Here is a 60948-nt window from a genome sequence, read left to right as displayed (position 1 = left end):
ACCTAAAAGGCAGAGGGGTATATAAATTACTGCACTATGCAGGTTTTGAAGAAATCAACATCTACCACACTGATAACCCCATCTGAAGAATTAAATCTGATTGCAGAGGTACTTACTTTCCCAAATAAATATGTTATGGGTTGCAGCCCTTTATACTCAAATAATATCTGATCATGCTGCTTATACATCAGCCAACATTAGTGGATGATTCATTAGTGACTAGCAGATTGAAAGCACAATGTAGGCAATGTACGGGAAGAGATAATGTTGCAATGGCAGGTTCCTCTGAGAATATATTATGTCATTATCATAACCCTGTCACTATGGGCACCGCAGGAGCTAACAAATAATTGATGAAGGACCTTTCCATGATTGTTCTTTGCAGCACACTATCCATCCCTGGATATAGGAGTGAGGTACTGAAAATATTAGAACAGGAAGGATAGTACATAAAATCAAGTAAGAATACAAATGGTAAGAGAGCAATCTTTGATGCTGTGAAGTTTAAAAATACTAGACCTAAGAGAAAAAGATTACAAACTGTTGCAGGCTTTTGCAGGAAAAAATATTATGGGTATGTAAATATGGTTCATCAGATACACATATTTTTTTCCCTGCAAGAACTTGAGTAGGCTTGTAATCTTCCTTCCTCTTAGTGTGTGTGTATATGTGTGCGCGCACACACACATACAAAGTAAAATGGATCATGCTACTATTGATCATCCCTGACCTTTATGCTGCATTGTGAGTAAATGCATTTTAACAGCTTGGTGCTCTAAGCAGAATGCTAAGCAACTTTCTCAGAAAAATGTCCCTGGCGCTTCAAGTCGGCTCAGTATCATCATGCACCCAAGTTACTACTTTGCGCTTACCATATGTCACAATGAGATATCTATGGCAGGAAAGTGAGGTGGATGTGTTTCCTTCTACATTTCCAAATCTGAATCATTCCATGGTTGTTGCCAGCTCTGCACAAGAACAGAGTATGAAGTTCTTCATGAAACAAAGTCTTGGAAAGAAAACGATCAAAGAGGTATTCTGATACTATGTATTACTCTATACAAAAATGTTTGACAATTTTTCTGTTCCTGGTTTGAAAGTGTTATTTTTGTTTGATTTAACAAATGTCTATTTCTCATCTGTAATTCACTTTCATAACTCACAGATATTTATTTTTCAATGCAACATACTAAACCTTTTGTGTTCTTTTGAATAATAGGGAGGTTTGAATCCCTTCAGGGAGAGAGGGTGAGCTATAAATATATTATTTATGTATATGTTTTTGGGAAATAATTCCAAAGGGAAAGGAGTTAAAAGTCAGAAGACAGCTTTAAAATTATGGTCTTTTTTTCTTTTTTTTCTTTGCTGGCATCAGATATTTATAGCATTGCAGGAATAATAAGAAGTATTTATATCTTAATTCTTCAGTGTTTCGAGTAGACATGCTTTGTAATCATAAAGCACCCTGACATTAACTCATCCTGAACATTTGTGAAATAGTTTCCTGAGTAATTCCCCCCCCCCCCCCCCAAAAAAACTTTAGACATCTTGTTACAGGGGGCATCACTCAGCAGACTCAATGCTGTCAGGTATGTTCAGTTATATCTCTCCTTTTAGTCTCAAAAACTATTATCAGCACGATACATATTGTACTGGTACAAGTAGCATCTCCATTCATGTATTTTCAGATACCTTACAAACACACACACCACCCTACAAAAAAAGACATCGTTACCTAATATTGTCAGGGTATTTTTGTTCCTTTTCACAGGCTTTTAATATTTAAACTTGCTAAAGGTTGAGCATTCCTTATCAGGAATTTCAAAGTCCCCTTATGCACAAGGCTTGGCTGAGATAAGTACACCAGGCCTGGAACAAATTGGGCCCTCCAGGGGTTTTGGACTCCAACTCCCACCATTCCTAACAGCCTGAGGCCCCTTCCTTTTCCCCCTCAGCTGCTTAAGGGGAACAAGAAGGGGCCTGAGGCTGTTAGGAATGGTGGGAGTTGAAGTCCAAAGCACTTGAAGGGCCCAAGTTTGCCCATGCCTGGGTATGATAGCTGGGTCCGGAAGCTCGGAGTATTATGGAGATGCCACAAAGGTGGCTGTGAATAAGGGAAAAGAGGGGGCAGAGCAAGAGCGGGGAGAGCCAAGGAAGGATAGAAAGGAGGGGACACAGGGTAAGGGTTAGGACAAAGTTTAGGGTTTGGGTTAAGGTTAGGGTAAAGGGTTATGGTTAGGGTACAGTTTAGGGTTAGGGTAAGGTTTAGGGGCTGAGTTAGTGTCAGGTTTAGGGTTTGGGTTACGGTTAGGGTAAGATTTAGGGTTAGGGTAAGGTTTAGGGTTTGACTTAGGCTTACAGTATGGTTCAGGATTAGGTTAAGCGTTAGGGTAAGGGTTTCACCATTAAAGAACTCTTACATTACTTCTATATTATCTGTCTCGGGCTGGCTTACATTAGCTAAGTCTCTCTTGCACAAACAGCGCTCCCAACAGAGTGATGCGGCATCTCCGAAACGCTGAGAGCTTCTGGACCCAGCTATCATACTATTACCCATATTTATGCATGGCCATCATGTCTCCTCTCAGCCTTCGCTTCTGAAGGCTAAACATGCCCAGCTCTTTAAACTGCTCCTCATTGGGCTTGTTCCTGAATAACATCTACGAACCCTAATGGGGTAAAAACGAATGAGCACTGGATTAATGCAGTTTGGCATCGCCTCAGCTGCCATGGCCCCATGTTAAGGAATCCTGGGCTTTGCAATTTGGTGAGGCAGTTGGGCACCGTTTCAGCTACCATGGCTCAATGCTAGGGGAGTCCTAGGGAGTTGTAGTTTTACAAAGTATCCAACAGAGAAGGCTGGATACTTTGTAAAACTACAACTCCCTAGGACTCCCCTAGCATTGAGCCATGGTAGCTGAAACGGTGCCAAATTGCATTCATTCTGCAGAGTAGCTGGAGTTTATGAAAGGGCAGGTCAGGGTTTGTTATAGTCTTTGCTCTTCCCTTTCTCCCAATGCAAGAGAGGCTCGTTCTGGAACCGCGAGGAGGGCGGGCCCCATTCCAACGCAGAACCGGTTGCCGGGGCAACGGCCTTTCTCGGCCTCCGCCAATGGAACGCGCGCGCGTGAGGGGGGGGGGTCAGCTGCTCGCGCCTCGGCCATCCCATTCCGGAAGGGACTGCCGAAGCCACGCCCAGCCCTCGCGCCGCTTTGGGAGTTGGCCGCCTGGCGGCTTGGGAGGCGGGACTCCCTCGGGTTCAGCCATGCTGCATTAGGGGCTGTTCTTCCGCCGGAAGTAGCGCCGCTCATTAAGGCGAGGCCCAGGTGAGGGGAGGAGCCGGAAGGCGCGCCTTGCCTTGTAGAATTAGTGCAACGTGACACTGCTTGAACTAGCAGAGGCCCATGCGGTGAAGCGGTGGGAGTTTTACAAGGGCGTTAGCCTCCTCTGTTAAAGAGCTCCCATAATTCCCTAGCATTGAGCTTTACCCGTTCAAGGAATATTGTTTCCAGTTCTGGGCACCACCATTGAAGAGAAATATTGACAAGCTGGAATGTGTCCAGAAGAGGGCGACTAAAATGATCAAGGGTCTGGAGAACAAGCCCTATGAGGAGCGGCTTAAAGTGCTAGGCATGTTTAGCCTGCAGAAAAGAAGGATGAGAGGAGACATGATAGCCATGTAGAAATATATGAGGAAGTCATAGGGAGGAGGGAGCAAGCTTGCTTTCTGCTGCCTTAACTATTAGGAAAAACGTCCAGTCTGAGAGCCGTTCAGCAGTGGAACTCTCTGCCCCAGAGTATATTGGGGGCTCCTTTGGAGGCTTCTAAACAGAGGCTGGATGGCCATCTATCGGGGGTGCTTTGAATGCAATTTTCCTGCTTCTTGGCTTACAACTCTATGATTCTAAGTAGTGTCAGACTGGATGGAGATGCCCCCAGAGATGCGTAGCCATGAAAAAAAGAATTTAATTCTTCATGAAAGCAGATAGATTTTCCAATACCATTCTACCTTTCATCTCCTGCACTCTTTATATCATTAACAATATGAATTGGTTTATATGAATAGGCAGCAGTGATCTTCCAAGTATTTTGCAAGTGCAAAATCACCCCAAGTACCTTTATAGCACTTCCAAGTCACGCATTTTGATTGTAGCACGAACATGTGGAGCAGATCAAAGATGTATCAAATGGGGAGCAATTTTATGTTACAGTAAATCTGTCTTGCAATCAATACACTAGCCCAGGCATGGACAAACTTCAGCCCTCCGGGTGTATTGAACCTCAACTCCCAGAATTCCTAACAGCTGGTAGGCTGTTAGGAATTGCGGGAGTTGAAGTCCTAAACACCTGGAGCGCTGAAGTTTGTCCGTGCCTGCACTAGCCTTTGTTTTGGTTTCTGGCTTGTATGCTATGATGCCATCATATGCAATCCTGTTCTATAGTACTCTTTGGTTCATTTATGGTATGCCTCATTTTTAAACATTTTTTTTACAAATGTTTACATTATAAAATTGGTGGAATTGGAAACATTTGGCTCTTCCCATGTTCACGGACTGCAGCTATCTTCATTGTGTGGTATTCCATTTACCCAAACATTAGGACCACTTTTGTTGTAGTAGGTAGTCTGTGTCTTTACCAGTGGTTCCCAACCTGTGGTCCATGAACCACCAGTGGTCCATAAGAACTAAAATATTGTCCATGGACTCATTGTTTCTGCACTGTTGCAACGAGAATGACTGGTCTTGCAAAACCCTCAAATAGTGCTGAGGCTTATTATGGTTTTCTGTGGGCAAGCAGATGGCGAATACTGGATGGCATATGTTCTGTATCAGAAACTAGAGTTGATGTGGTTTATCCAATGCAGTTTTCTGAATCAGCAACCCAAATAACCAAACCAAGTCTAAAGTTGGCCAAAAATTGATTTGTAACCCTTTTGGTACTAATGTTGAAGAGTGGTCTCTGGTCAAGTAGTCCCTGGTAAAAAAAAAAAAAGGTTGAGAACCACTACTTTAAACTGAGTTAATTATCTTATTATATTCAATATTTGGTTAGAAATGCCCACTGTAATTTTATAATCCCCATCCAGTGTTTTTACAACTATGGTTATTTCCTCCCTTTTTAACTGGACTTGAATTTTTGTCTCCTTTTTAAAATATCTCCTATTGTCTTAAACACACAGCATGAAATAGCAGTTTGAACACTGGAGACTAGAATTTAAATTCATGCTCAGTCATAGATACCCACTGGGTGACATTGGGTAAGTCACATTCTCTCAGCCTCAGAGGAAAGTTAAAGGCAAATCTCCTCTGTACAAAGCTTGCCAGGAAAATCCTTGATTTTGCCTTAGCATCACCATAAGTCAGAAATGACTTGAAAGTACACAACAACAATATTGTCTTCAGAGAGTACTAAGGATTTGAATTAATTTCTGCTCTGTTTTCTCATGGTTATGGAGACTGAAGATAACTCCACAAAATATCAAGTGCCTGTGTTCAGTTTGTTTACATTAATGATGATGATGATTATTATTATTATTTATAAACCACCCTCTCTCCCTGAGAGGTCTGAGTGGTTTACATACAAAAAAGAGCAAACATTCAATGCCATAGTCAACAAAGACAAACAAATCAAAGCAATACAAAACATCAATAGAATTGTGACTACTAAAAAACAAAAATAATATAAAATAGAAATGACACATGCTAATATTTAAATAAACATAGTTACACTAAAAACACAATGTCCTGAAAAATTAAATTGATGAAGAAAATAAATCTTTGACACAGTAATAAGTGCTGTGTTGTTCTTAGCCTGTTGATAAACAAAGTGCCTCCCATCTTGCTTATTGTAGACAAAAAGATCAATAATGTTGCTGTTAAAGAATCCTGTTTGACACAACCATACTATTCGCATTATAGTAAGAATATAAAACTTTGCACGAACGTGTTTTCCCCTTCACCTGTAGCCCATAGGATGAACTTGAAATTTGACCTCATTTGGGAGTGGTTACCACTTTCAATAATTTCTTATAAAGGAAAAGTTAAATGTGGAATCATCACTGATTTGTTTGTGCTAACAGCTGTAATAAAATATAGAACAGGAAATACTTTTGGCTTTTGTGTGTGTGCATGTGGTAATTGCATAAACAACATTGACAGATACATACCAAGAGGAGATTTTCTGAATATGTTTTTGTAGATCTACAGTACATCAGTTCATCATTAGAATGCTTTGCCAGTGAAAGTGTAATCCAGTATGCTTTTACTAGATTATTTACTATTACCAAAGCAGAAGTGGAGTCTTAATCCTCTCCAATGTTGTTTGACTTTAACTCCCATGGGTCCTAGCTATCTTAGCTGATAGCATGGGATGTTAAGGCGACAATCCATGAGAGGGTACTTGGATTGATCTCTGCAGTCTAAATCCACCATCATGCTAGAGACTCACTACTTGGTACGGTAGGACTGCATAACCTCCCCCATGCATTACTTTTCATATGACCCCAAAACCTCTTCTATAGGGCTTTCCCTCATCAAGATAGAAAATAACAGAAATGTATTGCTGAATAAAGTTAAGAGTACACAAAGCTGCTGCGCTGATCCAGTTCTGCTGATGGAAAGAATTCCACCATTGGAACCAATTTTATTGGATTCAAGCTTCTGATTCTAGTTCCATGCCAATAGAGATAGAAGTACATGTTTCTTCACCAGTGTTTATCTGTGTACATGAATTGCCTGATAAAGGTTATGGGTTGCTGTTAATCATGTAAAAGCACAGACAACTCAATTATATTTATTGAAAATGGGAGGAATTGTGCTGAGTCTGCATGCAGTGTTCAAATGTTTCATTTCTATGTGTTTCACAGCCAGGAAAAATAAAGGGCCTGATTTCAGAAGATTATGTCCAAAGATTCAGATAAACAGCACATAGGACAATTGAACAGTGATGATTACAATTCGGTATGTTTCTTCTTCAAGTTGATATTTTTGCTGGACATATGCTAGTTTTGAAAGTTCAGGTTTCCACTCCTGCAGTCCTCATAATTCTCATACATTTAAATTGGATTTGCATCACCACTGTGCACCATAACTGCGTTTTTATTCAACTTCTCTACGGTACTATAATGATCATGTATTCCTGATGTCTCATTCTGTTCCCTTACCCCAACAATTTTAAAATAACAAGTAAAGATCTCTTGTTCATTATTTGGAAATTAAACCAAAATAAACAACCTTTGTGCTTCCAGTTATTGCCGTCATTTACAGAAGGGAGATATGAATGAATTTTGCCACTGATTGTTAGTGATAGTAATTTTGACCCCAAATAACTCTTAACCAACCAGATTTAGAAGACATTATGGTATGTGCAGTTATCAATTTTTTTCTATTTTTTTAATTCAGTGGAAATTGGGACAATGTGCTGAATTCACGTGCACATAGCAGTTAGTTGTGTCCTTAGGGGTGAGAAGGGCGGCATATAAATGTTGTAAATAAATAAATAAATAAATACCAGGTTATGTGTAATTTTCTACTGTCATCACAATTTAACAATTTCTCCTATACAGTATTTATCCTGTGTTTACATTATATTAGGTCTTATTAACACAGTGCCATTTAGTTTTCTTGTAAGATCTCTAATGGCTTGCTTTTCATATTCTGAATTTCAAATATCTTTTCCTAACATGATACACCTGCTTTAAGTTACAGTCATACTCTAATTACAGGGTTATTGAAAAAAATTAAAATTAAGTTGTCTTTTTAAAATAGATGTATGGAAGACATGCAAATGTCTTTATTATGTATAAAAATAACTCTGTTAAGATGCATACCAAGGATCCACTTTTCACAATGTTGAAACTATAGACAGACAGACACACATATTATTTCTCTAGAATAAGTCACAGTGGTTACTGTTTCAAAATGGATATTACTACATGTTGGATGTTATTATTTATTTTTCTTTTGCAAGGAATAGGAATGATGCTATTTTCTGATATTTTTCCTCATTTTAGGATGAGGATCCCTTTAATCCATTTTTAACAGAAGATCTTGAGCAGTGTGGATTTTTTTCAGGTTTGATTTTTTTTCTTTGTCATAATAGTGAAACAATATGACTGTGGATAGGAGTAAAAATAAATTTGCAGCTCTCTGGGGCGTATTAGCATTCTGGCATGTGTTTTACACACATGGGCATACATTTGAGGAAATTATGTCCATATCATACAGAACACTATGTTGTTGCAGCCCAGCCGCCTACTTGATCGCTTTTTCACCCAAAGATCACACAGAAAAATAAGAATAATAAGTTTATCAATAAAAGGCTATTTAATATAAAACAGTTTCAAAATACATCTATGAGCCAGATTTCCAAAAGTTTAACAAAAAGCAAGGACCGACTCTGAATAGGAATACCAAAAATCACTTAAGGCAAAAGCAAGAAACTGTAATCCCACAGAGTTGTGGCACTTAAACTAGAACTATATCCTAAAGCTTGAAAGCATGAACATGACCACAATCCAAATGCTTGATGATTGAAACAAGATTTATCATCCAAGCAGGGGACCTGGAACTTAAACAGGAAAACAAGACACAGATCCAGTAATAGAACTCCTAACTCGGAGCTTCCAAGACAGGCAACTTGACCCCTGAAAATCCAAGGTTGATCTCCCACACTCACCTCCTGAACATTGACTCCCGGTCCTTAAGAATACCCCACCCCCTTGCCCATTACATCACTCTTTCTCATACCTGTGTTCCCTTTGTTTACCTTTCAGTCTCTGGGAACACTGGATTTGTCTCTGTTTTGCACTATCCCATCAGATGCTGGATTATCTGTACCCCTCCTGTCCCCTCCACATTCCTTTCAGAGAGTCAATCCCTGGCTGATTCTCATGAGAATCATTGCCTGTTTACCGAAGGCAGATCTACCCAAAACATTCCCACCCTCTCGAAAAACACTCTTGTTTTCCCCCACAGGCTCAACCAGAAAATCCTCGTCCTCATCCTCTGAGGCTTCACAGGCCTCAACGTATGTCATCAAAAACCAGCAATGAGACTTTATCGTTTGTGTGATGCCAGTATGCTTATTAATAGAAGTCTGTTTATACTTTTGTACAGTGATAATGGTGACAAGATAATTACTTGAAGTGAAAAATCTGTAGCTGGGTGCATAATGACTAGGATTCATAAAATGATAAGAGTTGGAAGGGACTAGAAAGATCATATTGTTCCATCTTCTACCATGTAGGAACATACAAATAAAGCGCTCCTGAAAAGTGGCTATTAAACCTCTGTTTAAAGACCTCCAAATAAAGAGAACCAACCTTTTCAAAGCCATCTGTTCCATTATGGAATTGATCTTACAGTAAAGAATTTCTTCCTAAAGTTTATGTGAAATTATTCTACCCTTCTCCATGCTCCATTCTGGACAACATGCCCCTATTGATGTGGCCAATATTTCATTGTGTTTTTTTTAGCCATTGCATTGCACTATTGACACATGTTTAGCTCATAGTCTCCTAAGCCCCTTTTTAATTGTGCTGTTTCTAAGCAAGGTTTTTTCTTGCCTAAATATAGTACTTCATATTTATTATTGTTGAAATTCATTTATGAAGCAGGACACACAATTTTCTATACAGCACAGCCCAACCAACTCATCTTCTGTCTTTTAAAAGCTTGTGCTCCAGAGACTGAAGCAGCAGCTATACAGATCTGCAGATTGGGCATCCCTTATCTAGAATTCTGAAATTTGAAATATTTCAGAATCCAAAACTGCCCAGATATATGACTGAGATAGAAGCACCCTTGCTTTCTGATGGTTCAATATATACAAACTTTGTTTCATGCAGAAAATTATTTTTAAAATGTGTGTAAATTCACCTTATTGTTTTATGTATAAGTTGTATGTGAAACATAAAAATTTTTCGTGTTTAGCCTTGGGTACCATCTCCAAGACATCACATTATGCATGTATACGTGAATACAGGTATTCCAAAATCCAAAACGACTTTTCCCCCAAGCATTTTGTAAATAAATAAATACTCAACCTATCATTTCTGTTAGCTCTCGTCAATCAAATGACTGACACAACTGAAGCCCTGTCTCTTTCAGCATATACTCAGGGAGAGCACATAATTCCAAACAAAAAATAATATGCATACAAATCTCCAAACAGCATAGCCAAACAATCTTTGTTGACTCCCAAAACACAAACCCACTTTCTTTTGTCACCTCAAATACTTATTTACAGCTACCCTAGATGGACCAAGAGATTTTACAGAAATAGAAAAGCAGTAGCTTGAACCAAAAAAAAGTTTGTAGAGCAAATTCAGGTATTGCTTCATGCATGATATTCTACTGCTTTTCTAAGTTTTAACTGTTTGTCATGTTGCTAAAATCTTTAGAAGTCATGCCAAGTAGACAGATGGCATGGAGCTTCTCAACTGTATCAAACCGATGTGTAGTCTAATTTGAGTTATGTAACGCAAGGACAATAGAGATCATTGTCTTTTCCCCTCCTTATGTCATAGATGCTTTTTGTGACCAATTTTTGCCACGGACGACTCAGCTTTTGTTGGAATACAACTCAGGGAAATGGGTGCCACGGCTTCGTGAACCACGTGATTTATATGGACTGTCTCCTGCTGGACACCTGAACATAATACGCTGGCCTCATCAATATGAAGTTATCAGAGAAAAAATTGAGCATATTGGTAAATAACTTGAGAAGTTTGTTCTGATTTAGAACATTTGTCGGTCTGAAAGTATTTTTAGTAATACCAATTTAATTGGCTTCAAAAACCAAGTAACTAGGAGAGCGCACATTGCCTCAGGCAATAAAATGGCTTGGGACAGTTGTGAATGACTGCTGTGGATTGAAAAGATACGAGGAAAAACTTTTTTTACAGCTTTACAATCTGTGAAAAGATCTTTATACAACATTGTATTACATCATATATTATGCATCAGATTCTGCCAACCGTGATGAAGTTCCTTCCTTTCATTTCACTAGTGAATTTCACAATGACTACTATAATTGAGCAAAATACCTGTATGTATAATTCTCTTTGCGGTGGTCCTGTGCTGACACCTTCTGGCAAAGCATTCTTATGTCATTTAAAAATATAGGAAAAGTACAGGCAGTCCTTAAGTTACAAACATCCGACTTACAAACAACTCATAGTTATGAACAGGGGTGAGACAACAGGAAGTGTGAGAAATGGAAGGGATATTCACTCCTGAAAGTGTTATCATAGGGGAAAATATGGCTCCACTGAAGCTTTAGCACCAAACCTTGTTTCCACAACAAGCCATTTTTTTTTTCAAAATTCAGCTATCACATGGATAGAAAGTGAGGTAAAAATCTTCAGAATATGGGCACAGACAGCAAAACAACCATTACAGGGGTGTTAACCCTTCTCTATGCTATCCAAAGCATGTATGTGTGTATGTCTCTCTGTGTGTGTGGTTACACTTAAAAATGTATCTGTAACTTACATGCAAATTCAACTTAGGAACAAACCTACAGAACCTATTTTGTTCATAATTAAAGGCAGTTGCAAGAGTTATACTATACAGTTTTTGTCTCAAAGTAATATCTTCTATGATGTGAAGACACCCATTTTTAATTCAGTGTCCCATACAGCTGTCTTAGTGATGTATTCTTCTATAGCAGGGAGAACAAAAAACATATGTAAAGGTGTATTTTAAAGCATTACATGTTTATAAACATTTCAACATTGGCTCCGTATATCAGTCACTCTTTTTTGCAATACGTTATATTCAGTGCGTGTTAGGCTCGAGTAAATACGGGTAGTATGATCAGAAGATCAGGATCAGTTCCTGCACCAAGAACTGTTCTTGGACACTTTTACTGCATTGGTTATTGCCAAAGTGACAGACTGATGTTTGGTTTATAAAGTGTGTACAATAGTTGTCAGTGAAACATTTTTGTGTAGATTATCTGTTCCAGTCATTTCTCTACATTGTTAACATTATGCCTGCTACAGATTGTAATATAATGGAGTACAAATTGCTCAGCTTATTTTGCTTATAGATAATATTTTAGGTCCTTTTTATATTGCATTTTGTTCTTTGGGGGGGGGGGAGTTATTATCCCTTGCTTTATCAGAATTCACAGAAGAAGGAAATAGTAAAGTTTTTAATTAACTCCTGATTATGAAAGATAAAATAAAACATTCAATTTTAGGCAAACTAGAAGAATAAAGTTTTAGCTCTTTGAAATACTCTGTACCTAGCTATCAGAGAATAAGCCCTATAGCACTGCCAATTAGCTTCCGAGCACAATTCAAAGTGCTGGTTTTAACCTACAAAACCCTTTACTGTTCCGGCTAGTTTACCTGTCTGAACGTATTCTCCCCTACGAACCATCAAGGGCGGTCCCGCCACTTTCGCAGTCGCGTTTGGTGGGGACAAGAGGCAGGGCCTTTTCTGTGGTGGCCCCCCAGCTATGGAACTCTCTTCCAGTTGAAGTTAGATCTGCCCCATCCCTCCTGAACTTTAGGAAGCAAGTGAAATCTTGGCTATGGAATGAGGCATTTGCAGAGTGATTGCTGAGACTCGTAATTGGCTAAAGTTATTGACCACAATGTGCAGACTGAGTTGGACATTCTTTTTATCTTGGCGAATGGTTTATATGTATTTTATTTTATATGTATTTTTAACATATTGTCTATGTATGATGTTTTAAAAGGTTATTATTGTTAGCAATGAATTCTTGCTGTTAGCCGGTCCGAGTCCCTCTATGGAGATAGAGAAGATCAGGATACAAAAGTTTTAAATAAATAAATAGCACTCACTGAAATTTAGAAGCAGATGTTCATAGGACTGTGTTATAGCTAGATTTTGAAGCCAACATTTAATTATTGTTTTCCAGTGCATTATGTTCAATGTTATTTCATTTTTCTCAGTGCCCTAACTTCTATGAACATTTAATGTTAGCCATAATTCTTAAGGATTACTTTATTTTCTCTTATTCCCCAGAGTGGGTTCCACCTCATCCAGAGCCACTATACTACCCAACCGGTTTGGAAACAGAGCCACCTTGCCCAGAACCTGGAGAGGGTGCTGTGGTGTATTTATCAGACCAAGGTTTGAGAACATTGTGTCCCAAAGTGCCTTCAACTTGAACACATTTATTTTTATTTTATTTGCAATTTTTAAAAGCTCAGACCTATGCAAAATATTATCTGAAAAACTTCATGAAACTGGAAAAAATAGTGCACATTATTTTAATGGCCAAAGACTACAGTTTTAACAACATTGTATTACATCATATAATATTATGCATAGCAAAATCTATTATACATAAAAGTGCACTATCACTACCAAATATTTCCTAGATTTTAACCTTGTGCATGAAGATTAGATATTGAGAAGATCAAGTTTAATAAGATTACTTTCAAAATGTGTTTTATTCATAGAGGATATGACTAACAACTGTGCATATAATTATTTCTAGAAGGCCTCTTTCCTAATAAATAACAACACACATTTTGATGCCTCAAAAGTTAGCCCTGTTTCAGGGTGTATTTGACCTGCTCATTCTAAAAATGACATGAGTTGTTCCCTGTCAACTCTAGTTTTTGAGATACAGAACATATGCCCATAGCAAATCATAACAACCATATCTAAGAAACTTGAGTTGCTATGGTCTATCCAATACAATTTTCTGAATCGACATCCCAAATAATCCCAGAAACAGGCCTAAAAATCAAGACACCCAAGAAAAAATATTTTATTGGGCTGTATAATTACAGTAACAACTGAATAATTATTTTATTCTTCTCACCAGCTGATAAAGATTCCAGCTTTATGTATTCTCGAATAGGAGGGAGCTTCCCTTCCAAACAGGTGCTTCCTCAATCCTGGAATGACTGGGACAATACTTTGATTTTTGAAGCACGCTTTGAAAGTGGCAATCTGCAGAAGGTGGTTAAAATGTAGGTTGCTCATCAGTTTCTTTTTATTGGTTGCTATTGTTTGTCCAGGTCCTTTTAAAGAAATAAGTCTTAATGGTTATGAAAACTAAATGTGATTCAAATGCCTCTTGTATTATTTGAGGAAACTGTGTATTGTGGGGCTACACTGACAAGTAGGCTATCAGACGAGCACGGGAAGCCGGGGGAGGGCAAGAGATTGAAGTTACATGTCACATACTCATGCCATCCAGCATCATTCAGTTTCATTCATTCTTTTGTCTTGCTCGGCTGTGTCAGTGATTCTGTTTTGCTGTTTAGTGATTTGACAGCTCCAGTTGTTTTATTGACCACGAGTCCTCAATATTCATAATAATTTTGACTTATTTAATGATGATTGAAATTGGAAGGGTCGCAGAAGAAATCCAGGAAAAGCTCATTGAATTTCAAAGCGATAGAAACTACAAGAATGCATTTGAATTGATTATCTTGAAGAGTTTTGGTATAAAAAAGCAATTTTTATACTAAAATTTGAGGAATCGCCTTGTGAAATCTAATAATAATAATAATAATAATAATAATAATAATAATCTTTATTTGTACTCCTCTCCATCTCCCCAATGGGGACTCGGTGCGGCTTACATGAGGCGAAGCCCAAAACAACAATTACATGAAATAAAAACAAAACCCAAAATGCAAATAATAAACAATAATAACGCCATTACATAAAACAAAAAACAACATAGCAATATAAAATTACAATAAACACAATAAACACAATCACGATAACATGTGGGAGCTACATGTAATGGATAAAAGAAAATTTGGTAGAAACAGATTAAAAACTCAGGTGAGATAAACACGAGATAAACAAGGACAGATTATTTGCGGAGGAGAGCTCGTTTTAGTGGAGGTCGTGGAGCAAAACTTTCCTATGGGGGGAATGCACTCCAATAACAAAAACGGTTAAGCTAAACACTAGTATGAGGATGTAGATCTACTCATCAAATGTGCAGCAGAAGAGCCAGGTTTTGAGGTTCTTTTTAAAGGTTTCTAAGGTAGGGGCTTTCCTAATCTCTCCAGGGAGTGAGTTCCAGAGTCGGGAAGCCACAGAGGAAAAGGCTCTCTCCCTTGTACTCACCAAGCGAGTCTGGGAGACTGGCAGGGGCGAAAGAAGGGCTTCCCCATAGGAACGGAGGGCCCAAGATGGTTCATGGAGAGAGATTCGGTCACGAAGGTAGGCAGGTCCCAAACCGTTTAGGACTTTATGGGTGATAACCTGTACCTTGAATTTGGACCGGAAAATAAATGGCAGCCAGTGGAGCTCCTTAAACAGGGGGGTTGACCACTCCCTGTAAGTTGCCCAGTTATTAGTCTTATGCTCTTCTCCACAACTTATTTATGCGAACTAGTTTTTCTGCTTTGATGGTAATTAAAAACAATTCCAGCAATCGATTGAAAGTAAGTGATGATATACGTGTAGCTTTGAACAATAATATTAGCCCCAGGATTGCCCACCTTGTAAAGAAGATGCAAGCTCAAAAATCACATTGATGCAAACTTAATTTAATTTTCTATTTAAAATGTTCATTTTATGTTATAATAGTACTCTTAATTTATGTTACTATTAAGTTTAATGAATATGTTAAAAGTTTTGATTAAAGTTTATTTTTAGATTAACACAGTTTATTATTCTTGAACCTTGTGGTCCCTACTAACAACAACCAAAAAAAGTTGTCCCTGGCCAAAAAAAAAAAAGGTTGGGAACCACTGACTTAGCACCTTTAAATTACTCATTTAAATTGAGCTGAAAGATTGAACATATTTAAATTTCATAAACAATTTTCTCCTTTTAGACAAGGCAAACTTTCAAGATAAAAGAATGATACACTGCTTTTATAACATTGCAAACCCAACAAAGATGAAAAATATAGAGACAGATAGTGGCTTCTGACACCATTTTACAACCTGTATTAGAAGTTATTTTATACAGTAAACTTGCAACTGAGCAAAGGATTGATTTCTTTGGATGTAATTAATGCCTGTGTTGTTACATGATTTGTAGACCAAGCAGAAACAAATAGCACAGCTAGTTTAACTGTTAACACAGGTACAAATACTTCACTGAATATATTCTACACAAGTTGGGATAGATGAGTAATTGGCAGAGTCTACAGACAAAATATTCATGAAAGTCATATTATAGAATCATAAAATTAGAATGGGACTGCAAGGTCCATGTAGTTCAAAAAAGCCTAACAGTAAAACATATTGTTGTATTAGATGTTTGATAGTATGATTTACACAGTTGAGTCTTGCTTATCCAACATAAACAGGTTGGAAGAACGCTGGATAAGCAAAAATGTTAAATACTAAGGAAGGATTAAGGAAAAGCCTATTAAACTTCAAATTATGTTATTATTTTACAAATTAAGCACCAAAACTTCATGTTTTACAACAAATTGACAAAAAAAAACCCAACTTATTTATTTATCTGTTTGTTTATTTATTTATTTGTAGTAAATAGATTTACAGTGTCGCAGATGGACAGTGAAGCGACAGCTCCTCTGTTGGCCAAAAAATTGGAATGTTAAATAGCCTCTAATTGTCTGTCTATATGTGTTGTGTGTCTATGGCATTGAATGTTTGCCATGTATGTGTACATTGTAATCCGCCCTGAGTCCCCTGCGGGGTGTGAAGGGCGGAATATAAATACTGTAAGTAAATAAATAATTTAGTACATGGTAACGTTATGTAGTAGTTACTGTATGAATGAATTTAGCACCAAAACATTGGAATGTATTGAAACAGCAATGGATGTGGGAGGCAGACTGGGTTGGATAATACAGAACGCTGGATGAGCAATGGTTGGATAAGCAAGACTCTACTGTACTAACAGATATTTTTCTTCTTTTCCCTGCCAGTAGTGATTTTGAGTATCAGCTGACACTTCGCACTGATCTCTACACAAAAAGGCATACTCAGTGGTATTATTTCCAAGTCACTAACACCCAAGCAGGAATGCCTTACCGTTTCACCATCGTCAACTTCACCAAGCCAACAAGTTTGTACAATCGCGGGATGCGTCCATTGCTGTATTCAGAAACAGATGCAAAGATCCGCAATGTGGGCTGGCAGAGGACAGGAGACGAAATAAAATATTACAAAAACAATCTCAGTCATGATGGACGTCAGTATTTTTCCCTGACATGGACATTCCAATTCCCACATAACAGGGACACCTGCTATTTTGCCCACTGCTATCCTTACACATATAGCAACCTGCAAGACTACCTGTCAGACATCGCAACAGACCCAGGGAGGTCCAAGTTCTGCAAGGTCCGGATTTTGTGCCATTCTTTGGCAAGAAATATAGTCTATGTCTTAACCATCACAAACCCCTTGCAGGATTTTAGGGAGGAAAAACGCAAGGCAGCCATTATTTTGACTGCTAGGGTGCACCCGGGTGAAACCAACAGTTCCTGGATGATGAAGGGCTTTCTGGATTACATTCTAGGAGATTCAAGTAATGCCCAGTTGCTCCGAGACACATTTGTTTTTAAAGTGGTTCCAATGTTGAATCCAGATGGCGTGATTGTGGGCAATTATCGCTGCTCTTTAGCCGGCAGGGATTTGAATCGGAATTACAAATCGGAGCTCAAGGAATCCTACCCTCCTATATGGTACACTCGCACTATGATCAAAAGGTAAAAAGGTAACACCACCACTCCTCTCTGTTTGTATAGCAACTCTTTGTTCATTATTTGTTGTTGTTAGTTCCATTCAAGTTGATTTCATCCTATGAATGAGGGATCCCAAGAGCCTTGGTCAATGTTATTAACTGTTATTAATTAGTGCATGATCCATTCTGTTGAATTTAATCTTAGTTCAGAGATTAATTAAATTTGGCAAGTTTTGATTGCTAGCAGGACTAGCAAACTTGGGCAGGAGACTGGAAACATAGCAAGCATCTTAGGAATGTAGTTTGGGAAAGGGAAGCACCCTGTGGCAGATAATGCCAAAGGCCCTGCCCTAAATTACATTTACCAGAATGCAGTTCTCAGCATCAGAAATCACCCCAATGAGCTGCACCAGCTGTTTAGAGTTATTATTATTATAAATAAAATTATTGAATCTGCAAAGAGGATTAAAGTTAGTAAGTAATTGTATAACTGTGCTAAATTGAAGTTATCTGGTTGTGTGTCATAAAGAGATATTCAAGGGAATTGCTGTTGTCACTTTTTGGGGGATAAACTGTTTTCGTCTAAACTTTTTAAAATCCCCCAAAATGTGTAGATGTGTGAATCTTTCTGAACCTTCTGGGGATTGATGCCCTGGTTATCTTGTGCATTGTATATAAAATTCAAGTAGTTTTTCTAATGTTGTTTATAAAAACTTTGGAAAATTCCCCAAAAATCCACAAATAAGTGAAATGTTCTGAAATTTGGTGGGTTAACAGTGGTAAATGTACTCTACCATTGTCGCAAGTTTCACCCCAACAGCTTTAAAAATGAGAGAGATAGGAGACCTTGAAGTTTCCCCAATTATAGTAATTATGTGCAGTTACTATAACAAAATAGTAATGACATTTCATTACTCTCGTTATAGTGATGAATTTTTCATTACCTATAATTTAGAAACAAAATACCACTGCCCCCCAGTTTTGCAATGACTTCTGAACCATTTTTATGGATTGCACATCCCTAATGACATATATGCAAAAGCTCATCCACCAGCATAACTGTACAAAATTTTCTCTCTTGTTAAAGAATGATGGAAGAGCGCAATGTTCTCCTATATTGTGACCTTCATGGTCATAGCAGGAAGGAGAATGTCTTCATGTATGGCTGTGAAAGAAAGGACCAGCAAGAAGAAGGCTCATACTTACACCAGCGCATTTTTCCTTTCATTATGAGCAAAAACTGTCCAGATAAAGTAAGCCAAATCTTACATTTTAGTTGTTAGAAGTCCCTTCAGTATATAAATGAATTGCCAGGGCTCTGTATGGTTGAAGTAATATAAAAATTGTAACAAGTTAGTTCCTTGGCTTGTATTCAGGTCAGCTTATACTCAACTATATATGGTATATTAGTTTTTAATGCAGGAGAGAGAGAGAACATAAACAGCCATGATTTTTACTGCTAATGGTTACACAATTTGCATCTTATTTTGTGGGTTTATAATAGGCACGCAACTAAGTTGTTTATACCAGAGCATATGAAGGTGACTTCACCTTTCATCATCATCATCACTTTATTTCTTAATTAATCACTCTCCACCAAGGTGCTCTGAGCGACTTACAATTTAAAACAGTTTATACACAATATAAAACATTCAATATAAAAACATTCAATATAAAAACATTCAACATAAAAACATTCAACATAAAACATTCAACATAAAAACATTCAGCAGTGACTATGGCTTGCTTTTAAAACTTGGGGCTGTCACACAAAGACTGCATATGTAGGTAATGCCTCTTTGCTGTTCACCTTCTTTCAGATTGAGGTGTCCTGGAATAGTGTTTTTCTGTGTGCCACAAATGGGAGCAACATCCCATGGGAAAATAGGAGAGAAGGCCTTGTTGACTGTGGCTCATAGATTGTCAAATGCCAGTTGGCACCAACGTGATCCTGGTACCAAGTTAAGCATTGCTTTCTATTAAGCTTTTGGAGCCTAAGTGTTTTATTCCAAAAGCAAATGATTTTTAACTGCTCTGGCTTTTAAAGATCTTTTTTCATCTGTGAAATCATTTAATGTGCTGTTAAGTCTATTTATTTATTTATTTATTTATTTACAGTATTTATATTCCATCCTTCTCACCCCGTAGGCGACTCGGGGATTACAGTGTACATACACATGGCAAACATTCAATGCCATAGACATACAACATATATAGACAGACACAGAGAGGCTATTTAACATTCCAGCTTTTTCATGAGGGTATTTTGGCCACCAGGGGAGCTGTCACTTCACCATCCATTTGTGACACTGATGAAGTTCTTCCTCATTCTTTGCATGCTTGCTGGAGATTTTTATGGTGTCGTAAATTAGCCTCCCCGCGTAAGCGGTACCTAAATTTCCTACTTGACAGATACAATTGCCTTTGGGCTGCAAAGGTCAACAGCAAGCTACACAAATTGGTCAGAAGCTCACTCCAACCCAGGCTGGCTTCGAACTCATGACCTTTTGGTCAGTAGTGATCTTAATGCAGCTGACAATCTTTTACTGATTTACATTTTAAATTGTTTTAAATAATTAACATTGATTTAGTTTGCGTGACATCCTAAAATCCTGGGAATGAAGTAGGATATAAATGCTTTAAGGATTATGGTGCTTGGGTAGTAAAATAGTGTGTCCTGCATTTGCCTCATCTACTATAATGTAATGTTTGTATTGAGGACTATTCATTAACACTAATTCTGCTTCTTTTTTCTCTAAGTTCTCATTTTCAGACTGCAGTTTCAAAATACAGAAAAGCAAAGAAGGAACTGGACGAGTAGTTATGTGGAAGATGGGAATCAGCAACAGCTATACCTTGGAAGTTACTTTCTGTGGCTCTAAACTGGGTAACGCAAATAATAGCTTTATTCCAGAATTGGTATTGAGACATGTAACAGAGGGCAGATCCACACAGCCCTTTAACTGGCGAACAATTGCGTTGTAAAATTGCAATTTTTCACAGTTCTAGTCCATCCCCCACCCCGAAAGTGTGTGCTTTTCAGAGGGTGTCCAGATGCCCTCTCAGAACCTTCCGAGAAGTCAGGGAGACAGCCCCACCCTCCTCCCAAAACCTCTTTAAAAAGTGTTTAAAAATAAAATAGCTTACCCAGTTGCCATTAAAGTCCTGCCGGAGCTCTCCTGGTACGTAGAAATGACATGCCAAGAGAAGAGGGGGAGGAGGAAAATCACTCCTGCCCCCCATCTCCTGGCATTTCTTTCCTATGCACCAGGAGAGCTCCAGCAGCCAGGAAAGTTATTTTATTTTTTTAAAACGCTTTTCAGGAGGTGGGGTTGGGTAGGGCATTAGAGCCCTCTCAGATATTCTGGCCTCATGGGGGCCGGAAAACATGAGAGGGCTATGTGGACGGCTCCCTCAGGACTTCTTAGGGGGCAGTCCAGACTCCACCCACAGCAGGAAAGATGCGGGTCTTTCAAGAAGACCCGCGTCTTTCTCAATGATTTCCTCAGCACAAAGAAAGGTTTTACTGCTTTGTGCTGAATGCAGTCTCATTTACATGGGGTGTCATTTAGATGCCCTAGGGGAAAACATGGGAGGGCGGGAATTTCAGGTACTGTCTAGATGCATCCAAAGTCTCCAGTTTTGCAGTTAAGACAGCCAGATATGTAACTGCGTTTACTCAGGCCGTATCTACACAGCAGCATGGTTTAACTTAAACTCCGTCTTCTTTGGGAACTGTAGTTTTATAAGAATAGGACAAAGAGTAGCAATCCATAATGGAAAGTTCCAAGCAGTATTTCACATGTCTCAGGATCTTTTAGGAGAAGCCATCATAAGTAAACTGATATAATAAACATTGTTTGTATTTTGTATAAGAACCCCTTTTTGATAGTTCGAGAGAAGGAACAATCCTCAACGATCATATAGAAAATGTGTAGAATACACATATTATATATTTTTGAAAGAGCAGTCAGACATCAGTTTCCCCAGTCATTACATTAGATGAAATTATCGCTGAAGTATTTTTTGATCACTGAGTGTTCCCGCTTGATTTTCCAGGTAACACACTTGGTACACACTTCACTACTAAGGATCTAGAATCCGTAGGTTACCATTTCTGTGATTCATTGCTGAACTTCTGCACTGAAAACAAAAACAAGGTAACATTAAAAAACCAGTTTCTTTCATTTCTTTGAACATTTTTTAGTAATAAAGCCAAAGGATTTGTTTTCACATGGAAATAGTGATGTACTAAAATCTATTTTTTACCTGTGTACTCTTCCCAGTATAATGAATACATCAAGGAACTGGAAGAAATGGTGAAACAGGATGACCACATTACTTCTGTCAATGACACAGTGGATAAAGATTCCAGGTACATTTTTCTCTTCTTGTATGCTTACATTTCTAGGCCATCGTTGAACAGGGGAATCAGTAGCGTTGACGTGTTTTTCAGAAATGTTATCTGAGCAGATAATTCATTTTGTTTGCAGATGAACCTTCATTAACATTGTATACTCCACAACCTAGTATATTAAAAAAATCCCATAATTATTTTCTTTTGCAGCTCTGATAGCTCAGATTCCAATGAACCTGTTGTTAAAGTAGTCTCCCAGGTATGTTCACATTTTTCCTTTGTGGATTCAACTTACTAGTTTTCTTTTGTTTTAGAAAAACAGAAGCCGTTAGACTTTCAGTGTTTATAATTCCATAGAGAAGTTTGCAGTCAGACTCCAGTAGGAACATATTTATTTTTTATTTATTTACCTTATTTATATCCCGCCTTTCTCTACCCCAAAAGGGACTCAAGATGGCTTACATATGGCACCTACACAGTGCCTAAAACAGTGGTTCTCAACCTGTGGGTCCCCAGATGTTTTGGCCTTCAACTCCCAGAAATCCTAACAGCTGGTAAACTGGCTGGGATTTCTGGGAGTTGTAGGCCAAAACACTTGGGGACCCACAGGATGAGAACCATTGGCCTAAAACATACAATGTTGACTTAAAAATAAATTGGATTAAAATTAATACATATAAAACATAATTAAAATACATTCCAGTGTTAAAATGCGCCATCCAAGGATCACAGTCTAAGGCCATTCCGTAATCAATTGCACATATTTCACATTAGAATTACTTCACCACACTATTTTTCAAAAGCCTGCTCCCAGAGCTAGGTTTTTACTCTCCTTCTGAAGGCTAAGAAGGAGGGGCAGATATAATATTACTAGGGAGGGAGTTCCACCGAGGGGCCACCACTGAGAAGGCCCTGTCTCTCATCCCCACCAGCTATGCTTACAAAGAAGGTGGGACCAAGAACAGGGCCTCCCCAGATGATCTTAGTCTCCAAGATGGTTCATAGGGGAAGATGAGCTTTAGAGCTTTATAGGCTAAAGCCAGCACTTTGAATTGTGCTCGGTAGCAGACTGGCAGCCAGTGGAGCTGACATAACAGGGGGGTTGTATGCTCCCTGTACGCTTCTCTGGGGAACAACCTGGATGCCGCCTGTTGGACCAATTGAAGCTTCCAGACAGTCTTCAAAGGCAGCCCCATGTAGAGCACGTTGTTGCAGGATGTAACCAGAGTGTGGCCCACCATGTCCAAGTCTGACTTCCCAAGGTACGGATGCAGCTGGCGCAGAAGTTTCAATTGTGCAAAAACTCCCCTGGCCACCACTGAAACCTGGGGTTCCGGGCTCAACTATGAATCCAGAATCACTCCCAAGCTGTGAACCTGCATCTTCACGGGGAGTGTAACCCTGTCCAGCACAGACTGCAACCCTATACCCTGTTCACCCTTATGACTGACCAGAAGTAGCTCTGTCTTGTCTGGATTCCATTTCAATTTGTTTGCCCTCATCCAGAACTGTATGCTTAGAGACTAAACAGATATTCTATTAGACTCTCAGACAGAGAGATGCTTTGGACTATTGATTATGAGAAACATGCACTGTGTTACCTACACAGAGAAACTATTTAAAATCCTATTGTAACTGGATTCATATGCAAAGTGCCTGTATGCTGAATACACTAAGTTTGTGAGTTACTTTTAAAGAAGACTGTTTATTTTGTCTTTTGAGAGCATGATTAAAGGCAAATATATTTTAAGGGAGAGTAGATGTTTTTGGGAAACTAAAATGAACTTTGCTACATATATCTATATCTATATCTTCTTGGTGGTATGGACATACCAGATCACCTTATCTCTCTCCTGAGAAATCTGTATAAGGACTAAGTAGCAATAGTAAGAACCGACCACAGAACACATCACGCGATGTGCGGGGATTGAGGAATCCAAGGATGAGGTGAAAATTGCTGGAAGAAACATTAACAACCTTAGATATGCAGATGACACCACTTTGATGGCCAAAAGCGAGGAGGAGCTGAGGAGCCTTCTAATCAAGGTGAAAGCAGAAAGCACAAAAGCTGGTTTGCAGTTAAACATCAAAAAACCAAGATTATGGCAACAAGAATTGTTGACAACTGGGAAATAGAGGGCGAAAACGTGGAGGCAGTGACAGACTTTGTATTTCTAGGTGCAAAGATTACTGCAGATGAAGACTGCTGCCAGGAAGTCAGGAGATGCTTACTTCTTGGGAGGAGAGCAATGGCCAATCTTGATAAAATAGTGAAGAGTAGAGACATCACACTGGCAACAAAGATCCGCATAGTTAAAGCAATGGTATTCCCCATAGTCACCTACGGACGTGAGAGCTGGACCTTAGGGAAGGCTGAGCAAAGGAAGATAAATGCTTTTGAACTGTGGTGTTGGAGGAAAGTGCTGAGAGTGCCTTGGACAGCGAGAAGATCCAACCAGTTCATACTTCAAGAAATAAAGCCTGACTGCTCATTGGAGGCAAGAATAGTAGAGGCCAAGATGAAGTACTTTGGCCACACCATGAGAAGAAAGCTTAGAGAAGACAATGATGCTGGGGAAAATGGAAGGAAAAAGGATGAGGGGCCGACCAAGGGCAAGATGGATAGTATCCTTGAAATGACTGGATTGACCTTGAAGGAGCTGGAGGTGGCCACGGTAGGGAGCTCTAGCGTGGGCTGACAGGGAGCTCTAGCGTGGGCTGTTCCATGAAGTCACGAAGAGTTGGAAACGACTGAACGAATGAACAACAACAAAATATCTATATGCACATTGGCATATCTTTGTCCTTAACAGTTCAAAGGCATACCTAGGTACATCGGTTTAACAGCTGAGAAACCTAGTTCCTTGCATGAATGCTGGTTAATGCTATTTTCCTAAAAGGATTATGACTCAGACAAGTCATGCTTTTTGCCAAGAGGTTATGGCATCATTTTTCAAAGTGCTATGTGACCTGTGATTTTCCAAAAGGTTATGACTTCTAACAAGGTCATACTTTTCCAAAGATTATAAAATCTCCAAAAAGGTTCTGGAGATTTCCATTTTCCAAAACAAAAATGAGGTATGTCTTAGAATCGCAGGTGTATCTAATGTATTTTTTGTTGGCTGTAGTACTGAAATTAGGGTGCACCTTACAATCGATGCATGCTATGGACTATGGACTCTTCCCAGCATGTATAAACCTATCAACCAGTCACCTTTATTGTTCACCTGTCAGTCTTACCATCTACCTTTCACTTCCCCATCCAACACCCTTTCCCCCTTTGCACCCCAGTGAGTGATAATGAGTAAAAGATGAAATTTTAAATGTTTCCGGAGACATATTTCTTGGATGGCGAAAGATAGGTAATTTTTTTTCTTTTTCCTTCTCCCCATCCAAGCCCAGCCATGAGATCAAAAATTACAACATGGATATATTTGAGTCTATTAAATCTAGCTGTGAGTTCCTAGTAGTTCTGTTTTCTGCTTACTAGGGAAAGTCAAGAAAGAAGTGCCTGAAAACCAAGAAGGAAAGGAGTTTAATTTTCGAATCACCTGCCAGAAGAATTCCTAAGCAGCCACGTGAACCAATGGTAAATTATAATTTGCCTGTATTAGATATTCATTAAGCTAGTTGGAGTCCCCAGTGGCGCAGTGGGTTAAACCCCTGTGCTAGCAGGACTGAAGACCGACAGGTCGCAGGTTCGAATCCGGGGAAAGGCGGATGAGCTCCCTCTGTCAGCTCCAGCTCTCATGCGGGGACATGAGAGAAGCCTCCCACAAGGATGATAAAAACATCAAATTATCTGGGCATCCCCTGGGCAACGTCCTTGCAGACAGCCAATTCTCTCACACCAGAAGCGACTTGCAGTTTCTCAAGCCGCTCCTGACACACACAAAAAAATAAGCTGGTTAATATTTCAGTACTACATATAACATTGGGACAATTGGCGGTATATTGTGTACTATAAGAAAGCTTTGAACATTATTTTAGGATACATTGGGAAATCTATAATTGCCAAGAAAATGTAGCAAGATTTGGTCATTTTAGGGTGTCTTTCTACCATTCCTTGGCCACCAAAATTCTGTTATAAAGCCAGCTATGGACCTCAAACTTGGACACCCGTATTTTTGCTTACATTTTACTAACTGTAAGTTATGTAACGGTTTAATAACCCAGAATCTGTGTTTATTTGGACATGTTTGCAATGTTAATGGGTTCTTCAGAATTTTCTGATGATATCCCCTTTGTAGAACAAACCTCTAAAAAGATTATAACATGTAATAATGTCAAAGAAGGCAGTAGAACTTGAGTATCCCACAGCAGTCCTAATTTCACATTGAGCTCATTTTGAAACCTTTGTTAACTCAATAGTTTCTCTTTGTGATTTTAACGTTTATATTAATGTGTTTTTAACTCCACATTTTAATTGTCTAAATGTTGTTATGTTTTTCTGACCTAATTGATAGTTATATGTTATGGTTGCTCTATGTTAAGTTTTATATGCATGTGGGGCATTACATTTTGCCATAAATATGTTGGAAACCGCTTTGAGTCCATCCCCTTGCCCCCCCCCCCCCCCCGGGGTGAGAAAAACGGCATACAAGTGAAGTAAATAAATAAATAATTTTCCCCCCAAGCAGAGTGAAGTGAAAAAATCAGAAGAGCCTTCTCACCGAATTTCCAAGAGTCAAGAACATATACTAAAAAACGTAAGGTTTTCTTTTTTGGAGAGATCTATTATCACTGCCATAATCAGAATTGAATTGGGCAGCAAACACTGCATTCTGAAATCTCTTGTTCGTGTAAATCAATTGTGTCACTTCCAGGTTATCCATGAAATTGTGCTTCAAATATCTGCTTTTGAATTTAAAATATTTATTTTAAGTATTTTAAATTGCCCTTTCCTCCAATACTCAGATCTATGAGTTTAATGGCATCTTTCCATCCTTCCAGCTATTTATCTATGTATGATTTCAAATGCTGTACTAAACTTCCCTAAACATGAATCACACCACAGGTTGCATCATAATTTGGAAGCCACTAAAATGGCTTGATGTACGTTTGAATTTACAGTCAGCTCTCCGCATTCGCTGAGGTTAAGGGCACAGGACCATTGCAAAAGAGGGGGAAATGTGCACAAAATAATGCTATTTTTCAGCTGAGAGAACGTATCTCTAGAATTCTCTAGGTCCTCCAATGAGACTCTGTGGGAAAGTTGACCATAGAATCACACTGGATGACCCACAACTGCTTATAGAAGTGTTATATCTTGAAATCTCTTTAAGTTCTCCAGTACAACTCTTTGGCCAGCATCCAGTGGAAGTTGACCATAGAAGAGCTATAGAGAACATACCGATATTCATCAAATGTACAAATAAACCTACAGAAGTAAAACAACGAAATGCAGAAGGTTAACTATAGCAGAGATGCACATTTAGGATTTCAAATTATTCACAATTACATTTGTCTGCATTTAGAGATATTTTTATGTCACAAACAATCTGCTCCATCCCTGTCTCATCCTGATTTTATTATCTTTAGTATTTTAGTTTTTTATCTTGAACATTGTTATTTTATTGTGTATGATTTTTCTTTTTTTCTTTTTGCTTTTTTGTACTCATATGTTGTATGTAGTTTATTGTGTTGCTACTGTGTTTTGTTTTATTTTATTGTAATATGCTGTTGGGCTTGGCGTCCCATTGGGGGAGATGGTGACGGGGTATTAAATAAAGATGATGATGATGATGATGATGATGATTATTATTATTATATACCCATTAATTCTTACCGTAGCCATTACAGCAGTGGTTCCCAACCTTTGGGCCTCCAGGTGTTTTGGACTTCAACTCCCAGACATCCCAGACAGCTTGCCTTGCTGTTAAGAACTGTGGGAACTGAAGTCCAAAACACCTGGAGGCTCAAAAGTTGGAAACCACTGCATTATAGCATTGGGTGCCATTTTCATTGTGAACATGTAAGCAGTGTTATACATTTTCCTTTCCCCACAGACCCAGATTTTTCAGAGATTGAAACTACTAGAGTTACAAAACATGCCAAGAGAAAAATGTTCGATTTCCAAACAGAACCTGGAGCTTTTCTGCAGACCCTCTAATGCTAAAAAGGTTTGGATTTCTAATTTTTTTAAAAATAGAACATAATCAAAGAATGCTCTCAATGTCCAGACAAAAAAGTCTCTGCTTTTCTAGGGATGCCCAGAACACTTATGGGAATGTGTTAAAGCGGAGCACCAAGACTTTGGGAATGGGAAATTGCCCGGCAAAGGCTATGTCTGTACCAACTCCTTCTTTCCTTCTGGTATAAAAGGAAAGAGGTGCTATGAGGTAAGCATAAATGTTCTTATGCAGGATGACCTCATATCAATGCTATTCCTGCTATTGCAAACCAGAGCCAGCAAATTTTCATGCAGTACTGCTTTTTTGGACAAAATGTTGACTTAAGGATTCCTTAAGCTGTAGTTTTCCATCTTCAGTCTCATCTCTGAATTTGTACAATATCCAGTATGTTATGTTCAAGGAGTATTCTTGTATGTCTGTGGTGCTACCCTTGATTGTTGTAAGGACACAAAAGAACTACTTATATCTGTTGTACAGCCATGACTGGTAGAAAAAGGAAGCACTAAAACTAGTTTGTTAATAAGAATAAAGCAATAATTTCACTGTGTAGAAACTTGGCTCTCAATCTATAGCCAATAGCAAGATTTTATTTTATAATGAAAACGTATATAATTATAATCTTAAATAAACAAATGCCCCAAAATTATCACCGCTGTAGCGGATACCTTTTGCATTGTATTGCTTTAAAATATTGAATAGGAAGAGTGTTTTATTGGTAAGTTTCAGCCATACCAGAAATCACAGCTGATCCTGTCTCTGCCAGCTTCACAGTGTATACAATAGAGTCTCACTTATCTAACCCTCACTCATCCAACATTCTGTAATATCCAATGCAGTCTTCCTCCCGCCTGGATCCAAAGCTGTTTCAATACATTGCAGTGTTTTGGTGCTAAAGTCGTAAATACATTAATTAATTACTACTTAACGTTACCATGTATTAAACTGCTTCTTCTGTTGATTTGTTGTAAAGCATGATGTTTTGGTGCTTAATTTGTAAAATCACAACATAATTTGACATTTAATAGGCCTTTCCTTAATCCCTCCTTATTATCCAACATTTTTGCTTATCCAACGTTCTGCTGGCCTGTTTATGTTGGATAAGCGAGATAAGCAAGAGCCCCCAGTGACGCAATGGGTTAAATCCTTGTACTGGCAGGACTGAAAACCGACAAGTCAAAGGTTCAAATCCGGGGAGAGTGCAGATGAGCTCCCTCTGTCAGCTCCAGCTCCCCATGTGGGGACATGAGAGAAGCTTCCCAAAAGGATGGTAAAATATCAAAATATCCGGGCATCCTTGGGCAACATCCTTGCAGCTGGCCAATTCTCTCACACCAGAGGCAACTTGCAGTTTCTCAAGTCGTTCCTCATACACACACACACACACACACACACAAAAGCAAGACTCTACTGTATTTCTAAAAGTGTATTTCTTAAAGGAGGTACAAAAGTGTCACTTTTCACCCTCCTTATTACTCTTCCATTTCTTGAAGAGTTAGTACCATCTTTTTGGCATCAGAATGACATTACTATATATAGAAAATGATTGTTTCCACACACAGGATGGCTAGCATAGCTTGACAGGAAGCTGCACAGTCAAATTAGGCCATAGACTGGCCAGCTCACATCAGATGTCTTGAGCAGAGGTGTATCAGAATAGCACTATCCAAATCCAATTCAATAACCCACCCACCCAACCCCCGGGGCCAAAATTTATGGTAAATACATGAAATGGTTTGAAGTGATCTTTTGCCACTACAACATTCCAGGTTTGTATTTTATATAACGAATATATTCTGAATACAGTGGGCCTGTCAAATTTATGGGCTTATTACCCATTGATTCAACCAACTAGACATTCAAATGTACACAGTGCTGTCAATTTGAATCCACAATGGAGAGCACACCAACCACCCGCTTCTGCTTTTAATTTATTTATTTTATTTATTTCAAAGTTTTATATACCGAGCTTCTCACCTCATAAGAGGGACTCAGCCCGGTTTCCAACCATAAAAACACATACAATCGGTAAAATATCAAAATACACATTACAATAAAACATTAAAAAAGCACATATATTTAAAACTACGGTGGTCAGTGTCCTTATATTTAAAACTAAAGTGGAAGGTGTCCTTCACAGAAGTGAGAAATGGATGTTCATTCATTCGTTCAGTCGTTTCCGACTCTTCATGACTTCATGAACTTCAGCCCACACCAGAGCTCCCTGTCGGTCGTCACCACCCCCAGCTCCTTCAAGGTCAATCCTGTCACTTCAAGAATACCAAGGATACCATCCATCCATCTTGCCCTTGGTCGGCCCTTTTTCTTTCCATTTCCCCCAGCATCATACTCTTCTCTAAGCTTTCCTTTCTTCTCATGATGTGGCCAAAGTACTTCATCTTGGCCTCTACTATTCTTCCCTCCAATGAACAATCAGACTTTATTTCTTGAAGTATGGACTGGTTGGATCTTCTTGCTGTCCAAGAAATGGATAGAGCTTGCCAATGCCTTGTGCCATTTTTAATAGGCAATTATAAGCCTCATCTTGCATTCACAGTCTCTGCAAGCCTTGCAAGGTTTGGCAGGGTAAAGGTTAATAATAACAATGTGTTTGCTTCTGTTTTCTTTTACAGTCAAAAACCTTAGCAGGTTTTCATGAACTCTGGAAAGAAGCTAGCTACATTGTAAAAGATCAACCACCCCAAATGACTTTCACCCCACAAACAGGTAAGAACTTGAACAAAATATTTTTGTCAGCATGTGAATACTACTTCTTAAAGTATTCACATTTTTATTGTACTTGGTTAGGTACCTGGCAATCAACATCATAGGCAATCACTGAGTGTGATTGTCTTTCATGATTAGAGTCTTGACAGTGGGTCCGTAAGTGATTGTAGAAACCTATTCTACCCAGCAATTAATGGATTATGTCTTTTGTGACACTATTTATCCGAAATAGTCATTGTTTGTTTTTGGATTTTATGAATGGTCCCATTAGAAAGTGCATAAGGATGTGGATGAACTACAAATCTCATCATCTTGAGTCAACCCCCCTCTCCCCCAACAAAATTCCACCACCTTTAAATACTTATGGGGTTTGGGGAAATTACTCAGGATGATGGGAATTATCTACCAAGTGTGGTCCAGATCCACTGTCAGTGGGGTTCTCAGTGCTCTCTGAATACAGGTGAACTACAACTCCCATTATCCTGGGTCAGTTCGCCCAAAATCTCATAAGTATTTAAAGTTGATCATGGTGGGCATGTGTGTGTACCACATTTGCTCCAGATCCACCGTTTAGGAGGGAGGGGGTCACAGCCACTTTGAGTCCCTTTCTGGGGAGATAAAACGGGGTATAAATAATAATATTTATTTATTTATTTGCAATATTTCTATCACACCTTTCTCAGCCCGGAGGCGATTAAAGGCAGCTTACAAGTTGGCAGCAATTCGATGCCATAACAATCACAGTGTACAATTAAAAACAATTAAAATATTCTGAAATGTCAGGAGAGAATGGCTCTAGAACAGTGGTTCTCAACCTTCCTAATGCCGCGACCCCTTAGTACAGGTCCTCATGTTGTGGTGACCCCCAACCATAACATTATTTTCGTTGCTACTTCATAACTCATTTTGCTACTGTTATGAATCGTAATGTAAATCTCTGATATGCAGGATGTATTTTCAGTCACTGGACCAAATTTGGCACAAATACCCGATATGCCCAAAATTTGAATATTGGTGGGGTTGGGGGTGATTGATTTTGTCATTTGCTAATCCTGGAGTTGCTGGGATTTATAGTTCACCTTAAATCAAAGAGCCTTCTGAACTCCATCAATGATGGAATTGAATTAAACATGGCACACAGAATTCCCATGACCAAGAGAAAATATTGGGAAGGTCTGGTGGACATTGACCTTGAGTTTTTGGAGTTGTAGTTCACCTACATCCAGAGAACACTGTGGACTCAAGCAATGATGGATCTGGATCAAACTTGGCACAAATACTCAAAATGCCCAAATGTGAACACTGGTAGAATTTGGAGAAAATAGACCTTACCATTTGGGAGTTGTAGTTGTTGGGATTTATAGTTCACCCACAATGAAATAGCATTCTGAACCCCACCAATAATAGAATTGGACCAAACTTTCCACACAGAACCCCCATGACCAACAGAAAATACTATGTTTTCTGATGGTCTTTGGTGACCCCTCTGACACCCCCTCGGGACCCACCCTGGGGTCCCGACCCCCAGGTTGAGAAACACTGCTCTAGAACATGGCCATATAGCCCAAAAAACCTACAACAACCCATTTAAAACAACATTATAAAATGCATGCAAAGCTATTAAAAACATAAAAATATCCAGTGTCTTCCTCTTAATCACATTTTCCAGTAGCATCGTCTAAGCCTGTCTGGGCTGAAATATGCGGTATAGAAATAAAGCAAATAAAAAAAATAAAAAAAATAATCCGTTCTGTGTTTCAAACTTACATAATTCCATATTAGTTTATTTCCCTGCAATTCCAAAACCCTGTTCAAAGAGCCAGGTTTTTTTTCTTTTTTCTGGAAGGTCAGAAGTGATGAGGCCAATCTAATATCCCTAGGGAGGGAGTTCCATAGCTGAGGGGCCACCACTGAGAATATTATTATTATTATTATTATTATTATTATTATTATTATTGATGTGGGAGCCATCCTGAAAAATACAAAAGTATCTAGTCTACATACATGCATGTTTTCACTTTGGTTATATACATAGAAGATAGATAGACCATTGCATTCCCAGTATCTTGTCAGAGATTAGCAAATCTTTTCCCTTTTCCTCATCTCTTATATAAATTTCCTCTTTTCTACATTCTATTAATAACCTGAGTGACATGTTTTAAAACTAAATATATTTCAGGGCATGGTAGCTGTAGCAAGAGTGGGGTACAGTTCACAGTAAGTTCAGAAAAATCTACTACAATCAAACTTACACAAAGGGACCCAAAGTCCTTTTGCAGACTCTCCTAAAAAGTCATAAGAAATAAACATCAACTGTTCAACAGACTATCTGTTACATCTTTATACTGCCAAAGATTTTAGTCACATTACTGCACCACAGAGCCTGCCAATGTAAGACAGGTGCAAAACAGATACGTAAGCCTTTAAAAGACATAGAAGCCATCCAGAAGAGATTAAGAACTGAACAATAGTCCACAAAAGCTTGTGCCCAAATCAATATGTTTATTCCTTAACCCTCAGTCTAGAGATACTTTCTTGTTAATACTTTCTTGTTAATAGATAATGTAATTCCAATTCGAGATTTGATTATTATCCTTTCATGGAACAATTCACTCAGTGAATCAATTGTCTTCTTGTTTCTTTCATGTTACTTTCCATCTTTCAGATTCTATGCCAGATGAATCAACAAAATACACAATCCAATATCTCAGCCATTATTTTCCTGACCAAGAATTAAGTAAGTAAATAATACCTATTATTCATATCATTATCTAAGTAGATTATAACTGTCCATTTATAGACAGTGCAATTAAAAATTGAAATGTATAGAATCTATATTTTTTACAAAGGATGTCATCTAAAAAGCATAAAAAACAGGTATCATAGTAATCAAGATTGTAAATTCCAGAATTATGGTCGCTGCAATTGACTAGAATTTTAAATGTGGGATATAGATATAGATATATAGATATAGATATAGATAGATATATAGATATAGATATATATCTTTTTGTTTTGAACTTATCTTTCATTTCTTATGTATACACCTCAATTCATTTAACTCTTTTCAAATGTAAACATGTCTGGTGTTTTGTGGCCTGGAAAGAGAGCTAATCAGCTAATCCAGGTACTAATCTTAAGTGTAGGAGTAAGGATAACATTTCATTTTTTCCAGTCCTTGTTTTTATAACAAGATGATCAAGTGTAACATTCTATGTAAAAGGGTCTGATATTTGTTGCAAGTAGATATTGGCTGGGACCTAGGGCAACCTTTGAAGAACATGATCTCCCAGAGAGTTTTCCTGCCTCCTGCCATCCTTAACCAAATGTGCAACACACCAAGAAGAAATGGGGCATTTTCTGGTTGCCGGCTTCCTCGGGTGGAAAATATGACAAAAGAAGCAAAGATCCAGCGTAGAAGTAAGTATCTGAATATTGAGAGGGGTGGCAAATAGAGAACATACAGGATTAGTGTTGTGTTTTACCTTTATTTTCTTCTACAAGGGAACATATAACTGGGTTGACTGAATGGAGATTTCATACTAGCAAAAAGTCAATGCCCCAAAAACTTGTTTGTAAGACATTAGAGACTACCAAGCTATTTGTTCCTGTTGTTGTTGTTTCTGGGTTGTTGTTCTATAACATGGTCATACAGCCCAAAAACCTACAACAACCCGGTTATTCCAGCCATTGTTGTTGTTTCGTTTCGTAGCCAGCTCTCCTTGTGGCTCAAATCAGGCACAACATAGCTAAAAACACACAATCGTAGAAGATTATATAAAATATATAAAACACATTTCTATGAAATACAAATATTAAAATACACAGAGCAAAGATTAAAATGTAATAAACACAAGATGTGAGTTTAAAATTAGTAATTAAAATTGACTGGGTAGACCAGCCAAAAGAGATAGGTCGTTGGTTGTGTTTTAAATTCCGACAGCTCATTTAGCTGTCGCCTCTCTTCTAGCAAGTCATTCCACAGTCATGGGGTAGCTGATGCAAACATCCTCTGAGTGACAGTCGGCAGTTGGATTTTGACTGGTTGAAGTAAGCGTCCTCCAGAAGTGTCCAGGGCGAATTATATGGGATGATCCTGCAGTTAACTTGGACCTAAAACATAGAAGTCAAAATCAGCACTTTGTACTTTTCCCAGAAACAAATTGGCAACCAATGGAGTGGCTTAAATATGGGTGTAATATGCTCACTCTTGGCTGTCCCCGTAACCAGTCTGGCTGCTGTGTTTTGAACTAATTGGAATTTACAAACTTGGTACAAAGGCAGCCTAATGTAAGGAGTCCCTGGTGGTACAGTGGTTTAAACCACTGAGCTGCTGAACTCACTGACTGAAAGGTCACTGGTCCAAATCCAGGGAGTGGGGTGAGCTCTTGCTGTTAGCCCCAGCTTCTGCCAACTTAGCAGTTTGAAAACATGCAAATGTGAGTAGATCAATAGGAACCGCTTCTGTGGGAAGGTAACAGCGCTCCATACAGTCATGCTGGCCATATGTCCTTGGAGGTGTCTAAGGACAACGCCTGCTCTTCGGCTTAGAAATGGAGATAAGCACCAACCCCCAGAATCGGACACGGCTGGACTTCATGTCAGGGGAAAACCTTTACCTTTACCTAACCCAATGTAAAGCATATTGCGGAAGACCATCTTGAAGTTACCACACATGCACTACCATTGTTACTTGCTCTGAAATCATATCTGCAATAAGAAAATGAGTCAGGTCAGGATTTGTCCAAGGCCCTCTAAAACAGTATTTTGCTGGTGGAATGAAGGAGTAATCCACTCCTTTAGAAATCCTGACCATACAAGATTTCTAAAGACCAAAGTTCTTTTCTGCTTTTTCTGTTGAGTCACCCTGTTTATATATTTTTCTGCCTTGCCAGCCAGGCAGGTTCTCCTTTCACTAACACTTTGAATGGCTAACAGAGGTAATAAAGAATAGAAGTTGTTCAGAAAAAGAGAAAGGCAATAGATGAGGACAGTGAGAAAGTAAGACAGTAAGACAGAAAAAGAAGACTCAAGCCCTATACGTTTTCTGTCCCTCTGACTATAATTCAGTAAAATGGGGGTCATGGCATTTAAAAAAAATAGCCCTGTTCAGATTATTGCTGCCCACCAAGTCTCTGAAATAACTGAGAACACGAAGTTAAAAGGAATATTTCAATTAATGAAAGGAATTCTGAGGGACTTTTAGGACCGCCTCAGTCACAGCTAAAGAATCTTGAGGAAAAGATTGACCACAAGATGAAAGGGCAATTAAAAAGGTAAAGGAACTGATTAAAAATTACCTAGGGTTATTGAAATGTATAGAACTGGTTTCTCAGGGTGAGTCAACTGAAAAAACTCACAGTGTTGCTTCAGGTCACTGAATTGGGTTTGTATGTTCTAAGGCAGGGAGCAGAGCTGGTTCACATTCAGCGACTAGGCAGGGAGAGCGGGCACAGCAAATAACCTTGGAGCCTCAGGAAATGATTGGCATCTCAGGGAAGATGAACAAGCTGTCAGTGAATAGAGGAAGAAACAGCTACCACAATACTAGCATCAGGAAAGAAATCAACACAGGGAATATGTAACTTGACTTGGATGATTTATAGTAGTCCACAAGAACTAAAATATGGTTCAAGGCCTCACTGTTACTACACCATTGCAATGAGAGCGGCTGGTCTCTGAAAGCCTTCGACAATACATTGGTCTCTTATAGTTCCGAGGCTTATTAAATATGGTTTTTTGTGGGCGAGCAGATGGTGACTACTGAGTGGCATATGTTCTGTATCAGAAACTTGAGCTGATGTGGTCTATCCAATCCAATTTTCTGAATCAGCACCCCAAATAATCAAACCAAATCGAAAGTTGACCAAAAACTGATTTCTAACCCTTTTGGTATTAATGTTTGAGAGTGATCTCTGGTCAAAGGGGTAAAAAAAGGTTGGGAACCACTGATTTACAAGGACTGGTATAGAGATCAGTTTCAAGTTAGTCACATACTGAAGTTTCTGCAAAAATGGAATCACAAAAGTCTTAAGGCCAAACGGTTCAAAGAGGCAAGCGGCAGCCTTAGATTCAATGATAAATCCATGCAGGGAAATGTCAACTCACCCATATTTTTTAGTACTCCCAGGCATCCATATGTTTCCATTGTAGGATCTAAATTTAGTATTGAATGTGGCCATCACTGTACCTTTGAAACAATAAAAGAGGTATCACTAAAGTAATTCACCTGAACATTAGGAAGAACTTTCTGACTGTGAGAGCTGTTCAGCAGAGGAACTCTCTACCCCGAAGCATGGTGGAGGCTCCTCTTATGGAGGCTATTAAACAGAGGTTGGGGGTGCTTTGAACATGACTTTCCTGCTTCGTGGTAGGGGGTTGGACTGGATGGCCCACAAGGTCTCTTCCAACTCTATGATTCTATGACCTTTAAGGAGGTTTTCTTGGTCGCAGATATCTCCAAATGCCCAAATTTGAATACTGGTGGGGTTGGGGGGAAATTATTTTGTCATATGGGAGTTGTAGTTGCTGGAATTTATAGTTTGCCTACAATCAAAGGGCATTCTGAACTCCACCAATGATATAATTGAACCAAACTTTGCACACAGAACTCCCATGACCAAGAAAAAGCACATCAAATTAACAAAGTACTTAAATGCCTACTGCAGTGGTTAACAAAGTGGTTAAATGCCTACTTAAATGCCAACCTGGGGTCCCCAGATGTTTTTGGCCTTCAACTCCCAGAAATCCTAACAGCTAGTAAACTGGCTGGGATTTCTGGGAGTTGGAGGCCAAAAACATCTGGGGACCCCAGGTTGAGAACCACTGGCCTACTGGAATGAAAGACGTGCAGAATAAGAGGCCTCTTTTTGAACTGAGTCCAAAGACATCTGGTGACATGCAGACTCTGCCCCTTCAGCACTGAGTCACCTCAGTCTGGCCACAATCTGACGGTGAGAACAACAGGGGTTTTCCATATTAGGCAGGTTGGCTTACAGCCAGCAGGCTGAATACATAATATCTTTCTTCAAAAACAAGCAATAGGAGACTAGACCAGCCTGCTCCAAATGATAATCCTCAGAACTGGCATTAATCATATTGGTGGGCAGATTTTGACAGTTGTAGTACAAAACTGTAACTTTTCCTAGCTATGTAATTTACCTGAGGTTTTTTCAGGTTCAGCTGTCTGAACACAATTGCAATTTCATTGTATTATCCAGGATTTATTTATTTATCCTGTCAGAAGCAAATTGAAAATACAGTTACAATGTATAGAAAAACCACAAAGTTAAAAACTTGGAATTATACTAAATTTCTTTTGATCAGAAGCTGGCCACTTTGAGTGCCTTTGATGTTGCTGTGAGAAGGTCCTCCATTGTGCATGTGGCAGGGCTCAGACTGCATTGTAATAGGTGGTCTTCTCCATACTCGCATGTCGTGGACTCCACTTTGTAGCCCCATTTCTTAAGGTTGGCTCTGCATCTTGTAGTGCCAGAGCAGTCTGTTCAGCACTTTCCAAGTCACCCAGTTTTCTGTGTGCCCAGGGGGAAATTTCTCATCTGGCATCAGGCATTGATTGTGGTTTTAGCCTGCCACTTTTGGGCTCTTGCTTGCTGAGGTGTTCCTGTGAGTATCTCTGTAGATCTTAGAAAGCTATTTCTTGATTTAAGGCATTGGCATGCTGGCTGATATCCGAACAGAGGATGAGCCGGAGATGTCAATGCCTTGGTCCTTTCATTACAGGCTGCTACTTCCCGATGGATGTCAGCTGGTGCATTATCCAGGATTAAAACTAGATGATTTTACAGATCACAGCATCCTCCAAAGCAGAACTTCTTTAACTTTTTAAACTTGCAACCCTTTTCCACCTGAGAAATTTTAATGTGACTCTCCAGGTATAGGTCTATAAAATAGGTATAAAATCAAACATTTACTGATTACGAACCAGCACTGACAAAGCTTGCTAAACAGCTTTGTCAGTGCTGTGCTTTGTCAGCCGAGTTTCCTATTTCCTGAAGCATCTTCTGCAGACTTAACTCTAAACACTCCACAATAGATTCGTGTAAATGCCTGAAACAGCCACTGAATAATATTCAGAAAACTTTTACTGCTTTCCAATTGGTGTGACCTCAACTTTGAGTAAAGGGGACCCCATCTGGGGTCAGGAACCACATTTTTAAAAGCCCTGCTCAAAAGTACACACTGTATTGTGGACCAGTTCATCAATTGCTAACTTTTTCCCTCTTTATTTGAAGAAGAATTTACAAGCTCAGCCAGGGCTACTGCTTTGTTGTTGTGCCCTCAAGTCATTTGCAGTTTATGTTGACCCAAGGGTGAACCTATCATGGAATTTTGTTAGCAAGATTTGTTCAGAAGGGACTGAGTGCCTAAGGTCACCCAGTGGGTTTTCATGACTGAGCAGGGTTTTGAACCATGGTATCCAGAGTCATAATCCAACATTCACACTACTATACCACACTGACTCTGCCATTCTTTTGCATTGTAGAAAATCACATATATGTCCAATGTGTAGAAACTGAAGGTGTTATTTTACGATCTAGAATGTCTGAACTTTATTGTAAGAGATTTTGTATTAGAACTTAAGAGCAGTGTGTGGAAGCTGTAAAGTGGGAGTTTTATATTTCAGTAGTACACCAAGTCCTAGTGATCAGAGCTGATAGCAAACATTTCAGAGAAATTAAAATTTATTATGGGAAGACTACAACTTGTAAACACAATATTTCCAGTATTATGTATGTACCTCTGGTGGCGCAGTGGGTTAAACCACTGAGCTGCTTGTTGTGGCTCAGTCTGATTCTGAGTCTGAAACTGAACTGTTTGGGCCTTCTGGGCCTGGGCCTTCTGAGCCTGAGCCTGACTTTCTGCAGGATGACGAGGAGGTTGATGGGTTGCAGATTCCTGTACATGCTCCAGGCGGGGCTGATATTGTGCCTTCTGAAGAAGAAACAGCAAGCCTGTTCCCCGGGGAAAGGAAAGTGCCTTAGAGACAGTGAAATCCCACAAGTGCAGGTGGAGACTCCTTTCGGTTCCCAGAGTGATCTGGCCCAGCTGGACAGAGATAAGGAGTTATATAGCCTTGAAGATAATGGTGAATTAATGAGCAGACAGGACCGTTTGCAATTAAGGGTTCGCAGAAGCACACACCTTGCTAGCAAGAGGGAAGCCAAAGGTTAACGCAATGCTGTCATGTCTGGGAAGCTTATTTAATGGTGTAGCTGACAGGCATTTCTTGTCAGTCCAATGTAACTTCTTACCCGTTAACTTCTGTGGAATTGTCTTAGCTTTTGCGGAACGCTTCTGGCTTCTTGGAGACTGGGATTCTGATCCTGATTTTACCTTTTTTGCCATGGACTCTTGTTTGACCATTGCTAAGGGATTATGCTTCATGTTATTTTCCTGTGGATCTTGGGAACTTTGCCTTTGCATTTAAGACTCAGTTTTGCCTATTGAACCTTTGCATCTTTATTTCTCTGTTTTGATTTTGCTTTTTCTCAATAAACTACAAAACTACAGCCTTGGTGTGTGCTGGTGTTTTGAGCAAGGGGAAAACTACCCTGAGTTGCGACACTGCTGAACTTCTGACCAAAAGGTCAGCGGTTCAAATCTGGGGAGCGGGGTGGGGGTGGGGGTGGGGAACTCATGGTGTTAGCCTCAGCTTCTGTTGACATAGCAGTTCGAAAACATACAAATGTCAGATCAACAGGTACTGCACCAGCAGGAAGGTAACAATGCTCCATGCAGTCATGACACATGACCTTGGAGGTGTCTATGGACAATGCCAGCTCTTCAGTTTAGAAATGGAGATGAGCACCACCCCCCAGAGTTTGACACGACTAGACTTAATGTTAAGGGGAAACCTTTACCTTTTTATGTATGGTATGTAATACTTCTTTCTCTTTTACTTACAGCTTCTCTAATACATGTGGAGAGACATCCAAGGTAGGAAAATTTTGTGTTTGTGATTAGCACTTTTTCTTGTAGATTTTTCAGGCTGAAGTTCTGTACGCATTCATTGAAGAGTAAGTCTCATTAACCTCAGTGAAGCTTGCTTCAGATTTTATTAACAGTCTGTTCTTGTCTTTCAAATAGTATGGAAATAATGTAATGTAACATTTTCCTCTGTTTTCAGTAGTGAGGATGAGTGCTTTGGGGGCAGGAGGGGTGAATATAGAATAGTAGTAATTTTTAATTTAATGCTTGTTCTACTTTCATCTGCAAGAAACAAGCTTTATATTATAAGCCTTAGGACAGGAATTGTATTGTTATTTATCTTTGTGAACTGTACTGTAATTTTTCCGTAAAACTATAAATTTAATTAACAACTTTGATGAATAAATCAGTTAAGCAGCTTTAATTCAAATAAAAATTGACTCTGATTTATAGGCATCAGATTCTTTATACACACATACTTTTAATGCAAGAGCTTAAAACTGCAGGTGATGAATACTGTCTTAAAAGTAACATTACTAGTAAAGTTAAGACATATAAAATGGAGTCTTTTCTGCAGACATGCACACACATATATATTTAAAAACACATGCGTCCTGCTCTCCTATCCATTTATTATTTTTAAGCAGTCCATGGTGTCCACCATCACATTTCATATGAATTTATTTTCTTCCTGTCATATGCAGACAGGTTTAAATACTCTAAAGATACCTATTCTCTCTTGGAAGATCAGCAGAGTCAGCTCTGATTAGTACTTGGACAGCAGACCTTCAACGAACAGCAGATGCTTTAGGCTATATTTTAGAGGAAAGAACTGGCAAAACCACCTCCGCGTATATCTTGCCTATGAAATCCATGGGGTTGCATAACGTGACAGGTGACTTGAAGGCCCACACACACATACCGTACATATGCAGTCATAAATCTTATCTGTTTCTGCTGGTAATACTGGATTAGCACTTACAGGGTGAATATATGCTTTCTAGGGTTTTGCCTAAAAGGTTTTGCTTACTTAGGCCAGGAGTGGACAAATTACCACATCCCAGACTGCTTCAGACTCCCTACATTGACACTTTTCTAATCCTCTCCTAATAAAATGGGAATTCCCCTTTTAAATAGGCTATAAGAGCCCTGTTAATAATTGCATCATTACAAGATTGGAAATTCCCCCCATTTAAGTGGTTTGCAAGAGCTCTGTTAACTGTTGCAGAATTTTGCATCAAATAATAGTTGTTTTTCACAAGCAGAAGTGAACTTCTGGCCACATGACTTTTTATTTTGGGGCCATTGATAGCAAACCTCCCAAGGACCTAGAAGCAGAAAAGCAACTGTTTATTTATGTATTTATTTATATTTCCCTTTTCTCACACCGAAGGGGACTCAGAGCGGCTTACATAATTTGGCAGAATTTGTTGCTGCAATTCAACAATATACAGACAATACAATATATAAGCAATAAAAAAAATTAAAACATATAAATATCATTAAAACTTTAAAACATAGTACCTGCTTGAGGCATCTGCTTGTCCAATTTTGTGGGATTCTTTTCGGCTTGTTCTTCCTGAGACCGTGGAGGAGGTTCTTGGGGCTGTGAGGGCGACCACTTCGGCTCTAGACCCTTGCCCATCCTGGCTTATTAAATCTGCCAAGGAGGGGTTGGTTGATTGGTTTGTGTTGATCATTAACACATCATTGGATCAAGGGATTTTTCCATCTAGCTTGAAACAGGCTGTGGTTCGTCCACTCCTGAAAAAGTCATCCCTTGACTCTACGGTGCTGAACAATTACAGACCGATTTCCAACCTTCCTTTTTTGGGTAAGGTGCTGGAGCGGGTGGTCGCCCTCCAGCTCCAGGGCTTGACATCAATGGATGACATCAATTACCTGGATTGGGCACAGTCTGGTTTCAGGCCTGGTCAAGGCACCGAGACAGCCTTGGTCGCCTTGGTGGATGACCTCCGTAGAGGACTGGACAGGGGAGTGTAACCCTGCTGGTCCTCTTGGACATCTCAGCGGCTTTCGATACCATCGATCATGGTATCCTTCTGGGTCGCCTCTCTGGGATGGGCCTTGGGGGCACGGTTCTGTCGTGGCTCCGGTCCTTCCTGGAGGGACAAACCCAGATGGTGAAGCTGGGAGATGCCTGCTCGGACCCCTGGGCTTTGACCTGTGGGGTCCCGCAAGGCTCTATTTTATCTCCCATGCTTTTTAACATCTACATGAAACCGCTGGGAGAGGTCATCCGGAGTTTTGGAGTTGGGTGCCATCTCTACGCAGATGACACACAACTCTACTACTCTTTTCCACCTAATTCCAAGGAGGCCTCTCGGGTGCTAGACGAGTGCCTGGCCGCTGTGTCTATCTGGATGAGGACGAACAAGCTGAAGATCAATCCCGACAAGACAGAGGTCCTCCTGGTCGATCGCAAACCAGACGGGGGTATAGGGTGGCAACCTGTGTTGGACGGGGTTACACTCCCCCTGAAGCCACAGGTCCGCAGCTTGGGAGTCCTCCTGGATTCCTCGCTCACGCTTGAGGCTCAGGCGTCGGCGGTGGCCGGGGGGGCTTTTGCACAACTGAGACTTGTGCACCAGCTGCGCCCGTACCTCGCGAAGGCTGATCTGGCTGGGGTGGTCCATGCCTTAGTCACCTCTAGACTGGACTACTGCAATGCGCTCTACGTGGGGCTGCCCTTGAAAACGGCTCGGAAATTCCAACTGGTCCAGCGGGCAGCAGCCAGGATGCTAACGGGGGCCCCTTACAGAGAGAGGTCAACCCTCTTGTTCAAGGAGCTCCACAGGCTGCCGTTTATTTTCCGAGCCCAATTTAAGGTGCAGGTACTTACCCACAAAGCCCTGAACGGTTTGGGACCATCCTACCTGCGAGACCGCATCACAGTCTTCGAACCCACACGCTCGCTCCGGTCATCAGGAGAGGCCCTGCTCGTGATCCCTCCCGCCTCGCAGGCGCGTTTGGTGGAGACGCGGGACAGGGCCTTCTCTGTGGTGGCCCCCCGCCTCTGGAATGCCCTCCCGAAAGATCTCAGACAGGCCCCCACCTTGGCGGTTTTCAGAAAAAACCTGAAAACCTGGCTGTTCCAACGTGCCTTCTCAGATTAGGAACCCCACTACCAAAGCCCAGAAGCACTTTAGTAGAGTCAAGATCACCCTCAACGCACACCGCACGTATACTTTAATCCCATATCCCTCCGACACTTTCAGCACTTTTAATCCTGTACCCTACTCCGGCCGGCTCAGTTTTTAATAATGTCCTGTTGTATTGTTATTGCTATTGTTTTCTGCCTTAACTGTTTTATTTGCTATGTATTGTATTGTTGTACTGTGTTGTGTTGGGCTCCGGCCTGTTGTAAGCCGCATCGAATCCCTTGGGAGATGCTAGCGGGGTACAAATAAAGTTATAATAATAATAATAATAATATAGTACCTAGTCCTGGCGTCATCCTACATTGCTACATTATGCTGGAACCATATTGCACTACTCAAATGCCTGATTGCATAACCAAATTTTCACCCCTTTTGTAAAGACCAGGAGGGGAAGGGGCCAATCTGATCTCACTGGGGAGGGAGTTCCATAGCTGAGGGGACACCACTGAAAAGGCCCTGTCTTTCATTCCCACCAATCGCGTTTCCGACAGGGTGGGACTGAGAGTAGAGCCTCCCCAGAAGATCTTAACACTCTAGCAAATTCATAGGAAGACATACATTCAAATAGGTACCATAATACATAACATTTTATGTACCATGTTGGAATCACCTCTTGCAACAATTGATTTGTTTTATTTGTTAATTTTCTTATATTCTATATTTGAATATACCGTATATTCCGGGGTACAACACGACTGGGGCTATAAGACGACCGCCCAACTTTAACAAAAAAAATAGAGAGTTGGGGATATACTTGCCATTTAAGATGACTCCCCAAACCAGGCGCTTCTTGCGAGGCCTGGACAGGAAGAAGGAGAGCGGCCTGATCAGAAGGGCCTCCGGCGCTCCTCAGGCCGCTCTCTCTCTTCCTGTCCAGGCCTCGTGTGAAGCGCCTCTTCTCACGTGAGACAATGTTGTCTCGCGGGAGAAGAGGCACTTCTCGCGAGGCCTGGACAGAAAGGAGAGTGGCCTGAGCAGCGCAGGAAGCAGCCCAGGGGCCCGGTCGCCAACAAAGGGGAGGTCTGGGCCTGAGCAAGGAAGCCAGCCAGGAAGGGAGGAAGGACAGGGAGCCTGCCCGGGAGGCTGCCATGAGCCAAGGCGGAGGAGGAGGAGGGGAGCCTGAGGCCAAAGCAGCCATAGAATGTTATTTTATTATTATTTTATTTTTATACCCGGCGTACTAGATGACCCCCAAAATTTTATAAGGTTTTACATGCCTAAAAAGTTGTCTAGTACCCCGGAATATACGGTACTTTTACTTATTAATAAATTAAAATGGCTCTCATCTGTTCCAGTTCCATGGCTTTGTCGCAGACTAATGGAGAAAACCACTCTGGAAGGGGTTATATCACTTTGGAGCTGGGAGGAAAAGAACTACAAAATATAGCCCTGGCTCAAGGAGCACGTCTTAATTCTCCATACAGCAGAGCTCCAATCTGGAGGTTAGAGAAGTGTAAAGCTGAAAGAGCTGCAAGTTGCAAAGAGAAGACATCTCCACAGATCAAAGGTGTTTTTTTTAGCATATTTGAAATCATTAACAAAAGACGTGTTGATAACTGTTGTCATCCAAAAATCCTTATCAAAGTTGGGCCATGATTATTCTTTTAATCTGTAGTCGTGTCTGTCCATCCAAACTTCTTCTCTTGATGGCATTGTTTAGTTTGCTGTGATGTCACAAAGAGATTATCAGGGTGTCTCTGAATCACCTTTGTTAATTAAGCAATCTGAGTATTTCTAGAACATGGCATCTTCATACTTTGGATAAACTTTTTGAAAGAATCAGAATCTAGAATTAGCTTGACAAATTGAAGAGCTGTAACAAAGCTAACAAAATGAATTTCAACAGGAGTAAATGTAAAGCACTACATTGCTGCACTTCTTGATGATGATGCAACTCTAAAAGAAGTGCAACAATTAGTTTAGTTTATTATTATAAATTATATTGAATAGATCAGTAGTTCCCAACCTGTGGCCTGTGGACCACCAGTGGTCCCCAAGAACGAAAACATGGTTTGCGACTTTACCGTTACTACAGCATTGCCTCGAAACCACGTGGGAACAAGTGCGATTGGTCTCGCAAAACGCTCTTATAGTGCTGAGGCAATGGGGATTTTGAAAGGGGAGAGGCTGACTACCCACAAAAGATTTCTACTATCACATCAGCTCTAGTTTATTAAATACAGTTTTCTGTGGAGGAGCAAGTGGCGACTACTGGATGGCATATGTTCTGCATCAGAAACTAGAGCTGATGTGGTCTATCCAATGCACTCTTCTGAATCAGCCCCCCAAATAACCAAACCAAATCTAAAGTTGACCAAAAACAGATTTTTAACTCTTTTGGTACTAATGTTGGAGAATGGTCCCTGGTCAAAGCGGTCCCTGGCCAAATGGTTCCTAGTCAAATGGTCTCTGACCAAAGTGGTCCCTGGTCAAAAAACAGTTGAGAACCATTGGATTAGATGTTGATGATGATGGTGATGATTTTATCTGTTACCCGCTTCTCCTTACAGCTTGAGGTGGGGTACATGGTTAAAACGGACAGATAAAACATTATTAAAATACATATACATATACAGGCAGCCCCCAAGTTACAATGTCTGATTTACAAACAACTCATGGTTACAAACAGGGCTGAACAACAGTAAATGAGAAGAAATCTACCTCTAGGAGGGGAAATTCACTCCTGTGAGAGTTAGCATGAGGGAAAAGTATCCTCGCTAGTCCTTGTTTCTGTTACAACCCAACATTTTCAAAATCCAGTTGTCACAGGGACAGGAAGTGAAGTGAAATCTTCTGAACAGGGGCACAGACAACAAAACAAAAGCCACAGGGGTCTTAACATTTCCCTATGCTATCCGAAACGGAAAACATATATTTTGACTGGAGTTGCACTTTAAAAATGTACCATACTTGCTCCAACTTACATACAAATGCAACTTGAGAAGAAGCCTACAGAACCTAGCTTGTTTGTAACTTGGGTCCTGCCTGTACACACAACAAGAACAGACACCATCACCAATAAAATGCAGGTTAAAATTCAGTTTAAAATTGACTGGGTAGGCCTTCCGGAAGAGAAAGGTCTTCAGTTGTGACTTCAATTCTGATCGTTGATTTAGCTGTCAGAACTCTTCCAGCAGGTCATTCCGCAGTCTTGATTGTAATCTGTGGGAGTTAAAAGTCTGCGATCCCACTTGGACATAATGATAAAGATGGAATAGACACCTAAAATAACTGACAGGATGGAATTAGTTGCATTACTTGCAAAACATGAGTTTTACAGCCCTTGTTTGCTTTTCTTATGAAATAACCCTGGTCAAAGGAATTCTAATCTGTTATCTAACTGGATGGTTTGCTTTGCCTTACCATACATCATTTAATTTGTGTATTGCTGAAATCCTGGAACACCTCTTCCTGAGATCAGGCTTTCCAAACCACCTAGATAATTTTGCTTCCAATCTACCTGTTGGAAGCTCCAAATTGTGATTGAAAGGGTCACAGAGAAGATGGGATACATTTGTTCTCCAGCAAATACAATTAAACCACAAGATTTAAATTGTTAGGGGGGGAAACAGATTTAGAGAAAACATTGTGGGGAAAATTCCTGATAATAGATATTGTTTTGAAATGGAACAGATTATCTTAGAAAATTGTAAACTGTCCTTTGCTAGAGATATTTTCAGTAGAGGCTGGCTGGCCTTCAGATTGTGCATTAACTGGGGTTGAACTAGATGCCCCTTAACTAACCTATTCCAAATCTGTTGTTTTATTATTCCCTTTTCCTGGGATTGACCCTTGTTCTGTAAGGACTGCTCCTCGACTAAATGAAGTGTAACCAAAGCTTTTGCTGACAATGGAAAGAAATTGGTGCAAAACAAATACATGGTTTTGTTCAAAGAGAAGCTATCTCCATCCCAGTTTCTTCCTCTGTTTCAGCAAACAGTGGCTATCTCATGAACTGAGGTCTTATCACTAAAAATGCTGTTCTAAATGTCTTATACAAAAGTGGAGATCCCCTTTGAAGTCATTGTCTCCATGTTCCTGTTGGTGTTACACTGATTTTGAGAACTATCTACTGAATACCCTGATAAATGCAAGTCTCTGTCTGTGGTTAAATTAACTTGTTGCAGGGAGATAGGCTTTCTTTCCCTGGGCAAAGGTTGTAAGGAGTGTGCAACTTTGTCAGGCTGACAAGGAAAGGGCTTCTGAAGAGGGAATATTACTGGCTTCCTAAAATGGAAGTAGACTGGGCCTGAACTGGGAAGGGAAAGGTGGGAAGCCAATACCCCATTTATTCTATACTTCCAAGCCAGATTTCTCTATGGACTTCATCCCATGAGCCGGGGATGAAGTCCATAGTGGGGGGAAATAGAGGGAACTGTCTTACCTTGTTCCCTACCGCCAAAGTCCGTCTTCTGGGATGGCCAGCCATCCCACATCCTTTCCCCATCTTCTTTGGGTAATGCCCAACTCCCGAAGACTCAGTCTGTTTCCATGCGCTGCAGAAAATGAGCCCCACAGAGTCCCACTGGAAGTGTCCTTACACCATGTGATGGCCTCTGTGGAATTCCAATTTTAAAGTGTGTAGAAACAGAGGAGATTTGACGTGTTATGAGGCCCTATATCTAATTTTCCAGTCACTTATGGGAGTTATGTTCTCTGTTATTACGCCTTTTCAGTTGGATATACTTTTCTGCCCCCAAAGAAAAATGACTGCACTTTTCTTTGAGGGCAGAAGAGTATGCCTGATTCAAAGGGCATAATGACAGAGAATATAACTATCATAATCACATCCCAGCAATGACAGGTGAGAACAGAACTGATGAATTAATTAACACTATATATCATTTTTTAACAAATTAATTAATCCAGGTAGATATGTCAGATCAATGTTGGTGTTTATTAGTTGAATCAGGAGCAGCCAATCAATTATAAGGCCAATACCAGGAACACACTGTCAATTAATTCATTAAGTGCATCAGCAAATCTATTACAGCCAATTAAGTGAGGAACTTCTAATCAAGTATACTGAATTAGTTGAAAAACAGTTATAAGGAGATAGTTTAGAATGAATCAATTTCTCCTCACTTCTTGACCATGTATTTTTATTTATTTATTTATTTTGCGCGCTTCTACCCCGCCCTTCTCAACCCCCGAGGGGGGACTCAGGGCGGCTGATTATGGAATTATGGAAAGAGAGGTGGGAACGATTTGTTCAGAGGAGGATTGTTTTCACCCTTTCCTGAGGCTTTGCCCAGGGTCCACAGTAAATTTCCATAGCTGAGAAGGGATTCAAATCCTGCTCTCCCACAGTCCTAGTCCACTATATCAACAGTAGATGGTTTTAAAGAGACTCACAACAAAGTCAAGAGATATTCTTTAATTAACTTGATCCTAATTCTGAATGGTACAGCTTGTGTTGCAATAAGCTGGGATTCCAGACGATGTTACAAGGTTGATTCTGCTATAGCTGAGAACAGCTAATCAACCCATGGATATTGTATCAATGACTGGTTCCACAGGACATCTGGACACATGACCCAGCACTTAGGCTTTTCTTTTGCCCAATTAAAAATAAACACAGAGCAAAATGGGAATTATTTGACTGCTTTTTCAAAGAAAGAGAAGCCAGACTGGCATTTCTGAACATTATGCTGAAACTATTAATCTCTCCATGATTTGTTCTGCTGTTGCTTTTTAAGAGTGGTAATTTGTCTATTATGCATCAACACTTCATGTGTACGGAGTCAGAATTCCTCATTCCAAATGCATTCGTTCATTAATATCTCACAGCAGAATTGTATTATGAACATTGGAGAGAATAGTACCTCAAATCGATATTTGGAATTAGTAAATCTTTGTAGGCTTGCAATTTATTTGTTTCTTTTTTTCTTTTTGATCCCAGGTCTCCTTGAAAACCTCAACGTCAGTTTAGATGGAGGGGAAAGAAAAGAAAAAAAGTGGTCTGCACCAGGCTATACTAAACCTGACAGAAACAGTGCAGACTGCCTTAAAGGCCTTAGAGTGAATGGGTCCTCTCATACACAAGATTGTTTACAGCTCTCCTTGCCTTTGGTGTCAGAGAGAAAGTATGGGCAATCCCCTGAAAAATATCAGCATTCCAAATCATTAAGTGAACACCGGTAAGTGAAGAGGAACTGCCTTGTTCAGTGCAAATTTGGATGCTTCTGTCCAGCCTGACAATGATTCCTGTTTAAACTGAAATACAGGCTCAAATACTTGAAGGTAACTTATGAGGTGAAAGATTTCGATCTAAAGTGGAGTAGCTTGCACTTCCCATGCTGCTCCTTTTTGTCATGCACAATTCTCCTCGCCATGCTTTCAAAATGTGCAGTGCCATGCTGATCTACTCTCTGAATCTACATTTCTATTCAGGAGGCACTACGGCACTGAAGGAAGATATTTTCTGTTTGCACAGATAATCCACAAATGGCTATCACACAAATCTTGTCCCTATGCATGAATCAGTTCTAAAATTATCTATCTTCGTGCACTTTAGTACAAAAAAAATCTGTGCAGCCATTCCTGGCTTTATGGTGCTACTGGAGATGTGTTTCTTCAGCGGTAACGTTGTCAAAATATTGTATAAATGAAACATAGCTGTGATACGAATTCTTCTGTGACTCTTTAGAATCTGTTGCTTGGTGCATATGAAACAGTGTTAAACGGGGATCACTTAGAACAATGGATGGCCCTATGCAGTTAACTTGGTGTCTTCTGAAAGTCTTGGAGCTTTTGCAGTGGTGTCACAGGCGTTTGGTGTAAGATGTTTCCCCTACATCCAAGAGGACTTCAATCCACACTCCACACTCCAGATTTTTCTGGAGGTGCCACAACAAAGGATGTATCTACACTGTAGAATTTATGCAGTTTGACATCACATTAACTGCCATGGCATGGAGCTCTCAGTGGCACAATGAATTAAACCCTTCTGCCAGCAAGACTGAAGACCTAGCAGGTTGGAGGTTCAAATCCAGAGAGAGCATAGATGAGCTCCCCCTGTCAGCTTTGGCTCCCCTGTGGGGACATGAGAGAAGCCTTCCATAAGGATGGTAAAACATCAAAACATCCAGGCATCCCCTGGGCAGCGTCCTTGCAGACAGCCAATTCTCTCACACCAGAAGTGACTTGCAGTTTATCAAGTTGCTTCTGAGATTTAAAAAAAACTGCCATGGCTCAAGTCTATATTTGGTGACGCATCATCTCTCTTTGGCAAAGGCTAAGGGACTTGTAAAACTCCATTAATTCTGCAGTGTAGAGGTACCCATAGACAACTGTCCCAGCAGCTCTTTCCAGCCTTAACATTAATCATGATATGCAAGGCTAATGGGAAAAGTAATCTAAGACATTTGAATGAAACCCAGTTGAGGGAGGGGAGAACAGACTGAAAAAAGCAATTCAAGTACTTTGAATGCAATTTTCCTACTTCTTGGCAGGGGGTTGGACTGGATGGCTACGAGGTCTCTTTCCACTTTATGATTCTATGTGGAAATGGCAACACACCACAGTCATCGGGATCAGATGTTATAGCAAACTTTCCCTAAACATTCCTAAAGATTTGAAGTGACCTGGAGAAAATTCAAATTCAGAAAGAGTTGCCATGAGGAGCTGTCTCATGTAATCTCCTCACCAGTATATGGTTTATCTGGGCAGAAGTTAGATTGGGTGATTGGTAAAGACACAGGGAAGGGAAGGAATGGATAGAAGAGTAGGTATTACAGGTGACAACAGGCTGGATCTACACTGCCTTATATCCCAGGATCTCATCCCAGATTATCTGCTCAGAACTTGATTATATGAGTCTCCACTACTGTATAATCTGGGATAAGGAGATCTTTAGATATAGGGCAGTGTAGAAGGGATATAGGACAGAGAGGTGAGAGCACTTATGGTTCAAGCAACAACCCTGGTGAAGGTGATCTTAGATTACTATAACAATGATATTTGCAGGAACAATCCCAATTCACTAAAAGGATGGGTGATAGCAGGCAATGCTAGGAAGAAGTGGATTCTGTACATCAGTAACACTGCACCTGTGTATAACATCTGAATGTGCTGAGCAATCAATATCAATATTTTCAGCAAGTAAATTGCTTTAGCATTACCTTTCCAAGGATTGTAAATGACTGGTTGACTAAATAGTGCATGGAAATAGATTATAAAATCTAATACAAATACATTTTATAAAGGATGCCCTACCTGATAAACTTATTGTAAGCTTCGTTTGGTTGGCATACACACGGAAGTTATAATGTGGTAATTTTGTGGATTTGTTGCTCAAGAGATCACAGTTAATTTACTTCGTCTGTGCAGACTGCGCCTGGCTACACTCCCAACGGCAAAAGGGCCCCACAAGACAAATTCACTGAAACACTGCAAAGATGGAGAAGCATCCAGTTCTGCAACATTACCACAGGCACAGACAAAAGTGACTTCAAAAGCTTCACTGTGTCAAAGTGGGAGCAAATTTATTTCTAAGCGACGGAAAAGTGAGGGCCTGAATTGCCAGACTTCAATGCAAGATGTTTTAGCTGCAAATGAGAGGATTTCTTTCCATGCTTAGAGACACATGCAAGTTTTTTCTAAAGGCAGCACATAACACTGCAAAGACCCAATTTAGTGGTGATATCTTCAGATTTCATAGCTTCCAGCTCTTTGACTGTATTGATAAAGAAAATACAGAAAAATGTATTCAGCATAGAGCAGTTGCCCTGCCTACAGACATGGAATCAACCTTCTGGGACTTCATCCAAAAGTGCTGCTGTGACAGATAAAAGCAAAACTGAAATAGGAATTGCTTTTTCCAAAAAAAAGATCTTGTTGGTAAATTTAACAGGGAAACAGGTTTTCATTTCTCAATTTCATCTTACTTTTAAGGACACTTTTAAAAATAATGTGATAAACTTTTTAAAAGGGGGTAAGTGAGATTACGTTTCTGCTGGACAAATTTTAAATGCATCCTTCTGGCTGTCATCATAAGAGAAAACGTTGAGCCTATAAGGATAAATTATGGAAGTTCTCATCCGAGGAACATGGCTCAATTGGTGACTGGAAGCACAGTTTAAACTGGCAGGGGGTTGGACTGGATGGCCCATGAGGTCTCTTCCAACTCTTTGATTCTATGATTCTAAGATGCCCCATACAAGCATTAACAGCAGTATCATTCCCTATGACTGTGATTCATGTAGAGCAATATTGCTAAATTCCAGACACAAACTCTCTTAATCAATTAACACAACCCAAAATGCTTGTTATAATAATAATAATAATAATAATAATAATAATAATAATAATAATAATACATCACACAGTCCTAGACGCTTGGGAAGTGTTCGACTTGTGATTTTGTGATACGAAATCCAGCATATAGATCTCATTTGCTGTGAAATGCTGTGTTTTTGTGTCAGTAAAAATAATAATAATAATAATAATAATAATAATAGGTTGTTGTGTGTTTTCTAGCCATGTTCCGGAAGCATTCTCTCTTGACGTTTCGCCTGTATCTATGGCAGGCATCCTCAGAGGTTGTGAGGTCAGGGGAGGATGATTCTGGAACATGGCCATACAGCCTGGAAAACACACAACAACCCAGTGATACCGGCCATGAAAGCCTTCGACAACAATAATAATGTACTTTCTTTATATTCCGCTCTATCTCCCCTAGGGACTCAGAGTGGATTACAGAATATATATATGGCAAAGATTTGATGCCATTATACAATTAACAACAAAGGCAAAAAAAATTACACAGACAGAAGTAAAGGCTTCCCCCTTTTTATCTCCGCTGTCTGGAGACTGTCCTCAACTTCGGCCATGGGGAGGTGCTCTTGTTTCATTTTTTCATGCCGAGGAGGAGCCTGCTGTCCGTGGGCGCCTTCCTGATCTAATTGCCAGCATGTCTGCATGGGCACCTTTTCCCTCCCCACCAAATCAATACCTATTGATCTACTCACCTTTTTTTGTTTTCGAACTGCTAGGTTGACAGAAGCTAGGGCTAACACCCTGACCCTTTGAACTGCCAAACTTCCAGTCGGCACATTTACTTTGCAGCTGGCAGTTTAACCCGCTATTAATGGTTTTCCCACACAATTCAAGGGCTAATTCAAGTCACGGTCTATAAGACTAGCCTACATTCACCCTTCTGAAAATTGGAAGGGAGTCCAAATCTCCCACTACTACCATGTTTAATTTGAGCATAATTAACCTAAAATCTAAAAGGAGTCTATATGCATACAGTAATTATGAGGGCCCGGTGTACCTGTTCTTTCACTCAATTTAAATCAAAATATAGGCCTTCAAAAAGAACAGTGAAATCTCTTGATAATTAAGATTTTCTCATGGAAATTTTAAGTTGCCTCGACTACTGATAAGAATATAAAAGAGAACCAGAAACTGTGGACAACATCTGCCTACCGCTGTTGAAATAACAATGTACGTGTGGTTTAGTGTCGCTTCCAGTTGTCAAGACAATTTCTACTCATAGGGATGACCTCAAAAACTTTATTTTGGCATAGAGGCTGCATTCCTGTGGTGCCTTGGTGGCTGTCCAAGAAATCACAGGAATGGGTTGCTGTGAGTTTTCTGTGCATTCTTTCCTGAAATTTTGCCCACATCTATGGCAGTCATCCTCAGAGGTTGTGTGTGTTGAGCGAGTGGGCTTATTAACAAAAGACCCTCCTCATTAATGCACAGCAGAGTAACTTACTAGCAGGAGTGTGACCTAGCACTAGTAGCCCAAAAATATAAAAAGAATAAAAACACACAGACGAATATTATCTCCCCCATTAGGAAGCTTTTCTTTATAGCAAAACAATATGGTTGCACTATTTACAAGAACAAGGTTTTCATAACACAGAGTTCTTTATGCTTCCTTCTTTGCATTCACACTGGGCTTCTTTCCCATGCAGATAAACAGCTTCCTTCTCACAGAGCCTTTTTTCACATCGAAGTTACACAGTGCTTTTTACACGCAGCAGCTTTCACACATGATGGCCTTCATCCTGGGGCTTCTCTCACTGAAGCTTCTCACATACCGAGGCCTACTAACACTGAGGTTTACCTCACACTGAGACCTCTCAGACTGAGGACTCTTTTAGACTAAAGCCTCTTCATACTGAGGGCAACTAACACTGAGGCAATCTCATACTGAGGCCTACTAACACACTGAGGCCCTTCTCCCACAGAGATCTCTCACAGACTGAGGGCGACCCCATACTGAGGCCTCTCTCACTGAGGTCTGCAAACACTGAGGGCTACTAAGCTACAGGCACAACTGTAGAGCTACAGCTTTTGCTGAGTCATTGCACCCATTTAACCCTTTTCAGTGCTTGACTCACATTTTTGTAATTAAAATTACCTAGTTAATTTTTAATATTTCTGACAGTGAGGTCTGATGGAAACTAGGCAAGTGAGGTTTATATGTCTGTGGAATGTCCAAGGTGGGAGAAGGAACTCTTGTTTGGTTGAGGCAAGTGTGAATATTGCAATTGGCCAGCTTGAATAGCATGGAATGGGCTTGTGGGCGAAACTTCAGGAGAGAATGCATCTGGAACATGGCCATACAGCCTGGAAAACTCAGAGCAACTCAATGATTCCAGCCATAAAAGCCTTCAATGATCACAGGAATGTTTACCTAACTCATACCTCCACAATGTTTGAGTGCTGGTATCACAAGAATTAAAAAGGGCTGAATTGAGGATCTGTAGGATTCAAAGCCCACTTGGGATCTGTCTACAGCGGTAAATTGTACCCAACCCATAGTTGCCTTGACCCTGACACACAATGCACGGCCCCTTTAGCAGTGAAAGCATTTATTTTAGGCAAGATACCAAAAAGATACCAGGAAAGCCTAGAGAGACAGGAAAGCCTAGAGAAGACAATTATGCTGGGGAAAGTGGAAGGCAAAAGGAAGAGGGGCCGACCAAGGGCAAGATGGATGGATGGCATCCTTGAAGTGACTGGAGTGACCTTGAAGGAGCTGGGGGTGGTGACGGCCGACAGGGAGCTCTGGCGTGGGCTGGTCCATGAGGTCACGAAGAGTCGGAGACGACTGAACGAATGAACAACAACAAACCAAAACTCACCTCTAATTCTGCAGTTTCCAGGATAATCTAGCCGGTTGCTATGTATTGTAATGTGTGTGCAATCTACACCAGGCTGGCTTCAGGGGAAAGGGGCAAGACAAGTTCCTGGGGTGGTAATTATTACCATTAAAAAGAAAGTCCAGTGCTAATTTCTGGAGAGTACGCTTTGTAACATTAGACAACCCTTTTATTTTTTGTGAATAGCACAAACCTTGCTCAGAGTGGGGAGAGGTGATTTACTTAGGATTGAGTGGAGCCAGAGGAGAGGAGCATGTCACCAAAGATTACACACAGGGGAGTAAACCACTTGCTCCCAAATAAAGGCTTTTTTTTCTGTGTCAGGAGAGACTTGAGAAACTGCAAGTTGCTTTTAGTGTGAGAGAATTGGCTGACTGCAGGGACATTGCCCAGGGACACCCAGATGTTTTATCATCCCGTGGGATGTGTCTCTCATGTCCTCGCATGAGAAGCTAGAGCTGACAGATGGGAGCTCACCCTGCTCTCTGGATTCAAACTGCCAACCTTTTGGTTTGCAGTCTTGCCACACAATGGTTTAAAACATGCCAATTCAAGGGTTAGAAGATATAAATTAAAAATTTGCGGTGTTGACAGCAGCATGTTATTAACCTCCAGATCCGAATAATCTGTGTGATACTCAGACTATTTTAGTAGTATAAACAATCCCCTAATCTTCCACTATAATTTCTTTCAAGGGCAAGGGAAAATAAATGCCTGCCATAAAGCATTTACTTCCCATTTATTTATTTATTTACTTTACTTCTATACCGCTGTTCTTAGCCCAGAGGCGACTCACAGTGGTTCACAGGACACAAGACACAGCAAAATTTAATACACTAATATAAAACAGTTAATAACCAATCTAATACACAGTTAGTATACAATTGCTATAATAACCATTCACTAGCGTCTCTTCACTAAAAACATGATCCAGATTCGTCATCCATTGTGCCATTCCTATGTCATTGCCAGTCATTGCACTAATTATTCGAACGCCTGCACAAATAACCAGGTCTTTACTTTTTTGCGGAATACCATTAGAGATGGTGCTAATCTAATGTCTGTGGGAAGGGCGTTCCACAGCCGGGGAGCCACCACCGAGAAGGCCCTATCTCTCGTCCCCGCCAGCCGTGCTTGTGATGCTGGTGGGACCGAGAGCAGGGCCTCCCCAGAAGATCTCAAAGTCCTGGTGGGTTCATAGGCCGAGATGCGGTCGGATAGGTAGCTTGGGCCGGAACCATTTAGGGCTTTAAAGGTCAACACCATTGCACCCAAGAAGACGAAGAAATTGTTCAAAATAGGTTCAGTGGATAGGAAGCAAAGGAAGAAAACACTACTCCCCCGTAGTTCTGCTCTGCAGGCAGGAGTGCACTGGGACTATGAATGGGTTTTTAAAACCATCCTTGGAATCTCGGTCTGAACATATAAGAATGTTTCAACTAACCACCTCAACTGCCACAATAACTACTTGAACTTGGCATGGCTCTATCCTGTGGAATCCAGGGATTTGGCATTTAGGGAGAGGTATTTCACATTATGTAATTGTGTGGTGTGAAAGGGCCGGACTAGAATCTGTCATAATAACATTTTATAATATGCTCCTGACACATTCATGTTTGGATTATTACACGTAAGGGTATCTCTGTTTTCCTCAGAAAAAAAGTCTGGTGCTACTTCACAGATTAACATATTTATTACAGTATTTATATTCCGCCCTTCTCACGCCGCAGGGCACTCAGGGCAGATCGCAATGCACATATACATGGCAAACATTCAATGCCATAGACACACAACATATATAGACAGACACACAGAGGGTATTTAACTTTCCAGCTTTATGAGGGTATACTTTAAATTCCGGCCACCGGGGGAGCTGTCGCTTCACCGTCCACTTGTGACACCGATGGAGTACTTCCTCATTCTTTTGCACGCTGCTGGTGATTTTTATGGTGTCGTAAATTCATTAAATTAGCCTCCCGCAGAAGCGGTACCTACATTTCATACTTGACAGATACAATTGTCTTTCGGGCTTCAAAGATCTACAGCAACCTAGACGGATGGTCGGGAGTTTACTCCGACCTGGACTGGCATCGAATTCGTAGTGATTTTCATGCAGCTGACTCCCAACCAGCTGCGCCACAACTCGGTCATAAAGTACAATGTCATAAACTTCCTAAGGCAAAGATCAATGTCACCTACTATCAAAAGTGTTACACGGGGGGAGGAATTTATTACAGAGTGAGGACAGAAAGCTTCGAGACAGATGTGAAACAGCAATAAAACACAAGATGCAAGACAAGACAGGTATGTATCCCACATGTGAAACAGAAATGAAAACAAGCTAATCAAATATATACAGTATGGGTATTGTTAAAAACATTAATGTTTTCAACCATTTGTATCAGCCACATATAGAAAGCGAAAGGGACAGTGCTTTGTAGTGCTTGGAGTTGTAGACCAGAGGGGCATCTCTGTAGAATTAATCTGGGGTTTTTTTCAGCACTAATTGCAATGGATTAATGATATGGAATTCTTGTAGATGTACTTTGGTGTGGTACCAGCATGCTTTGGCAAAGAAGGCTAAAGACCTTGTAAATCTACAACTTCCATAATTCTGTGGCATTGAGCCATGGCAGTTAAGGTGGTGTCAAACTGCATCAATTCTATAATGTAGATGCACTCTCTCATCCTCAAAGGAGTACAGTAGCAATAAATCTGAACAAACGTTGCCAACTAATGCACATGTTCCAGAAGCATTCTCTCCTGACATTTCGCCTGCATCTATGGCAGGCATCCTCAGAGGTTTTGAGGATGCCTGCCATAGATACAGGTGAAACATCAGGAGAGGATGCTTCTGGAACATGGTAATACAGCCTGGGAAACTCACAACAACCCAGTGATTCTGGCCATGAAAGCCTTCAACAATACCTAGCCAACTAAATGATGTGATAGGGCACCAAATGTTTGGGATGATCTGACTTTACTTAGGCGATCCCTAAGTAACGAACTTGGATTGTCCTCCAAGTTCGGTGTTCTGGCCGATGGGTACGTAGGTGACTGTGGAGCCCTCTTCTTGACCTGCATGTTCTCCCACAGTGAGGGCTTCAATTTTCAGGTGGAAAGCTGTCCCGGTCGAGGTTGGCTTGATGTACCTTCCTCTTGGTATATTTCTCTCTTTTGCCCTCCATCCGCGCCTCTTCAAATTCTACATCACTGCTAGTCACAGCTGACCTCCAGCTAGAGCGCTCAAGGGCCAGGGCTTCCCAGTTCTTGGTGTCAGTGCCACAGTTTTTAAGGTTAGCTTTGATCCCATCTTTAAATCTCTTTTCCTGTCCTCCAACATTCCATTTTCCATTCTTGAGTTGGGAGTAGAGTAACTGCTTTGGGAGACGGTGATCAGGGATCCGGACAATGTGGCCAGTCCAGCGGAGTTGATGGCGGAGGACCATTGCTTCAATGTCGGTGGTCTTTGCTTCTTCCAGCACGCTGACATTTGTCCGCTTGTCTACCCAAGATATTTGCAGGATTTTCCGGAAGCAGCGCTGATGGAATTGTTCCAGAAGTTGCATGTGACGTCTGTAGACAGTCCGCGTTTCGTAGGCATATAGCAGGGTTGGGGAGACAATAGCTTTATAAACAAGGCTGGATGGCCATCTGTCAGGGGTGATTTGAATGCAATATTCCTGCTTCTTGGCAGGGGGTTGGACTGGATGGCCCATCAGGTCTCTTCCAACTCTGATTCTATGATTCTAAGCACCTTGGTATCCCTATGGATGTCCCGGTCCTCAAACACACTGTGCTTCATTCGGAAAAATGCTGCACTCGCAGAGCTCAGGTGGTGTTGTATTTCAGTGTCGATGTTGATCTGAAGATCCACAACAACAACAAACAAAGCGAGAAGGCTTTCATCCATGCGCATTTGTGCCTCAATTCTACCTGTCCCCTTGTATTGGAGAACAATTTGGATGCAAAGTTAAAATAGAGCTTCATTAACTACTTTATTTATCCAGGAAAGTCCTTTCCCACAGGCAAAAGCTTCCTATGTAGTCAATACACAAGTAAGTGAGCCATTCCTGTGAACTTCCTGTTGATTCTGATCAGAGCATTACAGTATTTCAACTTTGTCCTCTGGTTGCTTTTGCCAACTCTCAGTGGACATATAATTACTGGTTTCCACTCATTGTTTGTTTTGAATGAAACAAAACAAAAACAGATTAGATATCCAGTCTATAAAGATCCACTGACAATAAGGGCCAATTAAGAGAAGTGGTTTAAAGAGCAAGCTTTCACTAATTCCTCGGTTGGGATAAAAAGGAAGTACATAAAAAGGAAATATGACTTAATATACAGATTGCAGAATTGTAATGAAAGCTAAAGAAACATTGAAAGGCTTGCCCAGGGTTAACCTCTCCTTTCTGAACAAAACCAGTGCTGAAGTTTCATTTTATTTATTTGGGAGGAAAACTACAGTTCTTTCAAAAACCAAGAGGACAATGCAGAAAACACTGGAACATCACAAGCATAGCATGCAATTGTTTCATAAAACAAGAGCACTGACAACAAGCAACGACGCTCATGTTAGTGGGGTTGGTGAGTGCTAGTGCTTGACTTGAAATCAGCTTTCCAAACTAATACATCTTTTGGAGAGTAAGGACGCTTCTACAGTTCAGACAAAGGCCCAGAAAGGAATCTGCCCCTTTGAAATGGGAGCCACTAGCACAATGCAACTGAACAAAGAGAACGAAGCAGTCTCAAACCCAAAGAAGACGTCAACATTATTGGTCTTAGGATTGAGAAGCATAAGAAAGGAAGGTAAGGAATTTTTTAAAATATACTAATACAAAGCCCCCTTGGTGGTGCATC

General features: G+C 40.2%; 1 protein-coding gene across 1 annotated transcript; it reads left to right on the top strand.

Annotated features, from left to right (window-relative positions):
* Positions 1-3162: 3162 nt before the first annotated feature.
* On the top strand, positions 3163-50596 carry AGBL3 (AGBL carboxypeptidase 3). Its single transcript, XM_060777216.2, has 22 exons — positions 3163-3326; positions 6866-6959; positions 8012-8072; positions 10529-10711; positions 13002-13109; positions 13813-13960; positions 16861-17643; positions 18706-18871; positions 20379-20505; positions 21678-21778; positions 21905-21993; positions 22186-22234; positions 25466-25564; positions 26613-26684; positions 27984-28097; positions 28182-28316; positions 30740-30833; positions 33499-33570; positions 34080-34253; positions 40763-40793; positions 45262-45473; positions 49869-50596. The coding sequence occupies exons 2-22, from the start codon at positions 6900-6902 to the stop codon at positions 50108-50110; spliced, it is 3120 nt and encodes a 1039-aa protein (XP_060633199.2). The 5' UTR covers positions 3163-3326; positions 6866-6899; the 3' UTR covers positions 50111-50596.
* Positions 50597-60948: the final 10352 nt, after the last annotated feature.

The sequence above is a fragment of the Anolis sagrei genome, chromosome 5 (genome assembly GCF_037176765.1).
Source record: "Anolis sagrei isolate rAnoSag1 chromosome 5, rAnoSag1.mat, whole genome shotgun sequence".
Lineage (NCBI taxonomy): Eukaryota > Metazoa > Chordata > Lepidosauria > Squamata > Dactyloidae > Anolis > Anolis sagrei.
The sequence above is the reverse complement of the archived record's forward strand: the minus strand, read 5'-3'. Positions and strand labels throughout refer to the sequence as shown.

Coding starts and splice junctions, on each gene's coding strand:
- AGBL3 (XM_060777216.2), top strand. CDS start 6,900: ATGTCCAAAGATTCAGATAAACAGCACATAGGACAATTGAACAGTGAT. Junction 8,073..10,528: donor GCAGTGTGGATTTTTTTCAG/GTTTGATTTTTT, acceptor CTTATGTCATAG/ATGCTTTTTGTGACCAATTT. Junction 28,098..28,181: donor GACCCTCTAATGCTAAAAAG/GTTTGGATTTCT, acceptor CTGCTTTTCTAG/GGATGCCCAGAACACTTATG.